Source organism: Nanorana parkeri, unplaced genomic scaffold, assembly GCF_000935625.1.
Source record: "Nanorana parkeri isolate BGI_ZX_2015 unplaced genomic scaffold, ASM93562v1 scaffold74, whole genome shotgun sequence".
NCBI lineage: Eukaryota > Metazoa > Chordata > Amphibia > Anura > Dicroglossidae > Nanorana > Nanorana parkeri.
The window spans coordinates 1,768,700-1,838,216 of record NW_017306342.1 but is presented as its reverse complement, the minus strand read 5'-3'; the positions used below and the strand labels follow the sequence as shown (position 1 = coordinate 1,838,216).

At 42.6% G+C, this 69,517-nt stretch overlaps 2 protein-coding genes across 2 annotated transcripts in view; one reads left to right on the top strand and one right to left on the bottom strand.

The window, feature by feature from the left end:
* Nucleotides 1-23,658, bottom strand: part of FSD2 (fibronectin type III and SPRY domain containing 2) — a 31,798-nt gene extending 8,140 nt beyond the window's left edge. Inside the window, exons 1-8 of the mRNA XM_018576683.1 lie at nt 22,768-23,658; nt 20,876-20,971; nt 18,781-19,014; nt 17,167-17,189; nt 15,461-15,582; nt 14,153-14,308; nt 5,590-5,724; nt 2,189-2,342 (exon numbers count right to left, since the gene is read on the bottom strand). Coding sequence (XP_018432185.1) covers nt 2,189-2,342; nt 5,590-5,724; nt 14,153-14,308; nt 15,461-15,582; nt 17,167-17,189; nt 18,781-19,014; nt 20,876-20,971; nt 22,768-23,658 — 1,811 coding nt within the window. The remainder of the gene's footprint in view (nt 1-2,188; nt 2,343-5,589; nt 5,725-14,152; nt 14,309-15,460; nt 15,583-17,166; nt 17,190-18,780; nt 19,015-20,875; nt 20,972-22,767) is intronic.
* Nucleotides 23,659-37,596: 13,938 nt separating this feature from the next.
* On the top strand, nt 37,597-58,223 carry WHAMM (WAS protein homolog associated with actin, golgi membranes and microtubules). The gene is made up of 10 exons (XM_018576693.1): nt 37,597-38,190; nt 40,669-40,842; nt 42,753-42,903; nt 44,697-44,866; nt 46,906-47,071; nt 50,924-51,102; nt 54,907-54,993; nt 55,112-55,207; nt 55,339-55,780; nt 57,859-58,223. The coding sequence occupies exons 1-10, from the start codon at nt 37,621-37,623 to the stop codon at nt 58,140-58,142; spliced, it is 2,319 nt and encodes a 772-aa protein (XP_018432195.1). The 5' UTR covers nt 37,597-37,620; the 3' UTR covers nt 58,143-58,223.
* Nucleotides 58,224-69,517: the final 11,294 nt, after the last annotated feature.

Here is a 69,517-nt window from a genome sequence, read left to right as displayed (position 1 = left end):
ACCCCCCCCCCCTCTTCTTGGAGTGTCTAATTACAGAAAGTGCTGGCCAAGCTCCTCTGCCCCTCCCTTCACCTTCCTACATAACCTTTTATGTAGCTGGTGGGGGAGAAGCAAAGGGGAATACCATAGAGCAGGGGTAGGAAAACTTTGACCCACATCTGGTGGAACCACAGATCCCATGAGACATTGCAATACCTGACAGCCACAGGCATGACTCCCAGAGGCAAAGGCATGATGTGATTTGAAATTTTTGCCACAGCTGGAGGGCTCAGTTTTGCCTACCCCTGCCATAAAGTGTCGCTTGAGTGGCAGCTCTGAGTCAGCTGGGGCTGCTGACATGACATCTAAGATGGCGAAACCCACCAGCGGTCTCAGGGCTTTTTGATGTCTAAACAAGGGAGGCTTCTACTGGTGAATAACATGCCAAAAATACAGAGGATTCGCATATAACCTTATGGGAAGATTGTGGTTTAAATTATTAGGCTGGTGACAGGGCTCTTTAAAGAGCAATATCAGTCAACAAGTAATCCTATCAGCGAGTTATTATTGCTGATCCAGTAAACACAACAACAATTCTAAAATCAGACAGTTTGCTCATTTTATCTTAGCTTAAAGTAATGTAATCTGCAGGAGCCAGAATTCAGAGAAAACCATATAGGGTCACTGGGAGTGTATTCCCTGAGTCTGTGGTGTGTACCTCCTTCTCCTGTGCTCCATGCCTCACTAGTCACATTCAAATTTCCATGGCAGATTTGTTTATTGCAAAGCTTCTTAGTATAACTGTTTTTATTTCAGACTTTTTATTTGTGAGGGACAGCAAAGTGCCTACAGTGGGTGTGTTTGGGGATTCCTCTTCTTCAACTCAAGCAGGGGTTCTCAGATCAGCAAATTACGGAGAACTAGTACACTGCAGCAATACCTGGATGAAACAGTTTAGTACTGCATGTATGCTAGCTGTATGCAGCTTAACACCTTCCTGATCAGCTCACATATAATGTATATGCCAAGATATGATTTAATGCCCAGCTGCTACATATAGGTGTCTATTGTTCTGTGCTGGAAGCGTGCTCACTGTGCGCTCCCAGCAAGGTGAACGAGCTGTCACTGACAACTCATGGTCACTGTTTATGATTGGAAGCCGGGGACAGTCTCTTGATCAATCATGTGATTGCTGTGATTGGATGTCACAGTGATCATATGGTAAAGAGCCAGTCCCCTGCTCCTGCCATCAAGTACCTTTTAAAGGGAAAGTGGCAAGGGTTTAAAACTTTTTTGCCTAGAGATGCTTTAAGCTGCATCCAGTGTGCTCCTAACTTTCTGTTTGTGGGGACAACACAGTGCCTGTGCAGAACTGAAATCCCAGCCTGTGGTGTCAGCCCCGTTTCCTGGACTACAGAACCCCTCATCTGATTCGCTCTGTTCCAATCCACATTGATGTCTTTACCAGCAAAACAATGCTTCTGCTTCTGCCTTGGCTCATAAGAGCCTGTCTACACACTGTGGGTATGAAAAAGAACTTCTGGGAGATGTAGATCTGGGGGTGTGCCAATAGAAACTGAGCTCCCAGCAGCTGCTCCTGAAAAAAAATGACAAAAGCCTCTGGGTGATGTCACGGGCAGTAATAAAAGCTGTTTTTTACTACAGGAAACAAGGTAAAAGAAAAAAGTAATGCTGGGGCATCATCTACAGCAGCGCTACTAAACCTTTTTTCAGCCATGGGACTCTTTATAGTATACAAAATCTTAATGCTGTGCAAAGCTTTTGAGGCACTCCTGAGGATGCCAGAAGGCACCCCATGGTGACACATTACCTTGGTAGAGAAAAGCTGATCTAGAGGGCAGAGGGAGCTTAGATTTGGGTAATGCCGTGATGTCCACTTTAAGGCCTAATAGTGAATTATGACAGGAGTGAATGAATGTAGTATGGTGTAGTATGTAGTATGGATTCACTCAGAGGTCATCTGTATCATAAAACACAAGAACTCTCAGTGCATATGATTATGTCCTATTGCTGACACTTTAATATTTCAACATCACTCCCTCTGCGGGTGTAACCCACCTCTGCGGGGACAAGAGAACAATAAAGCTCCTATAAGTCCTTTGGAAAGGTTATTTTCTCTTCCTTGTACTTTCACATTAATTCTAATAAAAGGAACAATATTACACCCAATTATAGAGAGTATACTTACTCTGAAATAGAATTGTCTTCCTTCTCATTTGTACTTTTCTGGATTTCCACGGCGTATGATTCTACGGGGTTAATGTTCCCTGATTCCCAGCAGATAAAAGCTGCATTCTCACAACTCAGGTATTTTTGTCTTTTAATGATAGGAGGGGCTGGAGCTAGAAACAAAAAATGAAGCAATTTATCCCCCTTCAAATGCATTGGACTGTCTATGACTGTTTAAAGCAGAATTCCCGGGGGAAATTATTATTAACCCTTGTAGTGGGGCTACCACCAAACTGCAAGGGTTAACTACTCGTTTTGGTCTAGGGAGGAAAATAAAAAAAGATATACTCACCCAATCCTTGGATCCGGACGGCTGTGACAGCGCTCCCTCCAGCCTGTCTCCTTCTATGCAGCAGCGTTGGAATATCCGTCAGCGTCCTCGCGTCCTATACATAGTGTATAGAACATAATGATTTCCGGGACCTTAGACCTTTGCAGCGGAGGGATAGAGAGGTGTCACGTGCCAGTCTAAAGGTGCCCATAAACCTAACCATTATAGGCAGATTTTCGTCTGCGATTGCATTTTTGTCAAGCAGGCTAGACAATTTTCGTCTAGTTGGATGAAAATTGACAGGTTAGTGGCGTTGATGTATAACAAAAATCAAAAGATGAAAACGGCACATGCTCAAACGAAAATCCGTTCTTTCGATCGACTAAAATAGGCCAGGTGGAGATGCTGACGAGCGTTAATTGTGAACTACATTGGTCTGTGCATGATGGGCTAGCTGAACAAAAATTGAACAAGGGTGAGATGTCTGGACAAAAAAAGTTGTACAATGGTTGTAAGGTGCATGGCCACCTTAAGAGCTGGCCATCTCTGAGGATCAGGTGAGTATATCTTTGTTTTTTTCCTCCCTAGACCAAAACGAGCAGGTAACCCTTGGAGTATGGGGGTAGCCTCACTGCAAGGGTTAATAATACATTTCCCTGGAGTTCCTGTTTAAATTCCTGTCTTATTATATCAGAACAGCAAAGGGGAAAAGCAGATAAACGTACGACTTAGGGCCGGTTCACACCACAAAGAGTGCGTTCCAGAGCGTTTGGCCTCTGCAACGCACCGGAACTAAAACCGGCTGACTCCTTGCATTCAGGGGCGGGAGGGGGTGTGGCGGTGCATTGAAGAGAATAGCTCCGCCCGCAGAGCAATCGCCCGCTCCCGAACGCGTGACATATTAGTGCTTGCGTTCCGGTCCAGTGCGATCTGAAATAATAGTGCATGCAGCATTTTTACAGATCACACTGGACCAGAACGCAGGCACTTGGGGGGGGGGGGGGGGGCGTGGCTGCGGTGCCATTCATTTCAACGCACCACCGCACCCCCTCCCACCCCCCAAATGCAGGGATTTGGTTTGGTGTGAACCGGCCCCTAGCCAAATGAACTTTCAACAATTGTTTCTTCTTCAGGGTCTATACTATGTGTCCTTGCCCATGCAGCCATTAAAAATGCAACTAAAGCCAAAACTTTTTTTAGATTTGGATAGAGTGGAGAGGGATTAGAAAACCTGAAAGATTTGTATTGCTGTCTGTGTCCCTGTCAGGGAGATTCACCCTCTCTATTTGTCCTGGTGACTGTTATCACCGAAAATCCCAAAATTGTGTGTTGTCATCAGAACAAAACAGTGTCTTCTAAGGGCTTGTTCACACCAAATGCAGGCCAGATCTGCATGAGTTTTTGCAGCGTTTTTTTTGCAGCGTTTTTGATGCGTTCCGAACCGTTTTTGGTTAAAAACATTTTTTTTAGTTTAAAATTGGCTTTTACTGCATTCCAGGGCTTTTGCATGTGTTTTGTATGCGTTTGCATGCGTTCCAGAGCGTTCCAGAGCAGGTAAAATAGGGCTTGCTGCAGTTTTTTTTAACATGCTCTGGAACTGAACACTGCGGTGTGAACTAGAGCCCAAAATACCATTGGAATACATTGGACGCAGTTTCGATCCGGTCTGTAACTGCTCTGCTCTGCTTCTGGAATGCGCTTGGTGTGAACAAGGCCTGATGGGGACACCAGTTCTGGTGACTCTACTGACCACTAGGGAATTCCCTAAATTTGGAATGATTTCCTTTCACTTCCTGTTGTGGCTATCGGACAGGAAGTAAAGGCAAAGCTCTCCAGGGGGTTTTAGATGGCATAAAAAAACTATCAGGGGTTATAACACTCCCTTACTCTATCCAAAACAAACAAAAAAAAAAGCTTTGGCTTTAGTCCTCATTTACACAGGCTTTACATTCCACCGCCCTCTGAAAAGTGATCCGTGGTGGATTCCTTTTCAGGGGGTGGCAGAGTAGCAGCTGCCTGGTGTTCAGGAGGCGATATCCAATGGGTGTTTCTATTGAAGTACCATTCATTTCAATTGTCATCAACATCCTTTGGATGTTTTTTTCTGGGCCACAATGTGTACAGAACTGTGCAGACACTGCATCGGGCAGCTGCAGGGCAGTAAAACTGCATATCATAGTTACATAGTTAGTCAGGTTGAAAAAAGACACAAGTCCATCAAGTTCAACCGCATGGTTTTACTGCACCCTCGCCACCCATGTAAACTAGGCCTTAGTTCTACTTTAAATGTTTAAAATAGCTGACATGCCTATTTTAAGCTTGAAATGCTAATCACATTTTCTGATATACAACACCAGAGGGAGCATTTACAAATATGTGAAATACAGTCTGACATATAGTAGCTCTAAACAAAATAGGAAACAGCAAGCAATTACAAATATGAAAGTATTCAAATTACTTTTATGTAAATTTCACCATAATAAATCTACATGTATAATCACTATAAATACATTGCTGCTGAACAGTACAGAAAAATACCTGTTACTCCTGCAGAAAAACAGTGTGCTCCATTTTACCTGCTCTGGATCTGGAAATGCATCAAAAACGCATGCAAATGCCTGGAACGCACTGAAAGCCCATGTTAAACTAAAAAAAACATATATTTTTTTTTTTTAGCCAAAAACGCGTCAAAAACGCATCTAAAAGACTAGCGTGCGTGTGCAGAAACCTGACCGGATCTGCTCTGCATTTGGTGTGAACAAGGCCTTACTGTCCCTGCAAGAATTTTCCAAGCCTGATGATGATGTCACAGAAAGTAATAAATTATATTATGTATTAAGAGATAGCATCTTGCTATTTCTTAATACATATAGAGCAAAATTATAGCTAATTTGCCTACAAACGTCAGGTGGTCATAATAATCTGCCCACTCAGTGTATATGTATTAATATATGTATATAATAAGAACGTAAATTGCATAATTTAAAGCACAATATCATTAAAAATGTCTCAATTAACCTTGTATGCATTACATACATATTACAGTTTACAACGTTTTGTCTACCATTATGATACATCTATACCATTACCTGTCACATACACTGCATTTTCACTTGCTGGGCTCTCTCCACTGGCATTTATTGCAATCACCCAGAATTCATACTGTGTGTTTGGCATCAGGTTCATTACTGTACAATATGTTTCTTTGGATCTTATCATAAATTCTGTGGACAAAAAGAAATGAATGATTGAGATATGTATTAAATAACCAAATATCAAAGTCCCACCGCTCTAATTCTATCTTCAGTCATACACACGCAACGTATGCCGGGTGCAGACTAAAGGTGCTTTCTCACCTCCCAAAAGAATCCTCGCGTATCAGTCGCACTCCACCGGTATACGTATAAAATCAACTTTATTGTGCTAATTCCAGTATAAATCCATGAGTGTACACCACCAAACAATCCCCCATGCCTTCCCCTCTTACGCGTTTCTCCACCTGGGATTAATCATAGACCTCATCACCTTGGTTAAACGCGTAACAGAAAAAGGCATGGGGGATTGTTTGGTGGTGTATACTAGGGATGCACCGATACCAAGTACAGTACTCGGTACAAGTACATGTACAGATACTTTTCAAGTTCCAAGACTAGACCAGAGAAAAATTCAAAAGTTAGGAGGCAGCTGTCATTTGTAAGGAGCACACGGGGCTCCTGGGATTTGTACATCACTGTTTTAATGTATGATTTTGTTTTTATAAACATAAATAAAAGGGATGCACAGATACCATTTTTGCAAGTACAAGTACTGATACTTGCCCAAGTACTTACAAGTACTGATACATTTTTGTTTAATGTCATGTGACAGTTTTTCTAAAACAATACAGACTAATGATTTCAGGCCACTGGTGGAGCGCCAGAGCCAGGTCCCAGCTGCAAACGCTGCAACCCTGGTAGTTCTCATGAAAATGTCAAGTATCGGCATTGGTACTCAAAGTATTGGTGCATACTCATGGATTCATACTGGAATTAACACAATAAAGTTGATTTTATACGTATACCGCTGGAGTGCGGCTGATACTTGAGGATTCTTCTGAGATATGTATTAGTTATAGGTAATATGGTGTTTTTACAAGTAATTTGTATTTAGGGTTTAAATGAAAACTTCACAGTAGGAATTATGGAGGCTGCCAATGGTGTCCTCTTGTTTTGCTGGTTACTGGCTGTCATTCTGATCCAGTGGCCTTAATCATTTCAGAGACACTGACCCAGAACAACTTTGCAGATCAGTAGTTCAAGCTTTACTCTGGCTTCAGTTTAAGCATGCTGGTTTCGAGTCAGAACTCAAAACGTTTTAAGCTGGATTCAAACTAGATGCATTGGGGCTGTGCTAGCTGCTTTTTCCAGCACAGCCCCAACGCTAGAGAAAGCAATTTGCCTTGTTTCAAATGGGCTCAGTGCTCTAAAAAAAAAAGGATAGCATGCTGTACAACTGAAGTTCAACACACAAGACTTTGTACCTCATATAAGCCTCCATGATTGGGGAAATCTGCTCAAACTATTATTTCATGTTGGATGGATGGTAGTGAATTTGGATTATGTACTTCCAAAGCCTTGGGCAGCGGTTCCCAGCTAAGCCTACTTGGGGTAAATTTAAATGGCCTGAATGGACCACTAGTTTCCCATGAGATATTCAGCATCCACACACCCCCACATAGGTACAAGCTTGTAAGTTTGCCTGATATGAAACTGCAGGTTTGTAGTAAGCTTTTTTCCTTATATTGGTTGGTGGTCAACCTGCTCTTAATATTTATTAGACGTGCGATTCGTTTCATTCCGAATCGAAATTCGGACGAAATTTCGGAAATTCGGACATTCGCATGTATCCAAATTACAAATATAATGAATGCAAACAAATCCGAATTTCCGATTCCGAAATTCGTTAGCGGTAGTCTGGACGAAATTTCATTTGTTGGACGAAATTTCGTTGCAGCAAAATTACATTAGAAATAAAATGAAAAAAATGTTTTAGTCTGCAGAAGAGGACAAACCCCCCCCAAAAAAAGTGCGTGGGGTTCCCCCAAAATCCCTACCAGGCCCTTTAGGTGTGGTAGGAATTTTAAGGGGGAACCCCAGCACCATAAAATGGGGGGAAAAAACAGAGACAATTTTTTGCTATTCCTTTAATTTAAAAAAAAATGGCTCCCTTGATGTAATCCAGCATCAATCACGATGCACGACGCCCGCCGACCCGCTGCAATACAAAAGTCCCGCCGCACGACGACCTTCCGAACCCAACGAAAACTCGCCGCAAAATGACATTCCTGCTTGAATGTAAACTGATGGTCTGTGAGGCATTCGGGAGTTCACGAATGCTATGTCGTATTTGACAGCTGAGAATGTCAAATGGGCGGAGCGAGCCGTGACGATGGATTACATCGATGGAGCCATTTTTTTATTTTTTTTCATTAAAGGAATAGACAAAAATAGTTTTTTTGGTTTTTTTCAATTACAGGATTTTATCAAAAGTCTGGACTTTTTACTAACTATTTAATTTAACCCTTTAGTGAATGGGTAGAGGTACAAGTACCCCTTATTCTTTAATTAAAGGGGTACCCTGATGCAAATAAGACCCCTTGCCCACAGACCCCCACAACCACCGGGTCAGGGTTGTGGGGAAGAGGCCCTTGTCCCCACCCTCCCAATGCCGAGGGCACGTGGCCTGGTAAGGCGCAGGGAGGGGGGGCCCTCGATCCCCCCCCCCTTTCCTGCCCTGCCGGGCCAGTGCTCAGATCAAGGGTCTGGTAGGAACCATTTTCCACATTTTTGGGGGCTGGGGTTCCCCCTGAAAATTCCTACCAGACCTAAATGGTCTGGTATGAATTGGGGGGGGAAACTCATGCTTTTTTTTCCTCTTCTGCAGACTAAAAAAAAAAAAAAAAGGTTTTTTCTAATGTCATTTCCTCCAACAAACGAAATTTCGTCCAGACTACCGCTAACAAATTTTGTCCGAATCTGAATCCCGAAACGAATTGAATTTCGGACCCGAATACAGAAAAATGAAATAACGCAAAATCCGTATCAAAACAAAACGAAACAAATGTTTTGCCAGTGTACATGTCTATTATTTATTGAACATCAGGACTGTGCCTGATAGTCTGTATACCCGGCACTTCAGCTGACTTCTGACAGCTGAAGTGCACGAAGTACTGAGCAGAGGCGTAACTAGAACCTTCAGGGCCCCGGTGCAGGAAACCATGAAGGGCCTCCCCAGCCCCCCACTGCCATGGCACCGTGTGGTTAACAGAAAGGCTGCCGAGGTGCCCAGCAAGCACGGGATCTCAGGCAGCCGCTTCAGTTAAAAAGTTCAAAAGTGCTGGTGTTCTGTCGAGAACGCTGACCCAGCATCTGCGCTTGCGCACAGACGGGATTGACGATGAAACAGACATTTATTTACAAAGTATCCGTTTGTAATGGTTAATTGTGACTGTTATTAATATGCCATCCATGGCAATAAATGATGGAGGGCATATTATTAACGGTCACAATTAATTATTTAAACTGAATACTTTGTCAATAAATCCCGGTTTCCTCGATAATACTGGTCTGTGTGCAAATTCAACTACGTCGGCGTTCTTGACAGAACAACGGTATCTGCATTTAGTATCGGGGCATTTTCACGAGTATGAGTACTGACTGGTGCATCCCTACTTAAAAATATAATGCATTGCTGGGACTTATAGTCCTTTCTTCCGCGTCTCGGCGGCCAGGGGGCAAGTCTAAGTGGAGAGTGTCCTCTCCCACACAGCAGAATGTCCTGCAGCACATTCTGCTGGACAAGTGAAAGCCTCTCCAGCCCCACACAGCTGCCAGTACATGCTGCAGGTGTCAGAGCGGTGGGGAAGGAGTGGCACTATCTGGGGCTACTACTACTACTACTACTCTGGGCCCCCCCCCCCCCAACAGGCAGAACACCAGGGCCCGGTCGCAATTGCGACCGCTCCGACCCTGGTAGTTCTGCAAGTGGTACTGAGAGCCTTAATGCTTTAGTGATCGCAGAGCAGATTAGGGAATGGATGTGTCCCGTGGATTACAGAGCAGATTGGGGACACTGTGTGCCATGGTCCCAAGACCCCCAAAGGAACAGGGGACTCAAAAACCATGGTGGGGGACAGCAGTGGCGGACCTAAGGAACAAAGGTCCCCCCCCCCAGGCTGAGGCCCTGGTGCCGGAGCACCGGCTGCACCGGCGGTAGTTCCGACACTGGGGGGCAACACAACCCAGTTGCCCAGATCACTTGTAGTTGTAGCAGCCGGCCCTGCCTGATGGCAGGAGGCCAGTGGCCCTAGCAAACAAGGGCTGAAGTGGAGAGAGGGCCTGCGCTGGATAATGCCTGGCTGGCAAAGCAGGTCTGCAATCATGGTCTAGACAGAACCACCATTCAGTCTGTGTCTGGACCACGGTCTGCCATTTAGTGACGGCTGGCATATAGCATAAAATCAGCCTGTGTCCATGTCAGAAGATCAGAGTTTAAGTAACACATCACACATTTTGCTTTACTGGCCGCAAACTCTGGAGAATAGTACACATTTCAGAGCAAGCAGAGTTGTTAACTGTGGCATAATCATTTTTGTATTTCATGTTAGGTCGGCGAGATTCAAATTATTTTTCTAGATGAGTGTTCCTCATCCTATCATGAAAACTAATAGTGACAAATATACAGTGTGTAATGAAGCAGCAGATTTAATCCCGCTCACTGATTAGGGTAGTGTTGAGAAGGGCCTGATCATAATTGCTCAACAAAGATGTGGTAGGTGCATGTAATATACTCTTTAATTCCCATGGATTTATCATTACACAGCTGTAACTTCAAAAAAGAATCTGCAGAGATTTAATTTGTGACTCATGCATCATTATTTCACCACATGGAAACTATTCCCACAAAATTGCTGTAAAACAGGACAACTTTAGCTCATAATACTTGAAAAGTACCTGTACCTAAACTCAATATTACAATACTGATAGGCTTAATGCGGTTCTAGCATCAAATCTACTACTACTGCAACTCCCTTCTCATTGTCCTACCTCCACACAGTCTACTACCCCTTTAGTCTATCATGAATTCTGCTGCCAAACTCATCCAACTCACAAACTGCCCAGTGGCTTGCCACCCCTCACTGCCAATCCCTCTTCTGACTTCCAATAGCGCAACTCATAAAATTCAAAATACTAACAACATAGAAAGCCATTCACAACTCTGCTCCCAGCTACAGCACCAACCTCATGTTGAAATATCACCCAAACTGTCCTCTCCACTCCTCCCAAGACATCCTGCTGTCTAGCTCTTTGATCACCTCCTCCCAAGCGTGCCACCACATGTTCTCCAGACAGGGGTGTGGAATTCGTATCGCCCGACGCCCGGGACATGTAGTTCCGGGCGCCGGGCAAGTGCTTTTTACACTGTTTTAGCCCTGCTACGGACAAGTAGCAAGGCTGGTTTATATTTTCTTAAATGAGCGCCGAGAACGGGGGGCGGAGACAGAGTGGGGGGCGTGGAGTAGTGACAGGCTCTGTCACCTCCCTCAGCCTCTGTCCTCAGCTGCTGCTGCTCATTCCTGTCACACACACAGGAGTTCTAGCAACAGTGCCTGCTAGAACTCCTGTGTTGGAGGGGACAGGTTGAATAAAGTGTACCTGTCACCTCCAAATGCTATCACACAGGGGATTTGTTAACCCCTGTGTAATAGCAATACAGTTGAGTTTAAAAAATAAATAGTTAAAAAAAAGTAAAAAATATTAAAAACGTAACTAAATAAAAATGTAAAAAATAAAAGGGTGATAACGTAAAAATAATAAAACAAAACAAATGAAAATTTTTTCCAAAGTAAATAAAAATTGAAAAAATGAAAACCAGCCGCACTGCCCCCATCTGCACGCAAATAAACGCGCAGTGTTTTCAACTGCGATCGTGTGCAACCGCACGGGCAGGGCTGTATTGCAGCAGGAAAACGCGCAATCTGCCTGGCACGACTGGGGTGCTATTAGAAAATAATGGCACTGACAGCACAATCGGCAGTGGTGTGCGATCCGTTACTGCCCGGTCATCATGCACGAAATCGAGCAGATGGCTGGGTGGTCACGGAATCTCACACCACCGCCGATCGTGCTGTCAGTGCCATTATTTTCTAACGGCACCCCAGTCGTGCCAGGCAGATTGCAAGTTTACCTGCTGCAATACCGCCCGGGCTATCACGGTTGAAAACACTGTGCGGTGCATGTCGTGAAAATAGGTACATCTACCTTTTTTTCAGCGATTGTCACGCAGATGTAACCCCATAAATGCGTATGCAACCGCTGTATGCAACCGCTGTATGCAACCGCACACGATCGCACGTCCCGGGATTGCCCAAGCCTGCACCAGCCCTAAAGGGTAAATTCACTTTCCCAAGTAATTTGGGAAAATGGAATTACCCGCACAAATCTCCCTCCCACTATACTTACCTTTCGGCGACCGGTCCTTTCCGTCCACCAGTACGGGTGTACTATCTGTACCTGTTCCACTTATTCTGAATTTTGCTCGCAAATAGCAAACACTCGTTGGTCAACGCGGTCACCTGATGGCACTGACCAATGAGAAGCGCTTCTTAGCACTGCTAAATACGGTTTTGGTTAAAATTATTTTTTTTGTATCAGGCCAAGTAGATTGTCATGAGGGACAAGTAGATTCGGCCCCCACTTTAGTCCTTGGACAAGTAGTTTTTTCCAGAATTTCCACACCCCTGCCAGAGCCTCTCCCATTCTCTGGAACTCCCTACCACAACCTATCCGGAGTTCTCCTACTCTGTCTGCCTTTAGGAGATTCCTGAAAACTCATGACTTCAGTGAAGCTCCTAAAACTATACATCTAATCCATCAATCAGCTCATCCCTCACAGTTATTACATTCTGTATCACTTGCACTGTTCTGGAAATTAATATACGCTCCTGCGCATAGAAATCTGCTGCGCTAAAAAGCACAGTTCTATGCTCTTTTTGTGTAATATGATTGAGCGCGCTCAGCGGTACCAAGTAAAAACAGACACCAGCTGTTCTCACGTTGGATGCTCAGTAAAAGTCCTGCCTAGTGCAACAGCGAGCACACAAAGGAATAACTGCAGGAAGTGATGGCCTAACAGCCAATCAATTCCTCAATACATTAACATAACACGGAGTCAGCCAATAAGACACATGTATACATTTGAATAGACAATAGAAAGGGGAGTATATGCTCGTGCTTGTGGAGCATACCGTGCACAGTTTCCAGCTGCTAGTTCATGGGGACTCTGTGCATACGAGTTAACAAAGAAAACCATGTGCAATGGAGTTCCCGCCAAAACACCACACAAAGGAATCAGCGTGTTAACTATGGACGCCGCTCTGATGAGACTCGAACACATACGCCGGCCGTTACCACTGGAGCAAATTCTACTCAGCATTGCTCAGTGAGCAAGGCCTAATAGGATTATACTACTGTTCACATCAATGTGAGTATATGTGCAGGGAACACGCCATATTGTTTCCATGTGCTGATCAGACACACCAAAAAGACACGAGCGTATGTTCCTAAAGGCAGATATGTATCCAAATGATACTGCGTCCTTAAAGCAAATACATCCACTCCAAACGAATAAATCTGCACATTACACAGGGGCCCTCGCCGGCATCCATACACTCGCTAAGAGGACACCGCTCCGTGATGCACATTAATCTCCCCTGGCCAACAGCCCAGCGCATAGCACATGGACCATTCGGAGGTGGAGATCTCCTTGCACAGCAGTTGCTTCTCCCCATCCACAGGAAGATATCCACACCAATGGTTTACACTCAGTGCTGATTAATCCCGGCTATGCTCCATAGAGCATAACCCAGCAAAACTGACCCTGAGAGACATGATGACAATATTCACATATACAATATACTAAAAACACATCCTAATAAAATTTCCACAACAGCACCTCCTTGTAGATTGTAAGCACTCACAAACAATCCTTCTAATCATTTTGTATAGTATTGTATTGTACTGTCTCCCTATATGTTGTAAAGCGCTGCACAAATGATTGGCGCTATATAAATCCTGTATAATAATAATAATGGCCTCTAAAGCTATTGCTGAGGAAATGCTGGTCTGGATAGCTGTATAGAAGACCAGCCCAAGCAGCATGTAGATGAAGTGTTGATGGAGGGAAAAAAGAAAAAATGACTGGTAAAACAGTTAAACATTTCTCAGTAAAGAAAAGATGTCCATTCCTAGAACACTAGCAGAAAACTGAGGCATGCTGGGAATGAGAGACGTCATACCAGGCTGGTTAATAGGGGTTTTTTTGTTTGCCAATGTCCAAATCCTCCTGTAAGTGACAGTATAACCCAAATGTCTCTGAATCCTGTGTCCCTCAATGAATATAAAAAATAAATAAATAAATTAATTTACATGAATGCAGAACTGCATGGATTGTTTGTTTAGATCTGCCTGGATTGCTGCTTGTATAGTTTTTGTTGTAAAAAGAATACAAGAACTCTTACTTGTGAATATTTCCTGCACTAACATCCAAACAATGTATGAATAGCGAGGAAAAATACAATTCATGTTGTTCAGCAGTTAATTCGAAAAACGTTACCTTGCCGATCCTCCCCTGGAGCAACATCAGATACTGGCTTATAGAAGAGGTGATAATGTTCTACCGTGTCTTCTGAGAAAAGGCTCCAGCATACACGGAGAGATGTTGCTGTGGCAGAGTTAGGTGCTTGAGGGTTAATTACAGGCGCTGAAGGCACTGCAGTATAAGGATATTAAGGATTACTGATAGAACAATTCATAAAAATCATAAATCATATTGTAAATACTACGCCATGTACAATGGTGGCAGACTGCGTGACTGCACATGATGTGATCTTCGAACCAACAGCTGAAGGTACATGATGATGACCTCTCTGGTGACTCATCTGCTGCTAATAAATTAAAGTCTACAGCAAAAAAAGACTGATGTGTGCTGATAATCAACTGTTAACCTCAAATCTACCAGAAAGTATCTGATCAAAGAGATAGATGTTGTCAGCTGTTTAATTTATAATGCAATTTAATCTACAAATCGCAGCTGAGAATGACCACAAACCAGGATAAGTTAGGCTATCTGCCAGGGGTTTCATTCCACACGTGTGTGACAGCTTGTTCAGCCATAATATGTAGCAGTGGGGAAGCTAGACGTTCTGTCACCTGGGGCAAAGGCTCAGAGTTGCTCCCAACCAAGGGAGAATTGCTCTATCCACACAACCAGTGGCACCCCTCCTAAAGCGGCACCTGGTGCACATGCCCGCTAGCCCCCTCCACTAGCTTTGGCCCAGATATGCAGGCCATATTTCTCTAAACCACAGAAGAACAAAATGATAAATCTCTACTATGATATGCACATTCCTGTGGAGGTAGCAGTAATGCAAAAGATTATAACAAAAATGTAACATAATTCTACTTCCTATTTTTTGGTTGCAAAAGGGTGCTCTGTCATGCATGTTGACTACAGCATTCACTGTCCTATGTCTTCCTCGACTCTCCAATTGGCCAACAACAGAGAGATCTGGCTCTTCTACACAGTAGCTGCACTGCCTACCCCTCTCCCCTGTCCATTCACAGAACGCTTCGGATTTTCTGAATGGGTTCACAAAATGAAAAGCATTCTGTGATTGGGCAAGAGGAGAGGAGGGCAAAGACACAATGGCTGCTGTGTAGGAGACCCGAAGGTGTAGTTTGTTGGAGCCCCAGAAGTTGCTATATCCACACTTAGTGTAACTCTAAGCTGTGAAAAGAGAGAGCTGCAGGATGTGACTTACACCTCACTGCACTTTACTATTAGTAAGCCATGGGGCCCCATACAAAATTTTGCTATCGGGCCCTGGCTTTGCAGCATGTTAGGTTTGTCAGGTGTACATACCTGGTAGAGTATTAATGGAATCCAAAAACTTTTCCACTTCAGAAACATGTAAGCTATTGTTTTCAAATTCTGCATTTGTAGAAATATTTAAATTGATGTCTGTGTTGAAGTATTTCTGGAGTCTGCAAATATTAAGAATCAATATTGTTCATCAACAGATTAGCTCAAATATGGTCAATGCAGAGTACAAAACACAGAAAGCTACCCAAAACCTTGTGTTTGTCACACCGTAATCAACTCACTCTCCCCGTTGGGCTTTGTATTATCCTTCCTTCCCCCTCTCTCTCTCTCTCTCTCTCTCTCTCTCTCTCTCTCTCTCTCTCTCTCTCTCTCTGTCTCTCTCTCTGCAGCCTTTTTTCCCCCTTCATTCCAGCGGTCTAAGGATCCAAGAGTCTTCAGGTCTAATACTGTCTATTAGAAATGAGAACGCCAACGGACATCCCACATTCTCGAAGCAGAGGGGGAGAGATGTTAGCAGTCACTGTTGCAGGATTGAGGATCAGGCGAGTATTTCTTCTTAATTTTAAACCCTAGAGAAAAATGAGCAGTTAACCCTTGCAGGACGGTGGGTAGCTCCACTGTAAGGTTTAAGTTTTTATATGCCTGGAGTTCTTCTTTAAGATGTGAATCTAAATTTATACTGAAATAAATCATAGTTGTTGATTAATGTTCACCAGTTAATACCCCTGTACCGAGGTATAGATTCCAATGTATAGATATGTGCGGCATTACTGTGGAATGTATACAGTAGACTCCAGAGATAGAGACATCATCCTGCCCCTGTACAAAGCATTAGTAAGACCTCATCTGGAATGTGCAGTTCAGTTTTGGGTACCAGTTCACAATAGGATGTTGTGGAACTGGTGAAAGTGCAGCGAAGGGCGACTAAACTTATAAGAGGCATGGAGGAGCTCAGCTATGAGGAAAGATTAACTGACCTGAATTTCTTCTCTCTGGGGAAGAGGTGATTAAGGGGGGACATGATCACCATGTATAAATACATAAATGGTCCATATAGTGAGCTTGGTGCCAAATTGTTCACCTTAAGGTCACAGGACAAGGGGGCACTCTATGCGTCTGGAGGAAAAGAGGTTTAACCTTTGCATATGGAAAGGATTCTTCATTGTTGGAGCTGTGAAAATGTGGAATAGACTCCCCCAGGAGCTAGTTCTAGCGAGCTCAGTTAACTGTTTAAACAAATCTGTATGTATTCCTAAATGCACAGAATACAACTGGATATTGAGTTCTTATAGGTATATTAAACACCAGAGATTGTTGATCCAGGGAATATACAATTGCCTTATGGGATCAGAAACGATGTTTTGCCCCTGTTGGAGCAAATTGAACCAACACATATACACATGCACAATCACACACAGACACACAAAGGTTGAACTTGATGGACCTGTGTCTTTATTCACCCTCAAATACTATGTAACTATGTAACCATGCTTTATAGGGTTTTTTGCCTTCCTCTGGATCAGTTGTGGGTACCTGTGGGCATAGCATTCTGTTTTAGGAGCTTTTTGTTTTGATTTTTTTTCTTCTCTCTGCATGTTGAACTCAATGGATTTGGGTCTTTTTTCAACCCGACTATGTAACTATGTAACTGTTTCATCTTTGTGTGTTCTGAATTTTGATACTGTTCTTTTAGAAAGCTGTCAAGTATGAAAATAAAGAATTCTAACAAAAATAATAATCATTACCTGTTGGCTGTGTCAAGTGCATTCTGCAGGATAGAAAGAAAACAGAAAAAGGATTACATACTCAGCAATGATCAAGGACATAAACCATTTTTAAGAACAAAAGTAAACAGCTGTTAAAAAGCGATATGAGGCAAAATAAACTAATCAATGAAAACTAATGCTATCTACTTTAAAGAAGACCTGTCATGAATTCCATCTGAACGTATGATACAGGAATGGTTAAACAGAGGTAGTTACTGTCAGAGAAAACCATATGGCAAAACCAATCAGTAAATCCAGCGATATAAGTAGACAAAATAATATGCGGCTTGGTGATTAGCACTTCTGCCTTGCCGCACTGGGGTCCCCGCTTTGAATCTTGACCATGACACTATCTGCCTGGAGTTTGGTTACCTCCAGTTTCCTCCCACACTCCAAAGACATAATGCCATAATGCTGTATTTTCTGAGAATTGCAATAGGGGGATCACCCTCAGTTTGGAGATTTCTTTTTACTTCCTGGTTTATCTGCATGACAGGAAGTGAAGGGAATTCTTTTAAATGGGACACAGGGCTTTTAACCACCAGTTTGAAAAAAGACTTGGCTTTACATATACTTTAGAGAAAAAAAATGATAAAGGTTCTAACTCTTCCATACTTTACTAAAGAAAAGTGGTTTTGTCACCACTGGAGAGATGTCTATTTCATGCCCAGGACAAGAAGTGATCAATAATATCGCTAATGGGGACACGCAGAGGAATAAAAACCTGCCAGAATTTCTAACCTTGAAATATTGGTCAATTTAGCACTCACTCATACTCCCTGCTCTGTCTTTGTACAAGGTCTTCAATAAAGGTTTACTGAAATGTGTTTATATTTACAGGGTTATTCACGAAAGGATGAAGAGTTTGGAGAAGGCAGGAGAAGTGAACAATATAGGACAACACAGCTGAACTGGAAAGTGAGCTGAATTGGAGAATATTTCCAAATCAGCTATGTTGTCCTAGACTAGGGGTGCCCACAATTTTTTGTGTTGAGATCTACTTTTCAAATGACGAGCTACATGAGATCTACCAACGAAAAAAAAACCTCCCTCGCTCTCTCTCTCCTGGATGTCTCTACTCTCTCTCCTGGCTGTCTCTCCTCTCTCTCCTGGCTGTCTCTCCTCTCTCTCCCCTGGCTGTCTCTCCTTGCTCATCCTCCTGGCTGTTATTCCTCTCTCTCCTGCCTGTCTCTCTTCACTCTCTTCTCTTGGCTGTCTCTCCTTGCTCTCTCTCCTGGCTCACCTTGCTGTATTTCGCAAACAGTGCAGTGCAACAGGCTGTGTAAACTAATATTCTTTGATGTAATACATAGCACTTCAACCACCAGTATACACCAGAAAGGTGTCAGGGAACTTGGCCCAGCACACTCAGGCTAATAGGTAATCATGTGTGCACAGCTAAATAAATATACCAAAATGTAATAAAGGGGCCTCCATTCACACCCTTCCTGATCTACCAGCATCAGCTTTGAGAGCTACTGGTAGATCACGATCTACCTAATGGGCACCCCTGTCCTAGATTGTTCACTTCTCCTGCCTTCTCCAAACTCTTCACCCTTTTGTGAATAACTATGTTAGTGTCACTGCTCTCACCTTCACAAACTCCAGTTTGTCATTCTCTATAAATAATTTCTGTATAGTCTCCATTAAACCTTTAGAGGTGTCAAGACTTTTTCCACATTTCACCAACTGCTCAAATAATGATTCCAGCTTCAGTTTCTTTTCACCGCCCAGAACTTGTAGTTTTTCTTCATGCTTCATTGCAATTGTGTCCATTACTTCAGTACAATGCATCTCAAAGTTCTGTTCTTGTCGCCCAAAATTCTCCTAAAAGTTGAAAAATATAATGGAATAATTTCAGTGAAAGGATTTCAATAGCCAAGTGAAGTTTCCTCTCCCAGCAGAGAGCAGTGACTGTCCGTCACCGCTCCCTGCTATATGCTGAGAGGTGGGTCACCGGAGCACTTTAGTATATGTCCTCCTGTGACCCTGAAAAGAACTATGGCCAAAAAAGGTTGCCCTTTTAAGTAATTTTCTGGCCTAAAATGTGGAATATAACATGGGTACAAAAAATGAAAAAAAGGCCTCAGTCATGAAGGGCTTAAGAAGACTATGGGAAATCACAATGCACCCGTTATGTCAATGTAAGTCCTTGTGGCATGGGCTCCATCTGTAATTATACCTGTATCATTTATGAACGAATGTCATCAGCATATTGCAATCTTCTCATAAAAACAGACTTTTAGAAAAGATTCAGTAATTAAAGGGTATTCCTGGTCAAAAACTAAAACTAAATACAGTATGTATTTCTATATTGAATTTCCATAAGGTCTATTCCACACCTAATAACCATATCCATCTATAAGTTTGTAAACTTACTTTTTCAAGACATCCATAGGATGTACTCCCTCAATGCACTGACACAATTTCACTCAGCCCTGTGAATATGCACTTCCTTGTGTCACAACTCAGAGTCTGTCTACTATACCAGTGCTTCCTAAAGTGTGGATCGCGACCCCATATGGGGTCCCACAAGTGAACAGGGGGGTCGCGATCTGAATCCCGGCCAGGACCGCCATCAGGGGGGTATTGCCGGTACAAGCAAGATTTTTTTTATTTTCGTTTAATGTGCAGTGTAGTGTACTTGTTAGGGTCGTGGGCCCCCCCCCCTGTGCATTTGGTACCTTCCCCGGCACGTGTGCGCAGGAAGGGTTTTTTTCCCCATTGACGGAGCTTTCTTCAACCCAGCAGAAGTGGAGCACAGCTGCTGGAGGTAAAGGTAAGGAGGGAGAGGGGAGGGGTGGTAGTAGTAGTAGTTGGTAATGACAAACACCGACCGTCCGTCCACGGCGGGGGAGGGGGGGATGGGGAGTTGAGGAGTTGAGGAGAGGATTAGTAGGAGAGACACAGACCAACATGGGGGGTGGGGGGGAGAGAATCACTGATCGACGCTAGTGGGGGTAAGAGGAGAGAGACACTGACCGACGTTAGGGGAGGGGTAAACATCGACCGACGCTGGGGGGAAAGAGGGGAGAGACACCGTCCGAAGCTGGGGTCTTGTAAAAATTTCCTCGGCCAAAAAGGGGTCACGAGTGGAGAAAGTTTAAGAAGCCCTGTACTATACTGCAACTCAACGTCTGAACAATATAACATTATCATTGTTTGCTGGAAACAATGTAGTCTTTAGAAATCGAGATTGTACTACAAAAAGCAGCAGGGAAAGAGATACAAAGCACACTGGGAATCCAGGAAGTTGTGGAAAGTGATGGGCATACAGAAGGCAGCACTCACTACATAAAAGGGATTTTTTTCAAGTAAGCTTTGATTGCATTATCCAAAACAGAATGTATTCCTATTACAGTGCTGATGTTATAAGAGGATAGTGTACGCTGGGACATTACAACTCCTTTAAGTCTTACGTGTCGCTAACAAATCCCCTCTTAATTATAGTTTAGGAATAATGGTGGGTTTGTCCGAAACATGGAATCCTGACTCCCTTGATTAACATTGCCATAGTGAGATTGGGTTTTGCTGTTTTGCAATTGGCTTTATAGCCATCACAACAGTTCAATCGACAACATAAGCAAATGTCAGAATATAACGTGCACCTGTTTTATGAGATATCTTAGGATCAAATGTGCAGGCGGGTGAACAAATTCTTCTCAACAACATGAGTATAGATAATCACCTCTATTGTGATATATATCTCTTCCAGGTGACCAGCAAAGTTCTCCATCTGAGAAATCTGTTCTTCCAGTTTGCACATGTTTTTGTGTACATCTTCCTAAAAACAAAAGTAAACAATCTCTTAAAGTAGCATTGAACTCTATTACTCCAATAATGAAATCAGAGATCAAACATATGAACATTGCCCAGCAGTATTTCTTTAAATGTCTGTCCAGTTACTTACCATCATTATATTTCAAAACAGCTCCAAGTCTCTCGCATCGACTTCCCTGAACTTCCTGTAAAGTACAAAATCACAAGGGACAAAGCAGTCCCCAGCAACTGTCCATCTACTAGCCGGAAGGAGTCACACACAGCTTACTAGCACAGACAACGGTGGCTCCATAGGACCTTGTAAGGGAAAGGACCCACCCTAAAACAGGATATCAGTATTCAGGACCAGTGCTCAGGGGACCAGCTGATTCTGCAGGAAACTAAAATGTTTAAACATTGATAAGCAGCACCGTTTGTAAGAAATGTCATTAGCATTTGAAATAGCTTCAAACAAGGAATGCACCAGGAAGCAATCCACAACTAAACACCGATAAAGGCGCTTAAAATGTTTAAACTTAATCGGCTGTGTGAGGTTCCACGCTCGTTGGGGACCTCGGCAGCCTTCCTGTGAACCAAGGCACCTGTTTACAGCACCAGCCGCACATCTGCTCCTCCTTCCCAGGGAACCGTGCTTTCACTGCCTGCACCCGCCCGCGAGACCCTCCAGACATCTGGTAAGACCCTGCACAGCTCACCTGAGACCCCGCACAGCCCTTTTGAGACCCCACACAGCCCCCCTGAAAACCCGCACAGCCCACTTGAGACCCCGCACAGCCCTCCTGAGGCCCTGCACAGCCCACCTGAGACCCTGCACAGCTCACCGGAGACACTGCACAGCCCTCTTGAGACCCTGGAGACATCAGGCGGCCACCCTGGAGCAACACAGAGTATGTAGCTTTGTATTATTCTGCATTGCTGTATAATGTATTGCTGGGATTGGTAGTCCTGTTGCTAAGCCCAATACCTATGAGCTGTGGCATTAGACAGTTGAATTACTTGCTGAGTTTTTACCCCTGGGCAGGGACAGGGTCTAAAACATTTGTAAACCCAAAAACAAATATGTATACACAGGGAATAACCGAATAACAATATAGTTTCCACAGCTTCATGTAGGTCACAGGTGCACTACATTGGTACACAGTAAATAGGAACCTGTCAGTGTAGAAATATTGAAGGTCATTACTGATTTGTTTTTGGAGGGAAATAATCCAGGGCTGTCATCCTTATCCTTGCTTTACTACTGAATTAGTTATGTGCAGCTCCTGGATGCTTGTTTCAGGTCAGTGTCTCAGCAAGTGAAGAAGTAAAGATAAACCTGACAGGCCTTGAGCATGCACCTCCAAAAAGATGACAGAAATGGAAGCTTCCATATTTATATTCGGTGCTTAGTTAATGGGAATATAAATATGGAAGCTTCCATTTCTGTCATCTTTAACTTAAGTACTGGTTCAGGCAACAAAATAGCTTCCTCAGCTATATTGTTGCCTGAACCAGTACTTAAGTTACCCGTTGGTAATCAGCAACATCCCTGAATGAAAGGATCTTTGCTTTTCACACTTCTGATAACTCTGGCTCATAGGGAGCTAATAGAGGATGTTTACTTTGCTCCTTGTCACAAGTCCTCACTTTATTTTGTGAATTTTATTTTACCAAATCAAGAAGCTAATTCCAAAATATCACAATTAAATTTTAACTTGTATGTATAACTATACTTCACATGAGCAGTAGCTCATGCTGCTTAGTGTAGTTAGATATCTGTCCTTATCTCCATAGTAGAGAGTTAGGAATTGCTTACTGTACCTTGATGTCTTCTACAGCAGAAGCTATTTCTTTGACACTGTGGTACTTGTGTATGCCAAAAGGTTTGTCAAAAGCTCTAATGGGGATTTTGCATTCGAAACAGAAAACATCAGGAGGATCCTCAGTTTTCTTACTAACATCAGTGGGAGAGTTTTGGTTCTCCTGAGAACCTGAAACTCGTACATTGTTTTCTTGGTTAGTGTTTGTACAGTCAGAGGGTTCTTCTTTCGGTACACAATCTCCTCTCTCACTTCGTGGAGGTTGGGTATGCGACTGTGAAGTTTCATCTATATAGCGATCGTTATGGGGGGAATGTTTGGCTTCAATACTTTCTTCTTCATCTTCAGGATTGTTGCCTTTTCCATCAGACTCTTGTATGGCAGCTTTGATTTGTTTACTCTTTAAAGAGTTATCTGGGAGGTTAAAGGGTTTGTCTTCATTAGGATAGATTTCAGTTAGTTTATTTTGCTTGGGTAATGGTAGGGGTTCTTTTGTACTTCTAACATTATGTTGTGGTAGGATGTGTTTGGATGGGTGTGCTATTATCACTGGATCCACTGTGGAGTCCTTTTCATCATCAGACAAGCCATACAGCTTTGCCAGTTCATCCACTTCTTTTTGTATATCTGTCTGGATCTGTTCACCACCAGAAGTTGGTTCTTGCGCTGCTTCATGCTGTTGCTCTTCTTCCTCCTCTCTTGCTTTTTCTCGAAAGAGTTCCACTGTTCCCCGTGAGTCATAGAAATCTTTGTGATAGAAAGTAAAGCTGCCCTCTTCCTCAGGCTCAGTTTCTTCTTCTATAGATTCAAGCTGATCTTCTGCCTCAGCTAGAGCCGTGAAAATGTCATCTGGACCTATGGCTTCAAATTCCTCTACTGTGTCATTCTCCATCGCGCTGTGTGTAAATATTAAATTTCAGAGCCATTTGATGGTTTTTAAAGAAAAAAAAAACAAGAAGAATATTGTTAGAGTTATTAGGGTTAATTATAAATAACTGTGCTAGGTAATTAATATTTGCAGTAAAAGGCATTAGTAATGAGTTATTGTATTTGGTGCTTCTTGTTTGCAGGCTGCACACATTCAAACACTGATTTATTTAGTGTGACGGAATACATTATCAGCATGAATATAAAATAATGTTTTACAATACATTATTGAGAAGCATCACTGTCTATATTTGTAGCTCCAGCATCCCCAGGGACCATTAAAGTCTGTGTAAGTAAATCAAGCTTTCCTCAGAGTTTTCCTGGCTGCAAGTTATACAGAGATGACCATGCTGTAATAATTTACCATCTTGTATGTCATGGTATTGAATAGTGATGAGAACTGTCAACTCAGATCACACAAACTGGAGCAAGAAAAAGAAAACCTTAACTCTAGTATTTATGAATTAGGTTGGACATGTTCAGAATGGGTAATCTGGTGTTTGCTTAGCATTCTCTGCAGGTATTTTGACTCAATCAAGTAGCCCTGAAAATCTAAAACAAATGGGCCTTATGCTAGGTTGACAGACAGCAGCAAAGAAATAGCCCATGCATGGGATATTCACTATAATGATACCAACACTTGATTAAATGTTAATACAACATCATTTGAGCAATAACTCCATATACTGTGAAAACGGGTCATTTGTGTCATCAGGTGCATACATAAAAATAAAGTGGCCATTAGGCAATCTCTTCCAGTCATTATCTTAGCCTTGCCTAATTCATCAAAGGACTGGACATAGTCAGTCTGCATACACTGATCTACTCTGACAATAAAGGTACAAACGTTTAATTAATCCAATGTACCTTTGTCCAGCTATACTTTAATCTAATATTTCAAAAGAGCCAGAAGCAGGTGCAGGTTGTGCTTTCTCCTCCTGCAGCTCTCAAGGAAGTTGAAGACTTCCCCCTGCTGCTGAGGCGTGGAGTTAAAGGGAAGGAAAAGGGCACTGTCTTCCTGTTATTCCCACTGTTGTTGTCATTGCCCTCACATTGTAACATTTGCCACTTTTTTGCCCATGTATTTTAACCATTTCAAGACCTTCCCGCACGCAGCTGGGCGCGCGCGAGGGGGCGTGTCTGAGCGGACGTCTAAAGACGCCCGCTCAGATCTAGAGAGCTCGGGCCTGCCGTTTTTTTACTACGGCCGGCCCGGAAGTGGTTAAAGCACGCCCTTTTGTTGCATGCATATTTAAACCATTTTCTGTTTGTGGCCAACACAATATAACACTTGCTCATTTCTTGCCCACATATTAGTATGATTGTGATAAGAAAAATAATTTGATGTGCTTTAATAATGATTAAATGACAATATCAAGTGCTGGTATTAGTTTATTTATATAATAACAGGTTTGCTTGCTTCAATGCCTCTCGTAGAGATGTTATAAAAAGAATGTCCTTGGAATGTGTTGCTTTGCAATCTGTAGTGAGACAGTTAGAGGGTTATTCACTTACCTGCCAAAGGATCTAGCCGTAGCTTCAGCTGATCTTTCGGCTCGCTTCTGCCGCTGGAGCCCTTCAGTTCAGTCGAACCAAAAGGGCTGCTGTATGGGCTATTCACAGACCTTAAGGGCCTGGTATGACTTTTGGGGGGGAACCCCGCACACTTTTATTTTTTAAACTGTAACTTGGGGTCCCTCCTAAAATTCCTACCAGACCTAAAGGGTCTGGTATGACTTTTAGGGGAACCCCGTGCTTTTTTTAAAAAATGGGGTTCCTTCTAACTTTTCTACCAGTTCTAAAGGGTAGGGTATTGTTAGGGGCGAGAACCGCACACTTTTGTTTTTTTTTAAATAAATGTTATTTTTTTCTTTATAAAGATCACTTTTTGCTGCAGCAGGTTCTATAGCTGCGCCACTTTACAGGCAGTTTAAGGGGACCCCCCACCCAGGCACGATATTTAAAGGAATTTTTCATTTTTATTGTTTCACTTTAAGCAATGTTAAAATCAATGCTCCTTTAAAAAACAGTATTTTTAAAAGTGTTTTTTTCATTGATACATGTCCCCCAGGGCAGTATCCGAATCCCCATACCCTTTTTATGGCCAATACCTTGCATATAAGGCTTCAAAATGGGGACATTTGATTTTCAGAGTTCTGTTCCCATAGACTTTCATTGAGTTTGAAGTTCGAATTCAAACTTTTTCCATGTTCTAAAGTTCGAACTTGAACCGAACTTGGCTGTGTTCAGTCCATCACTAATCTTTACTTTTACTATGTAATGCTCTTCCTTTTCTTCCATTAAAGTTATGTTATTATTTCAAAAACAGAAAAATAAAAAGCGGGTCAAAACATCAAAAATGTCATGAGTCATGACTCCACTCCCACCAACCCAGTGCCCCTCAACCTCCACCCCTATCAGGCAGATATCATAGAGATGTCCAGAAACACGATAATATAAAAAAAAAATCTAAACTTTTTCCAACAATAAATCACAATGTGAAGTGAAGTCATATATAAGAGGGCACGATATGCAGCAAAATCATACTTGAAAGACTTTCGTTTGATACAGATTAATCATGCAACCATCCCTTCAATAGGAAATAAAGTATCTCATTCCACTCATCAGACAGAACCATCCGCCTGGGGAGGTAACAACATAATCAGAGAGAAGAAACCAGGAAGGAGGGACAAAGCATGTTTAAGGGAACCCTCGGCCCATTTTCAACATTTAAACAGAGAAGAGCAAAAGGCAGATAGAGAGGATACAGAAGGAAAAGGGAAATGAGAATGGGCAAGAAATGGGGAATTAGAGAAAGGGGAGGAAAGAAAGAAAGAAAAAAAGAAAAAAATACAATTCTTCTTAAACTAAAGACCAAACCTGTGATCAACAGGATAGCAGCTAAAAGTGACAGCTTCACTCAAATCAACTGCAAACTAAAATCGAAGAAAAAAAAGCCCCAATCCGTGGGATAAAAAAAAAGGAAGCACCAAAAGAGGCAATTGCCCAAAAACCTAGCATTCAAATGTGCTGACAGAGATATCTGTCCTAATTAGGACTTTTGGGTTAAATAAAGAATTGAGAACATGGGGTGGGGGGTGGCAAAACACACCATCACTGCAATTGAGGGGGCTGACTTATCATTCTAAGCCTACTGGCCATGGTTAAAGGGCCGTGCAAAGCATCATGGGTTAAAAAAGAGTGAATGCAAACACAAATTTGTCAGGATGTCAAGTTTTGAACCCTACAGATTCAAATCCGAACCTCATCCCTATCTTTTGGCAGGTGCATTCAGCCACATGATAAGTGCACTGGCTCAAGTCTATGTAAACCATATAAAACTTGAATATAGGAGTTGCTGACTTTCTTGGAGGCAATTTGGAAAAGAACAATTTGTGGGATAGAGAAGCATTACAAGCACAGTGTTAGGCTACTAAATGATCAGTAAAGATAAAACATGCACAGATTTACCTAATATTTGGCTCCCTGGCCCCTTGTAAGACGCTCACAGGATACTAGGCTTTACTCCTGCGTGTGAATGATGAAAGCCCCATGGTAATTTTAGACAGTGTGCTCAGAAATACTGATGTCCCAACAGTGCAAGACACTGATAAATATAGATCTCCTGCAGCTGTCTCCTTCTCCTCTCATATCAGAGGAAGCACACATCAGACGTGTGACTGAACATAGGTCACAGTGTTTAGTAAAGGAATCAGACCAATACAGATACTTTTTTATTCATTGTACATAGAATTGCCTAGTCTAGAAATGTTCTTGATAAGGGACATTCGGGAGATTTTGTTCTACAATAAAAGTGAGCAAGAGACACTAGAGAAATAATCTAAATGATCATGAAATCCAAATATAAACAGTACGGCAGCTTGGGAACTTTGTGATTTCCTAATACTGTCCCATAGACCTATTAATCTGTTCCACAGAGCTCGACATCAATATTTCGGTGAACGTGATACAAGTGCTGTTTTTATATCAATACATTATTCCTATCATTAAATATAGAGGTACTCATAGACGTGAGATGCAGTCATAAGGTGACAATTAGGGTGCCACAGGTCTTTTTCTCCCAAGCAGTGACATGTACCTGCGTTCAGTGTACATGTGTTGTTGTTACCCAATCAGTAAGCTGAAAATCAAACCCAAACTAAAACTTTTCTATAATTTCTATCAGGAAAGCCTTTTAGATTTCTTAACATAGCCTATAATTTTTCAATAAAAGTTTTACAGGTTATTCACTAAAGGGTGAAGAGTTCGGAGAAGGCAGAAGAAGTGAACAATATAGGAGAACATAGCCGATTGGGAAAAATTCTCCAATTCAGCTCACTTTCCAGTTCAGCTATGTTGTCCTAGATTGTTCACTTCTCCTGCCTTCTCCAAACTCTTCACCCTTTTGTGAATAACCCTGTTAGTTTCTGAAACTGTGTTGTAGGCTAATATGCAATTATATTACAGTTGTAAATCAAACACCCACCAATATTTGTTTCTGTACCCTTCATATTTCTAGATTGTGAATAATTTTAATTTCTAGTGTGCTAGGGGTGAGGGTCAGTTTATTGAGGTTATAGTGAGTAGATCAATTCAACTGATCAATAAATAACATTTATGTAAGGTCTAAGTAAAAATGAATGCTTTGTAATAAGAAACAACATGTGTGTCTAGCCTGGGCTTGAGGTCCATTCACCTGCTGAAGGGCGCTACTGTGTGCCTCAAAATTTTAATTGAAATTGTATTAAACTCTCAAACTTTTTTTCAATAATGAATCCAGATCAAACAAATTATCCAGCAAAGTATTTCTTTAAACTTTTGCCCAAATGCTTACAGTTATCATGTTTCCAAACAGCTGGCTCCAACCCTTTCCGCTACTCTTCCCTGAACTTCCTGTACAATACGAGGTCAAAAGGGACATAACAGTCTCCAGTAGCTGTTCACCTACTAGCTTAGAAGGGCAGGGAAGAAGGAGGAGTGGGGAGCTGTGGAGTGGCTTTCCCTGTTGTGCCTGTGTGTTTATGGAGACTCACTCTCAGTTTACTAGCACACGCAAGGGTGACTCCATAGTTCCCTGGAAGGGAAAGGAGCTGCCCTGAAACAGGATATAAGGGCCAGTTCTCAGGTGAGCCTGCAGGAAAGTAACATTTCTAAATATCAAGGAGCAGCATCCATTGTAAGTGATTTAATCAGCATTTGAAATAGCTTAAAAACCATTTGAATTTAATATTACTTTAAGTGTAACCTGAACTGAGAGAAATATGGGGGCTGCCATTGCTGACTTCCTTCTCATTGGTCAGGGGACTGAGCTGACCAATGAAAAGTGTTTCTTGCTAAGAAGTATTGATCAGCGCAGTCAGAAGCGCTTCTCATTGGTCAGCATAGTCAAATGACTACGCTGGCCAATGAGTGATTGCCATTTGCAAGCATAATTTGAAATACCTAGCACAGGGAAGTGCTGCTGTGTACGGTATACGGGTGGTACATTTGCAGCTGTGGAGGGGAAGGAGCGTTCGTTCAGAGGTAAGAGCAGCAGGGAAGAAGTGGGTGGGTTTGGCAGATTGGTGGGGGTAATCCCATTTTCCCAAATTCCCCTGGGAAAGTGGTATTATCCTTTAAGGCCAGAGTATCATAAAGTATGTGAACACCCCTCTAAATTATTGAGTTTATGTGTTCAGGGTATTGCTAATGCTACAGCATACAAAGACATTTTAGACAACTCTGCGCTTCCAACCTTGTGGGAGCAGTTTGGCGAAGGTCCTTTTCTGTTCACCTAGGAAAGTGGAATTACCCTTTAATACTTTCTAACTCACCTGGAACAAATATGCAGATCAGGAAAACTAGGGCTCTGTGTACTGTGGTGAGGTGCGTTAAGAAAAAATGCATGTCAGTTTTTCCATGCGGTAAGCTGCACTGCCAGCCCATTCAAAATTAATATTCCGCAGCAAGAATAAACTCACAGTAATGTCTTTTCTTAATGCATAGTGTGAAGGGGCCTCTTAGAGAAAAGCACTTTTCTCTGCACATTTGTTTCAGGTCAGTAAAGGTTAGAATGATAGTCAGGAAATAAGCATTTTTGGAAAGAGAGGTTAGCAATGGCATCCACCGTGTTTTTCTTGTGGTGGGTCTCCTTTATTGGAGGATTCAACTCAAGCAGTAAGAGGAGGAAGATTTCTTGGAATGAGAAGGCAGAGCTATGAACGTATACAAAGAGATCTTAATGATTAATAACCATTTCAAGTTAATCAAGTATGAGTTGTTCCCTGGCAGCCAAGTTGTTAAACCAGTTCCCATCTGGGAAGCCAGAGAAAACAACTTTGCAGGGATGGCAAGCTGAAACTTCTACTTTCCCTGCTGGCTCCACAACATGATAAGGTTTCATAAGCTCAGCCCTCGGCCTTTGCAGGGGTTCTTACTCAATCATCTGCGGTTCCAGGTTCGGTCACTGGGAGGGTCACAGGAGCCCAGGGGACATGGCAGATGCACCAGGGGAACCCAACTGGCTACCACCACTGACTGACCTGGCGTCACCCAACCACAATACACTCCGCCATCTGCTACTTTGTATTCTCCAGATGTAGGCCACCCACCGATCACAGGTATGGTGACACTCAGTCTATGATTCTGCTTTAATTTCACTTCTATTTACTTATGGAAGGATAAAGCAAAACAGTTCATTTTCATTAGGCTCCGTTCATACCTAGCATTTTATAGTCCTTTTCTGCCCTAAATAATGCTAAAAAAATGCCCAAAATAAAATCCCAATTATTTATATGGCCATATTCATATCTGAGCATTTTGTCGCTTGTAGCAAATTGCCCGTCGCTGGAAGAAAGTGCATGACCTTTTATTTGGCAGATTAAGCCCTTCTTGGCCCATAGACTTCAATAGAAATGATCAAAAACAAGCCTTTTACGCGAGTTGGCCCATTTACATCAATGTGTCAAAATCTGCTTCCAAAAACACGTGACTTACTGTATGCGAATAAACCATGCATAAAATGTGCAGCGAACAACATACGTAAAAACGAGTGAAAACGCTGTCGTCTAAGTGTGAATACAGTTCAATTGCCATGGCTGGTCCACTTTCAGACTTATGCTCACAGGAGGGTATGCTCCCTCAACGGAGTTCCCAGCTGTACTTGCTAGACCCACTTTGGGAAGAAGCAACAGCATTCCCTCCTTAGGGGTACACCAAAAAACTGGGAAGCCATTTTTCCAACCATAACCCTGTCAATCCCATGAAGGCCCACAAAAGAGTTATCTTCTCAGTCCTCTCCTCTCTATCTCAGCTTTTCCCACTAAAAAGACCAAGAAACCTTCAAAAGACTTCTCCCTTGCTATATATACATATATAAAATACAAAAAACTAAACACAATAGACTTTGAACTAAAACTAAATCACCAAGGATAACATTTTCATTGATATCTCATTCAATAGGCCAGCAATAAATGAGGATTACTGTGCTGGATTGCTGCAGAAATCTGGTCATGTTATTGGACTGTTACTTTGATGTCATTCTAATGTATTTTTCCGTGTATAAGACGCTACTTTTTCATAAAAATCTTTATCTAAAAATAGAGGTGCGTCTTATACACGGGGGCCGCGGTTTTGAAAGTGCTGATACCACTGCAAACTAGCCTCACGGATTGCAGAGACAAGATAACAGTTCTCCTCCAGTCATAAATCTTTTGAACCTGACGTCAGCTGTTGCTGGGGAGATCGTGTAGGCAGTGCCCAGAGCGGTAATGTCGGAGCATTCTGTGACCATAAAAATGTCAGAAAGTGAAAAACAACCTGTAAACTCTCTAAACTCATGGTATGGTGTCAAACAAGAGGTGATTGTGAAGTCCTTCAAGAAATGTGGAATCAGCAATGCCATGGACGGAACTGAGGATGATCTTGTATATATAGACAGTGACTCAGCAGACAGCAGTGATGCAGCAGAAGTTGAAGAAACTGATATGTTTGAAGCTAAAAGTGATGAAGAAACCAGTGATGCAACAGAGGCTGAATAAAGTGATTGGCTCAGAGGTAAGTGTGATGCATAATATCATTTAAAATATTGATTTCTGAATTTTGGGTAAGAAAAGTTGGGGGCGTCTTATACATGAGGGGCGTCTTATAGACGGAAAAATACGGTAGATTTCATATACTTTTTGGATGTCTATCAAATTAGTAGTAGATTAGAATTTCAATATACCTGAAAATGAAAGCATATCAATGCCTAAAATGTCCATCCTCATTTTCTCAATAACTACCTTTACTTCTTCCCAAAGTGATGAAAGGCGCCACTGAGTGCAGACGGCCCAACACTAATGAAAAAGAAGGGTGTGATAAAAACCTTTCACATGTTACTGTCTCTGTATGCTGGGAAGTAAATATTTAGAAATAGTCCTTTTAACATTGAAGGAAAAATCAAGGATGCCATTGCTGACTTCTTCTAAAAATGTCTGGCTGTAATGCTGGTCCGGTGGTTTCAATACCTCCTGAGCCAAAGACCTGGAATGAGTGTGCAGATCCGTGGTTCTGATTTCCATCTGTATTACTAATCTGCAGGTTGGTCCAGGCAAATGGTATTTCTAGGAAGAGGTTGGCAATGGCAGCTTCGCTTTTTATCTTAGTAAAGGTTTCCTTAAAAGTGAAAGCTGTGAACAAAGCATTGCTGCAAGGTGGGAGTAGTCCAGGCAGTTTTGTGTTAACTGCTTTTAGGACAGGCAGACATTAGCGTCTTATGAGATCTGCGTGTCTATGGCTATTCTAATTACTTACAAGTTCATCAGAGCTTGCACACTTATTTGGTTGTTTGGTACTTGCTGCCTTATTGAGCTATTCAATACAGTATGTATATATCCCGTCTGCATGTTTATTTCTTTAGTTATATGAATTGGTAACTTTTCCTCATCAAATGTCTGTGCTTTTCAAGGATTTACCTTTTATTTAGTGATCCTTCCAGGGAGATCTCTGCTCACAATGCGTTTTGGAAGTGTGGAAAGAAAGTGTTGGATCCGTGTGAGCATTCTCTTGGTGTTTCTCATCCAACAGCAGTTAAGTGATATGGTTATATGAGTGATCTGTCTAATGGGTAAACTGCCTCTGGAATCCAATGGATCCACGGTATCTTTGGCCTGATAATGAACACAGTAGATGAAGAAATTAAAGCACCACAGCAATTTAAATAATCCAGATACAACTGTGTTCCATCAGGGGCAAGGGACATTCCAGTAGAGTAGCAAATGCATTTCAGGGGTCCAAAACACCCCCGCCCCCTTCATCAGGGCTTAATCATGTATTTTAAAAGCTGTCAACCCAGCTCTTGAGAAGCCCTACGTATCCCCATCACAACACAACTTTTAAACTGCGGGCATTATAATCCACATACATGATTTATCTCATTAAGCCCTGATGAAAGGGGTTTATTTTGGACCCCTGACATGTGTTGGCTACTCTATTTGAATGTCCCCCTGACCCTAATGGAATAAAGTTGTATCTGGACTATTATAATTGGTGTGGTGCTTCATTTCCTACATCTACTGTGCACTCCTGGGAGTTCCCCAATCTCAAATCAACTAGAGGGGCACAGCTCTATCAAACTTTTCTTCAAGGAGCCCCATAAATGTTACCATTGCCCCTCCTCTGTAGTGGCTGATTAGATTTTAGAGTACATTTCTGACACTGCACAATTCTTGCAGCAATAATGTTTAGAATAGTGGTATTATATTTGTTAAGGTGGGCACACAAGACTTTTAGTGACATAACTGTAATGGAGAAAACATTCTAACGTATTATGTATTCTCCATTTTATGCTTAGCCCATGCATGAGATGTGTGTTTTGCTGACACCGAAAAAATGTTGTATTCCATTTCTTGTAGGGCTATTTACAAAAGGGTGAAGAGTTTGGAGAAGGCAGGAGAAGTGAACAATCTAGGACAACATAGCTGAACTGGAAAGTGAGCTGAATTGGAGAATTGTTCCAAATCAGCTATGTTGTGCTAGATGGTTCACTTCTCCAAACTCTTCACCCTTTTGTGAATAGCCCTGTTAATGTTTTATGCATTACAACAAGGCATGGTCTTGCCTATGAGGGCAGTATAAAAGACTAAGGCCTGGTTCACACCTGAACGTTTTGTAGCGCGTTCAACGCTCGACGAACGCTCTACAAAACGCTCAAACATCTAAATCCCATTGTATTCAATGGGTCTGGTTCACACCTTGCCGTATTTCCGCCTGTCCGAACGCGATACAAAACGGCCTACGCCCAAAGAAGTACATGTACTTCTTTGGGGCGTTTTGGACTCGCGTTTCCATTGGGATACAGCCAAGTAGCCCACGGAAACGTGCGTTTGTCGCGTTTTTTTTACCGCGAATCGCGGTAAAAACGCGAACCGCGCGACAAACGCGCATATTCAATACACCTAGGTGTGAACCCAGCCTGAGGCCCCATTCACACTGCGCGATTCGCAAATTGCGCGTTTGTCGCGCGATTTGCATTTTGCGCGATATCGCGCAAATGCTTGCATTGAGCAAGCTTGAATCGCGGCTAAATCCGCTCCAAAAAGGGTCCTGCTGTAGCGAAGCACGACCCGCGACAGCAGGACCCTTTGCCCCATTGAGAAGCATTGGAGAGCGATATTGCGCGGTAAATTGCCGCGATATCGCGGGAATTACCGCGCGATAAATCGCTAAGTGTGAACGGGGCCTAAGGGGGTTATTCCCGCCCAGTTGTTATTCATTGGCCGGGACCTGCTAGAAGACTCTGGCAGGTGCCTGCCAATAGGAAACAGTTGGGCGGAGCTGTCACTGCTAGCTCCGCCCTATTGTTTTTATTATTTTTTAATTGTACTATTTATTTACTTTTTTAATGACTATTTTCACTGATTTTCTATTCTGCTCTGCGGCATTCGGCTATTCAGTCACTGCCGTCCGGGCCCCTACGTGAATAGGGGCGAACGGCAGAGAGTGAGCTGCCGGACCAGATGTTGGATCGGCTGAGCTGAAGTCCTTCTGCACTTCGGCTCAGCCGAACATGCTCGAAGGCAGTCGTACAGAGCCAATGTACGGCTGAAATCAGCCACGCAACCTAGAAGTGAATAGCCAAACAGCGTTGGGCTCAGTTATTCACTCGGTTGCCTTCGGCAGCTTAGTGAATAACCATGTAAATCCTTCAATGTGACCACCAGAGGGCTCTGACTCAAAGTTGCATTTTAATTTCCAGGGACACTTTGATGCTAAAACTGTCATTAAAACGGAATAAAAATCCACAACAATCAGGTATACATTTATTGAAAATCAATATATTAAAGAACCTCTGGCATAAGAATCTGAAATCTGCCTTTATATTAGCTTCCCAAAATCTCTCAGGGCTCACCCTAAGACAGGGAGGTCTAGCAGGAAGAGTCCAAAGGTGCTGTATTGCACTGCTCCGCACTGTCAATGTAGTGTGCTTACAGGAGGGGGATGCACGGGTTTGACCCTATAAGTGTATTGCTGCTTCTTCACTGGCTACTGGCAGGACTATTGGCCCTGCATTGTACTGGATGAAGTCAAGTGCTTCTGACGGCCGCAACGCCTTACCCTGGGTTCACACCTAGGCGTATTGTAACATGCGCGTCTGTCGCGCGACCGTCACGCGTTAGTCGCGCGACCGTCGCGCGATTCCAAAGGCTACTTGGCTTATCCCAATGGAAAACGCCCTACAAAACGGCCCAAAGTAGTCCCGGGACCTTTTCAGGCGTGGGCCGTTTTGTAGGGCGTTAGGGACGGGCGGAAATACGCCTAGGTGGGAACGAGGGCATTGACTACAATGCAATTTATATTTTTGACCGTTTTGTAGAGCGTCCGTCGGGCGTAGGACGCGCTACAAAACGGTCAGGTGTGAACGGGGCCTTAGAGGCTTCGGGACCCGGTCGCATATTGTTGAGGGAGCCTGCAGGAGTCAGGGTTTAGGTACTCAAAAGTCCTTTTTACTGGTACCCTAGGCGTAAACGAGCAGTACGGGGAACGCCCACTGCAAATGGAGGAGTTTTGTGACTGTAATGTCTTCCTTATATTGTAAAGCGCTGTGCAAACTATTGGCGCTATATAAATCCTGTATAATAATAATACAAACAATCATCCCCGCACAGCTACCTCCTCATGTATCACTAGCCCCTCCCTTTTAGATTGTAAGCCCTCAGGGGCAGGGCCCTCCTTACCATCTTGTCTTGAATTGTATTGTGATTGTAATGTCTTCCCTATATTGTAAAGCGCTGTGCAAACTATTGGCGCTATATAAATCCTGTATAATAATTTTTCTATTTGTTGGGTTTCAGCTTTAAAGAAGCACTCCAGGAAAAAATGTAATTAACCCTTGCAGTGGGGCTACCCCTGCACTGCAAGGGTTAACTGCTCGTTTTTGTCTAAGTTAGAAAACAAAAGTTATACTCACCCAAACTGTGGAGCCAGCTTGCTCTTACAGCGGTCCTTCCAGCCTCTCTCCCCCTCCTCTGCGAAGGTCCTGTAAATCATTACGTTCTATACACAGTGTATAGATGTGAGGATGCCGAGGAACACTTCAATGCTGCAGCGTGGGAGGAGAGAAGCTGGACCGAGCACTGTGACAGCTGGGAGGCTTGGAGCTTCGGGTGAGTTTGTTATTTTTAAACCTAGACAAAAACCAAGCACTTAAACCTTGCAGAGCGGGGGGTAGCCCCAATACAAGGCGCAATCATTTTTTTCCTGGAGTTCTATAATGAGGCACTTCCTTTGCCTCTCACCCCCACACCTAGTCTAACCTAACCCCCCTCCCCCTATGCATACTTACCTTCATCCAACAGCTGCGGCCTTCAGTGCTTGTTTATATCCAGCGCTGCTACCAGTCTCGCTATCCTTTCCATGTCTGAGCAATACATTTATATGGGGCCATGTCCCAAAGCCTGAAGATAGCTTCATAGAAGTACAGTAAACTCCCCATTATTCGGTATCCATGGGGATTGATTGGTAGATTCTGGATAAATGTAGTTTCTGGTTGCTTGAGAGTTACTATTGAAAATAGGTCTAGCTAACGCCATACCCCATACTATACCATATCATAACAATATAATAACTCTGTATTGACGTCATAGTCATATTGAAATGCAGTACTCAAAAGCAAATAGACACACTTAAAACAAATGAAGACAAATAGGCACACAATCGTTTCCAGGATAATACATGCCACAGATCAGCAGCACAGTGCTGGCACAGAGGATTTTTTATCTGGTTAGATGAGAGTTTTTGTTAATTGAATACCGGATATCAGAGCGTTTACTGTATATGGCTCTATAATGTGCATGTGCAGCCAGGTGAGACCAGGATGTAAACAAACACCAGAGGTCACAGCCGTGGTCTCAAGGTAAGTACAGATGTGTTAGGGGGGGTTAAAAGAGATAAGTGCACTAGCTGTGGACATACTAAAGATCTAAAACAAGAGCTGACAGGAAGCAGCTAGAGACACTTCCTATTCCTATATGGCCGTCATGTAGTTTCACTTTCGCTTTCACAGGAAGAGCTTTTATGTGATTTTATAATAATAATATAAACCCTTCTATTAAGTCCAGCCCGTATACAAGGAAATCCATCGCTCGGTCAGCCACTAGTCCGTCCTGTGACCGCCGATTCCTCGGCCACTGCCTGCGTCACTCCGCCCAGATCAGCTTACAGGCGGCCGCCAATGGAAAGTGTCCCGGGAAGTCCCGGAGACTGTGCAAAGGTCAATGTAAGACCATACTGGGCGCAGAGTGCGGCTGACATGTAAACATTGATAATCATCATCATGTGAGCACGGCAGTGCGGACGTCAGGTGTCATCACACAGGGATCGGCAGTCACTGGGAGACGTCACGTGCCATCACACCCGGGTCAGCAGTCTGTGGGCCCCGGGAGACGTCACGTGTCATCACACCCGGGACATGGAGTGTGAGAGGTTTGATAGTCTGGACGGCTGGGTGGCGGTGCGCCCCAATGTATTCGAGGAGGCTGAACACTATAAGCTGGGCTTTATCGTGGCCTGGAACCAGGTGGAGAGTAAGTTCGCCGTCACCTGTCATAACCGGACGCTGCAGCGGAGGAGGAAGCGGCGGGAGGAGGAAGAGGACGAAGCCGAGGAGCAGGTCAGCTGGGCCGGCCTGTACTCGGTGCGGGACCTGGAGCACATCCACCACCAGATGAGCTCAGTGTGCGGAGTCCTGGAGCACTGCCTGCCCAGCCTGCCGGCACCCAGCCCAGCGGGCAGCCTGTGGACTCTGATCTTCCCCGGGGAGTCGTCATGGGAGGTCGCTCCGGAGGAGCTGGAGGCCCTGTGCCGGGCTCTGGAGCTCTACTTGGGGGCCGCGGTAGAACATTGCGGCCGTAAGATCGTACTGGACGTGCTGTTCCCGGAGGAGCTCCAGGAGGAAGAGCGATACTTCGAGGACCTGCACGAATTCCGGAGGAAGAGCCTGGAGGAGCGGGTGACCCGAGCCAAGGAGGAGCTGAGGAAGGTGCGAGCACTGACACTATACATACACAGGGGGCCGGGTATAGAGACAGATAGTGATGACATCGGTCTGGTGCTGGCCATAGACGGCTCGATTTTCAACCATAGGTGGCCCTGCAAGCATCCCCAGGGATGAGCTTTAAGCAGGGGCGTCCCGAGGCTGGGTGACACCTGGAGCGGTAACCGAGTGTCACCCTGCGTACAGGTCCACTACAGCTGTTCACAGATCATGATTTAGCCAGTCCACCTGCCAAAATCTCCATCTGTATCCTAGCAACCAATGACAATGTGAGGCCGGCATAGCAGAATTGGTTGGCACGCCACATAGCATCAGTAGTCGCTACGTTGTTATGGGGGCCACCAGCATCCTAGCAACCAATGATAGTGGCCATGACACTACAGGCCAGACAGCATCACTGGTTGCTAGGACACAAGAAAGCCCTGGGTTCAGTTCGCTTGGACAGTCACTGAACCAGGTTTTCCAGCTTGGTTTGTAGACCATCTAGTCGAACCGAAGCAAGGCACATCCAGCTCATCACTAAGAACCACCCAGCGCCACAAACATGGATTTAAATTAGACTGAAATGGATGGAAAATGTTCAGCCCAATAGTGACTGAATCCTGTCCTTGTTCTGGGTCAGTGAGAAAGTACAGAGGCCAGAGGACCAGCATAAAAACCAAGTGTATAGCATTGTCAGATCGTACGTTTTTTTAAATCACTTTACAACCATCGCAAGACTAAGGTCTTGCGATGGTTGTACAGTGTATGGCCACCTTTAGAAGGAAGTCAGCAATGACAGCCCCCATCTTTCTTTTATGACAGGTTCTCTTTAACCACTTGAATATCGGGTCTTTTTCCCCCCAGATTATTTTTTTTTTAATTTTGACAGTGATTTGGTTCCACACATTATATCTTTTAGGTTTTGTAGTCTACCCTATTATCCATTTTTTTTGGGGGGGGAGGGGGGGGGCAAGTAGGGCTTAAATAGGGTAGCACATTTGGATACATATATTTTAGTTTTTTGGGGAATAAATAGTAAAAACTAAAAAAACAACAACATATTTTTCCAGTGCAGTATTTCCATAATGTGTGCCCCTCCTCCCATACATTTACTGCAAAGTCTGAGGAGAATTAGATCACATTGGTGCAACTTAGATGTCACATGGCGGAATGGTAAAGCTCAAAGTGAGCGAATATGCTGATTATAAGGAGAGTTTTATTCCCCTTTCCAGGCTACATTGCGACACGCGCAGAAGAAAGAAAACCGGTTTGTGTAAATTGTTAGGATGACATTCAGATAACATTGTCAGGATGAGAGGGCACAGATTAGCATGACAATGACTTTTTCACAGGTGTACAACACAAATGACATGTTCTCTTATGTCAGCATTTGATGCTTGTACACTAAACACAGCTGTCATCCAGATGTCATTGTTGGGACCTAGTGTCACCAGAACATCCGTTGTCACCCTGGATAGCAGTATAAACCTGGGAGGGATTATGATCCTTCCCTACGCTATCTAAAAAAACTGCTTTGGCTGGACATGCACGTTAGGATGCTACTAGTGTGTAAGTCCCTGGGGTTGATTTACTTAAAGAAGATCTCTCGCTAAAAATTTGATTAACATTTACAGTGAGGCTACAGCTGCACTGCAAGGGTTCAGTGCTTGTTGTTGCCTAGATTCATAGGCAGCCGATGCTCCAAGTCAGATGAGTGTGACAGTGCTCCCTGCCTGTATCCTCTTTTGCTGCAGCAATGGAATGTCCCTCAGTGTCCTCGTGCCTTATATACTGTGGGAGGAATTTATCAAATCTGGAGCAGTTGTCCATGGCAACCAATCAGCATCTCTCTTCAGTGTGCTCAGGGAAGATTTGAAAATGAGACAGAGAAGCTGATTGGTTGCAGTGCAAATCTGCTCCGGTTTTGATAAATGTCCCCCTGTGTGTAGAACATGATGACTCCGGGACCTTAGACCACTGCAAAGGAGGGAGAGCGAGGCTGGAAGGACTGTTCTAAGAGCCGGTTGGCTCAGAGGATCAGGTGAGTATAACTTTCTTCATTTTTGACCCTAGGCAAAAACGAGCATTTAACACTTGCAGTGTTGGGGGGTGTTCTTTCCTTGCACTTGATTGGGTATTCTTTGCAAAGGGAGTTTTCACCAAGCAACATCCCTTTATAAAGTGGAAATTCCCTTGCAAAATGAACATGCTGTGCTCCTATAATAAATCATCTCCAATTTGTCTAGCAATCCACATTATCTCATTCCTATCAGGGATATAAGGCTCAATTCGCCTAAGATTCACTCATCTTGGTGGAAAGTTGTGTGAAAACATTTATATACCCACCCCCCATCCTTTCAGAAAGAAGTGTGGACGACTCCAACAAGTTCAGTTTGGTTTTTGTTTGCAGCTTTTGTTTATCTAATCTACCTTCAGTGGAATTTTAATATGAACTGAATGTCTTTCTTTTTAATTTTCTAGATTCTTCATCAGCATAAAAATGCAGATAAAATGATGTCTTTACTTAAAGTTTACGAGGAGGAGGATGAAGCTTTTATGGAATTAGTTACCGTGGCAACCCACTTTTACCAATACTTACTGCAGCCTTTCAGGGATATGAGGGAGCTTGCGATGTTATACAAGCTGGAAATACTGGTAGGGGATTACGCCTTTTATCTTTTTTTTAAGCATTTTCTGTTGGGGAATTCTTAAGCTCTGTTTTTAGAGCCGTTTGAACCAATTATAGTCAAAGTGATTTATACTTGCAATTGTATCAGTCCAAATGCAACCTGGACCCATTCTCAAGTCTTTTCTGCATAGCTTTTCTCTTATCTTTGGATGTGTTGATTAAAAAAGGAAACAAAGTCCTTACTCTGGTTGAGTGTTTCATTATGACGGATGCTCTGTCACCGCGAGAAATAGAGAAAGATGTTTTCTTTGTGGAAAATAGACAGAACACATCTATATATTCCTAACTGTCATTTATGCATGCTTTTATCTCTGTTAGCATTGTACTACTGCTATGTAAGCATTTCAGTTTGTCAACAGAAATGCAAAAGTGGGGAAGGGGGGGTCCTTTCCTTCCATAACAAATTAACTTTTCTTATTCCTAAATCAGATGCCATGTTGCAGTGAAAACTTAAAGCCCACGTCCAGGAAAAAAAAACTACCCTTGCAAAGGGGCTGCCCCCACACTGCAAGGGTTAACTGCTCTTTTTTTGTATAGGAGCATTGTATAAAGGACTTTACTTACCAGATCCCCGCTCCCCAACTCTCTGTAATGTGCCCAAGGTTTGCATCCTGGGAAGATTATATCAGAAGATCTGTAATTTCATGAGATCTCAGGGAAAGGCATTTTGAGATGTGCATGGTCACATGTCCTAGTTACATGCGCTAGAGTTTCAGGAAGTAAGGGCACATTACTAGATCTCCCTTTAGTAAAAATGGCCACTGTAAGAAGAATCGGAAGGAAATAAAAATAAGGAATGCAAAGAATAAAAAGCCGGCAATTATCTAGAAGTGTGTGTTTGTAGATTGTCATTACTAAACATTTCTAAAGGTGTCTTTGTTGTTGTTTTGAAGATATGGCAAAAATCGGCACACCAGAGCACACTGTTCACAGTTATTGTTTTTTTCAGCAGTGTCCTGGGGGGGTGCCTCTGTTATAAGCTCATGGTTGCTGAAGCGAGAATGCTGAAGGCGTAACGACTGGGCCAGCTGGAAACATTTCTGTTCCGCCGTATGTCTTATATCGGTGGCAGTGAAAGAGTGAAGGCAACAGGTTTTGCTTAAATGCTTTATCCCAAGCAGCATATATTTACCTAAAGCTGGCCATACACCTATAGATTATCTGCAGACTTTCTCTGGTCAGATAGAAAAAGTGCCACAGATTCCTCTATCTACACTAAACTGTGCGGATGGAGGAATCTCTCGCTGGGCCAAGCTTCAGTATCTTCCTTGTCGGCCCCGCTGGCTCTCAAAACACTTGAACAATGCCTGCATTCAATCGTATTTGTTCAGGTATTTTGACAGCCAGCGGGGCCAACTAGGGAGATACTGAAGCTTGTCCCAGAGGGAGATTCCCCCATCCACACAGTTTAGCGTAGATGGAGGAATCTGTTGCACTTTTTCCATCTGACCATAGTAAGTCTGCAGATAATCTAATCTATAGGTGTATGGCCAGCTTTAGGGTAGTGGGCTAGGGAGGGTCGATTTATATATTTGGCATAAATATATTTAATAACAAGGATCTTGTTATTGTGCACGTCATTCCCGCTCTACAGTAACTATTGGAAACCATAATAACCAAAATGTAATTTTTTCCAATTGTAATAGTTTGGAAGGATAAACAGTTACATAGATTCTAGTTAAAAGAAAAACATCTGATGGTGGGCTGGTTCGACTCTGCTCTTCTTAGTTGTTGATCTTGTAATTTTATTCAGATTAAAAGATAATTTGACCTATAGTTCTATCTCAGTGATACAACCCAGTTGACTTTCATGGGGTCATACACCTTTTTAATTGCTTCTTCTCTTTAAATGTTATTTTGTTTGTTCTATACACAGAAATCTCTTGACAATGATGACTTTGGCCCAAAACGTATTGAGGCATTGCAGAAGGAGGCCCAACAATGGAATACAAGAGCAGAAGAGGCCGTGCGCTCTATACAGGATGTGACTGTGAATTATTTCAAGGAGACTTCAAAAGCACTGGCTGGTATGATGTAGTATGATTAACTGTGCTCAGGAGATGTCTCCATGTTAGTATGACAGGGCTCCATCTGCAATATGATGGAAACTCATTAGGAAGGCTTTTATTTCCTGGTCTTAGAAGCAGGAGCTCCTCATTTCTCATGTCTTATATAGTTGGTCATGTTTTGGGTCCATTAGAATGTACTTGTATGACAGAATATGCATGTGCAGCACCACGTTTCCACTGTTTTGTGTTCATCATCATTTTGTGTAGATGTGTTGGTTATGAAATAGTGAGCCGTGTCTGATGCATGGATTGTAGACTCTAGTGACTAATCAGAATACTACCTACAGGTAATGCAGATAAGATAGTTCATCAGAAACTTTAAATCTGTGGTGAGAAAGTATGGCAGCTGCCATTGTGACCTCCCCTTCGGAAAATGCTAGTTCCCTGCCTGTCATGGCCATTAACTGTTAGTCATTAACCAGGAAGAAGAATGCAGATTTATAGCTAAAACATTTTCTTATCTGCATAATTGTTCAAAGTCAGTGTCTCAATCTACTAAAGCCAGAGACTGCTAGCCAAGTAGCATTTTCAGAACAAGGACAGCAATGGCAGCCTCCATATTACTCTCACTCCAGGCTTCCTCAGAAAAATAAATAAAAAAGGTAATTTTAAATACCTTACCTGGCTATTACTACTTGCAGTTTTCAAATTATATTGTCACTATTTAAATATGTATGGCAAAATGATTAAATATTAAAGTACACGTGTCACAAACCTGTGCACTTTAAACTGAACTCCTGGCCAAAAAAATGCTTAAGCAGATGTTACCTGTAATGCAAGTCAAAAGATCAAAGATCCTGAGATACAGGTATCTGGTAGAAAATCACAATTATTATTTTTTCTAAAAGTCAAGCTTGGCTCAGCCTCTTCCAGCTTCCCATGACTTTCTGTTCAGTCATGTGAACCATCATGTAGCCACTAATCGCTCAGCTGGCGGTCTCTTCTTCATGCAGAGAGCAGGTATTCTAAATGTGGCCATACACTTTACAACCCTCGCAAGACTTTTGTCTTGCGAGGGTTTTGACCGTACAGTAGGAACGGTCGCACGCCTTCCATACACTTTGCGATTATCGTACGATCGCAGGATTTCCCGTGATAATCGTACAGTGTATAGGTACCTTAAGGAAGACATCAGACTCTTTAACACCATGTAACAATAGCAGTGCTGTTATTGGCAGCAAGTCACTAAGTGGCCACTCACCTCCTGTGGCATCACTCCCTTGCTGGGCGGTCCAGAGAGATGTTCTTCTACTGCTTCCCCCTGGCTAACAACCATGATTCTGTAGCATTCATCCAGCAAGGAACGATGCCCTCTAGGTGAAGTGGTGTTGTACTTTTAAAAGTGTGTCATGGTCCTTATAATGCCATTAGGGTCTATTCACACTTTTCCAATGCGGCGCGTTTTCATTTTGAATGGCACCCCAAACGTAGCTCCAATGTATATGCGTTACAGCAGGCCACACAGCTTGGTGATTTAACAGTGTTGCACTGCATTTTCAAAAATGATACAGGTCCATTCATTTGACTTTGTTGTGTTAACGTAATGCACATCAACATGTGGAAAAACGTGCATTATCACAGATGCATTAACGCAGCTCACCAGGATGGCAAGGTCTGAATGGGCCCTTCTAGTCCAAGACAGTTTATATCTCTGCATTACATTCTGCTTTTGCAATGTTTTTTGTTTTTTTTTTCTTGTGTGATCTGGGAGTAAACAGCTTTATAGTAATATACCTGTGTATTTCCTGTAGCCATGCAGAAACAAATGGAACAGGATGGGAGGAGATTTGGACAAGCCTCATGGGCCTCAGCACTACCTAGACTGGAAAGGATAAAATCCATGTTGGCAAAAGAAGCACTTCAGCATATGAGATCAAAGGAGATGTGCCTGAATCAGAAGAGGGCAGACATCAAACAAAAAGTAAGATTCCTACAGGAATGCATCACATTTTTACTTTATGTGATCCTTTAAACGGTGCTGTTATTTCTTATACCTATATGATAGGTAACTGAAAGAAAACTCACTTGTGATATTTCAATAAAGTGCTTAAAAAAAAAAGCAAACCGTTCAAAGTGCCGGGATCAGTGCATCAGCACTGTCCCAACGACCACACATCAGCTGCTCTGCGATTTAGCTTATTGGCTGCTGTGAATTGACCAAAAGTGTTCTATCGGGTTGAGGTCAGGACTCTGTGCAGGTCAGTCAAGTTCATCCATGTCTTTATGGGCCTTGATTTGTGCGCTGGTGCGCAGTCATGTTAGAACAGGAATGGGAGCATGAAATTGTCCAAAATGTCTTGGTATGCTGATGCCTTAAGAGTTCCCTTCACTGGTACTAAGGGGCCAAGCCCAACCCCTGAAAAACAACCCATAATCCTCCGTCCACCAAACTTTACAGTTAGCACAATGCAGTCAGGCAAGTACCGTTCTCCTGGCAACCAACAAACCCAGACACATCGATCGGATTGCCAGACAGAGAAGCGTAATTCATCACTCCAGAGAACACGTCTCCACTTCTCTAGAGTCCAGTGGTGGCGTGCCTTACACCACTGTATCCGATGCTTTGCATTGCACTTGGTGATGTAAGACTTGGATGCAGCTGCTCGGCCATGGAAACCCATTCCATGAAGCTCTCTACGCTCTGTTGTTGTGCCAATCTAAGGGCCACACGAAGTTTGGAGGTCTGTGGCTATTGACTCTGCAGACAGTTGGCCACTTCTGTGCGCTTCAGCATGCGCTGACCCCGCTCTGTCATTTTACACAGCCAACCACTTAGTGGCTGAGTTGCTGTTGTTCACAGTTGCTTCCACTTTGTTATAATACCACTAACAGTTGACCCTGGAATATTTAGTAGCAAGGAAATTTCACGGATGGACTTACTGCACAGGTGGCAACCTATCACGGTACCACAATTGAATTCACTGAGCTCCTGAGAGCGACTCATTCTTTCACAAATGTTTGTAGAAGTGTCTGCATGCCTAGGTGCTTGTTTGTATACACCTGTGGCCATGGAGGTGATTGGAACACCTCAATACAATGATTTAGAGAGGTGTCCCAATACTTTTGCCAATATAGTGTGTGTGTGTATAATATATAATTTAACTACAATACATTTCTCTAACTTTGTTTTCCTCTTCTTTTTTTTAATACATTGATTACATTTAATTTCATACATTTGATAAAAAAATCTGTTGATCCAGCTAGTGACTACTCTTGCTTCCTAGTGGTGGCATCGGTCCTCGGTCCACAGTGTTGTCACTGCTTGTGGGCATGCTTTAAAAAAAGCCGTGTCTCCAGCTTACTCTGCTTTGCTTTTTCATGACTTGAACAGTGGGTGGGACCATTTTGCCCTACCGTGAATGGCAATGACAGGAGGAGCTGCTTTCAATCAGACATTCTTACCGGCCCGTCAGGTGGTGCTGCTGGTGATGTAGGGAGCCTGGCTTGACGAGTAAGAGTGTTTGACAGCGAATTCCCCTGTCATTGCCGGTAATGGCAGGCCAAATAGGTCCAGCCCATCGCCCTACCCGTTCAAATCATAGAACGAACAGTGCTGTTACATGGCCTAGAATAAAAGCATAAAATAAAGGTATTTGGAAGTATTTTTTGTTGTTTTGTTTTTTTACATTGCCCTACAGTTTGCTTTAGCAGGAAATTCCCTACCTAGATTTGTAAAAATTGCATTTTAAGTGTACAACCATTTTAAGAATTGGCACTTCAAGATTCCTTACTGAATAAAGGCACATGCACATGTACGAACCTCCTCCCATTACTATCATTCATTTGCAGTTTCAACTTAGAAATTCTGCATTCTTGGTGTTGAATAATGTTTTCATATATTAGTGACATGTAAGTGATATCACTTATTAGCCGAGTGTCAGAGTATATTGTCTAGGTTGTTTTATATGGATTACATTTGTTGATATATGCATTGATTGTATACTTGGCTTGTACTGACAGATGGAGCACCTGAGCGAGGGGGTTGGAGCCATGACACTGGTGGATGAGCTGGAGTTGCAGTACTATGAGACACAACTAGAGCTATATGATGTTCAGTTTGAAATATTGAAGTATGAAGAAATGTTGCTTACAGCAGAACTTGCCTCACTGCGGAGGCAGATGAAAGGTAATCAGTACTGTTAAGGCCTTGTTCACACCAAATGCAGACCAGATCCGGCCAGGTTTCTGCACACACAGTGCAGTGGGTTGTGCTGCGTTTTAGATGTGTTTTGGTAAAAAAAAAAATGTTTACGTTTAACATGGGCTTTCAGGCACTTGCATGTCTTCCCTTATACAGTCGTGGACAAGTTTGTTGTTACTCTTCTGCAAAAAAGAACCCAACATTTTCTCTGACAAGTATTTGGCATTCATCATTGTTCAATTCATATTTAATAAAAATCAAGCTTTGCTTTTGATTTAACAGGATATTTAAAAAAAATAAAAAATAAAAATGATATAAAAATGATAGGACCCTTTAAATATGAAGCCTCGCCTTGTATTTTCTAGTCATTTTAGAATATCATTGCAGAATAATTAGTAATTTATCTCTCTTCACACTTTCTTCACTTTACTCTATAACATACCAAAGGCATGCAGCTAAACATGAGGCAATTGCTTTAAATACCATTACTTTTCTGGAGGAATGAAGCATTGTTTCAATGAGCTGTAAGGGCACCAACAAATTTGTCCACTTTTGTACATGCAGTTCCTGGGTTCTGGTATAATATATATGAATGAAGACAATATCTACATGCCATATGAGATCACATAGTAAACAAACATCAGGAAAAAGGTCAACAGGAAGGGAATATTTCTGGTGATATCCACTTAAAACTAAAAAAACAATCTGGCCATATACAGCTGATTGTTCAGATATGATGTGACGCTTCTTAGCAGGCACATTAAGTGTGTATCAGGATGTGGCATTCGGCAAATCAGTTATACGCAATAGCAGATTTTATCCCTCTCTTTGGTATTGATCAAAAATCAGGCACAAACAGTAAAATTTCATATTATATACCTAAAGTGCAGACCTGGACATTTTATGGCACGTGGTTCGGAGACAGACCGATCGCCGACCTGCGCTCAGTTATGGCTGGCTGACAGTGGATGCGCCAACCTCCAAGGCCGATGCATCCACTGCAAGCCATAGCCCAGGGAAGGCCCCCTCCCCCTCAGTCATTGGTTGCTAGGACCGCTGCCGTCCTACCAACCAATGACGTCAGGTGTCCACCTCCTCTGCAGTCGTTGGTTGCTAGGATTGCTGGGTGGTCTTAGCAACCAGTGACGTCAGATGTGTTCCCCCCCAGCATTAAGGCCGTGACACACTGCACGCAAAGCTATCCGGCACGGAGCTTTGCGTGCAGTGTGTGAGCTGACTGCAGTCAGATGATTGACTGCACCTTCAGCCAATCGGCTCGTCCGTAACAACCAGCCAGCTGTCGCATACCGACGCGCTGGTTTATTCACGCGAGCCGATTGGCTGAAGTTGGAATTGTTGATCTCGGCACGCTCAGCTCCGCGAGCTCTCGCCAGCTGAGGTGCCCAGGAGAAAATGACATGACACACTGCTCGCAAACGCAGCGCGCCACCGCTCCGTGCTGCTTCGCCTGCAGTGTGTCACGGCCTTTACAGGAGGATAGAAGAGTATCTTCTTCCATCCTCTTCTGCTCCACCTCCCGGCCCCTCGTCTCTGGCAATAAAGTAGGAAAATAAGGTATGTGGGGACAATAATATAAAAGAGCACTTTAAAGGGGTCAAACAATGTAGGAGGGCACTCTTAATGGTGACAACTAATAATTAGTTGTCCCCATCAGGGTGCCCCTTACATTGGTTGCCCCCATCGGAGTGCCCTCTTACAATAATTACAAAAGTGAGGGGCACTCTGATGGGGGCAACCAATGTAAGGGGGCACTCTGATAGGGACAACTAATTATTAGTTGCATCATTTGGTGTGGCCCCTTCATTAGTTGCCCCATATCAGATTTAAAAAAAAATCAGTTTAAGCATGTTCATGTGTGCCTATGCACCGTCACAGTAATGTGTTTGCCCTGCACAATGTTCCTAGTTTTTCATGTGTCCTGTGAGAAAGTTAATTGCCCACCCCTGCTAAAGTGTATCTGAAGTCACTTTTTGCCTCAGTGACAACTGTCCCCAGGACAGACTGAGAAAGTGAAACTCCCCAGCAGGGACTCGGCAATAAAAACCTGACAGAGCTTTTAACACTTCCCCAGCCAAAAAGTTAAAAGAAAAGGTTTTGGTTTTAGGTTTTGGATTCATTTTACAAAAATATGAAATATGGACTGCTTTGTGACAATGAAGATCTGTGTGTGTGTGTGTGTATATATATCTATAGTTTTGTGAAGAGGTTTTTCTTCAAACCTGTTTTCTTGAACTACCTCTGGAGAGAAGGGGATGTCTAATCCCTGATACATGGCACCATGGCTCAGGGCATGCCTTTTGAAGCTTTCGCTTGTCAGTTGTTGAAAAACAAAATGTCAATTAACTATCTTGTAAATACTTGATGTTAATAGTCTCCTGTCTGCCTCCCTAATAAATGTATTACATGGATTGTATTTCCTTTCTTTTGTTGCGGTATTACCGTATTTTTCGCTCCATAAGACGCACTTTTTTTCCCCCAAAAGGAGGGGGAAAATGTGCCTGCGTCTTATGGAGCGAATACCTATCGCCCGACGCCCGGGACATGCAGTTTCGGGCGCCGGGCGAGTAGTTTCTTTTTGTACATTCAGCCCTGCTCCTGACAATCAGAGCTGAATGTACAGTGGGAGCCGCTGTTCGTTTAATACAAGGGATCTAATTAGATCCCTTGTATTAAATCGAGCGGCATCGGCGATCGTGTCCGCCCCCCGCCGTGGTTTTCTGGGTACCCCGTTCCTCTGGGGGACCATGACCTCGTCACGGTCCCCCATAGGAGCTCACCATAGAGCCCATTGAGCAGACGAAGAACGTCGTTCTTCGTCTGCTCCGTGTGATTACTGAGACAGCGCCACTTGTCTCAGCAGTCACTAACTGCAGCTTCTGTGACAGAATTTCTGTCATAGAATTTCTGTCACAGAAGCCATGCGTCCTATCGTCCGGAGCGTCTTATAGACCGCAAAATACGGTACATAGAATGTGGTAAAAATACATTGAAAAGGGAAAATAAGTAATGTACTTGCAATCAGTTATATCATCGTCGTTGTTGTTCTTTTCCTAAGTTTCACTTTTTTATTTACCTGTATCTCAAAATTCTTTATGGTAAACCTTACACATATATGTACAGTTCCACTGACAGGTTTATGGGTTGCTTTGAAAAATCACTAGAGCATTTCCTTCAGATTTCCATTTCCACTGTACAAGCATCTGTCATTCCCAGAAATTCAGATGATCTGCTTATTCATCGCTGCTTTGTCCAGTTGTGGTGTTTTTTAGGTTCCACCCCAGTCCATACCTGATTTCACAGGAAGGGCAATGACACTGCAGAAGAGATTGCTTTGAACATCTGCAAGCTGTAGATCTGGAGGATGCTTCCTGTGGTTTAGGAATGATTTTTCATGTTTTTACCTTACTAATCTCACTCCTTCCAGTCCTGATTTGTTTCACTTTGATAGATGATATTCTTTGTTTTTCTAATAAAATGCCTGTAGCAATCTAGCAAAGTCTGTAGAAATGGGGATGTAATGCAGTGGGCTTGATTTAATGTACAGTTACAAAGTGAATATTTCCTGAGCCTGGTAAGAAAGTTGAAGCTGTGTTCACTTCTAATACCTGATGATATTTAGGAAAAATCAAACACAGGATTTTTGCTTATACATGCTTGTCTGAAGTAAATCCAATTTCACCATATTTACTAAACACAGAAAACATTCATTTTGCAAAGGGATGAATCTCTACACCTTTAGTAAATCAACCCCAGCATGTATTGCAGTTCTGACATTCATAATATAAACTATCATTATCCTGATTTCTGTGATTGCAGAGAAGGAGGATGAGGTTATCTACTATGACACATGTGAAGATCCCCAAGAACTTCAGGCCTATATGCAGTCCCACAACAATAACACCTCCATATACCTGATGCTTAGAGGAAAAACACAGCAGCTAGAGTCTAAACGAGGGAAGATCTGTGCAAGGCGGGCATTGCTGAGGAATAAAAAGGTAGGCTGCACTTTTATGTCATCTCCGGGTTTGTTTTGGCACAGAACATCAGTCACTAACTTGTTTCTTGATGTTAATATCTCTATACTGGTTTTGTTCACTTGTAATACTACAACCTTACTTTGTCTCCTTGTTCATGTCTTCCTCCAGCCCATGCAATGACATAGGCCACCAAAAAGATAAAGAGCTTATAGATGACTCTAATATATAACTAAAGTACAGTTTTTGTATGGTAAATCTGGTCTTTGTGATATAGCAATTCTGTAGATTATTAAGCCAGTAAACAACATTTTAGAAGGAAGGTTTGCTATAAGGTAAAGAATGGACATATCTAAATAATGACAATCCCTGTCCTCATCTCAGTCTATGCACTGGCTGCCATTATTTACTTGCACTGTTCTTTGTCCTGAACCCAGTGTATAAATTGGAGTGTATGTTAAATCATTGAACACCTAGGAAGAAAAGGCAGCTCCTGGTCATAGAAATGAACTGCTTGTAAGGCTTGCCTATCTTTAAAACAGTTCTGTCTCTTCTAAAAAATCTGTACATAAATGGCTCCCTGCAAAGAAGACATTGATTACTCATCTCGCCTGCTGTCTGTGCTGCTGATTTTTGCAGTAGTGAAAAGAAATATCAAGCTAAAGATCCTGCAGAATCCAACACTTCAGGAATATCAGATTTTTGGTTCCCCAATGAACTCAGTGCTACAATCAGCCGTTCCCCATGTTACGACTGTGTCCTGTAGTGATGTTGGAGGCCAGTGGGAGGAGCCAAAGATACAGCGGGGTACCTAAAGATTGGCAGATGCATCCTCAAGATATAGATACTAGGAGAAAATGAGGTTGCCAACCCTGACTTGCTAAATCGGGTACGGTGCTCGGAAGACACCCTTAAAGGGATTGAAAGGGGTGGCAAGTAAATGGCAAAACAGGTGCTATAAATAGACCAGATCAAGCAGGGCAGAGTTCCTGATTGAAGGAAAAAATTCCACAAAGCAAGAATGGTTAGAGAGGGGGGAGTAATGTAAATATTTTCCTTTTTCCAAAGGTTTGGAGTGCAAGGTTTGGGCCTTTACTTGGTAGACTGGTTGATCTCCTCTTGTGGACCTTTTTTACGTCCACACTTACCTCTGAGAACCGTTTCTTCTGGGGTTTCAGCTCGGTGTTCTGTTTTGGTAACCTTGTTACGTTGTTGGTATATTTGTGCTTGTCAGGCACTTGCCTTTCTTCAGCTCTTTTTGTTGGTGCTGCATTGACTACTTTTTTGCTCGTGCAGGCTATGTTTCCCTTCAGCAGTGATCTCTTTTGTCCTGGTCTAAGCACCAAGTTGATTCTTTTTACCCTCCCGTAGTTGTTGTGAGACTCCCCTACCTTGCAGGGCACATTCAGGGTTATTCACAAAAGGGTGAAGAGTTTGGAGAAGACAGGAGATGTGAACAATCTAGGACAACATAGCTGAACAGGAAAAATGCTCCAATTCAGCTCCTTTTCCACTTCAGCTATGTTGTCCTAGATCAAGGGTCTCAAACTCAATTCCCTCGGGGGCCACTAGACAATATTTTTTCTCCCATGGGGGCCGCTCGACAAATTTCAAACTTTAAAATAAAATGTAACTATATTCGGTATGGTACTACGGACCCCAATACATACAATAAGGCCACATTCATATCTGTAGGTTTAGGTGAGATTAGGGATTCCTGTGTCAGAAACTTGCGTTTTCCTGCATCAGGAATCCCTAATCTGGTGTTTACAAGCGGCCGCTGTCACCCATTCAAGGTAATGATTAGGTGACAGCAGTTGCATGTAAACTCCTGCACACCGCATGTAATGATACTTGATATTACATTTGGTTAGGAATCAGTCACTCTCCCTGGATGCAATGATTGTGTTTTCAGGGAGAGTGTTTTCTAACCGCATGTAATAATATCGCATACGCATGTTCCTGATGCAGGAATCCCTAATTGCACCTAAAGATACAGGTGTGAATGAAGCTTAATACTCTTACTCGATACTCGTAATACTCATACTCATATTTTATATGTTAGTAGGGTCCTTGTGTGTGTGTTTTTTAATTCCTTTACTTGTATACATTTAAAGGAGAACTATGAGGTGAGTGATTTACACTCTTCCTCATAGTTAGAGCCGACCTGTGACATTGAAACCGTCACACTTTGACTCTATCGATCATGAAGTAAGCGAACACATACCGTTGCTCACTCACTTCCCGATCGTCTCCCTGCAGACTTTCAGTCACCGCTCCATGCAGGGATTATTATTATTATTATACAGGATTCATATAGCGCCAACAGTTTGCGCATCGCTTTACAATATAAGGAAGAAATTACAATCGCAATACAATTCAAGACAAGATGGTAAGGAGGGCCCTGCCCCTGAGGGCTTACACTCTTAAAGGGAGAGGATTCCCCCCTCCCCTCTGCAGGCACAGCTGGCTCGGCCTCTAGATAGGCAGAGCCCGTTGTCGATCATCCACCTGGGTGGATCTCGACAGTATTGTCGGTATCCGTCCTAGATGTGGCGCTCTCAATATATAAGACAATCATGCCGAGCTAAATAAGTACAATTAAGTGAAATGTGATGAATAATGAAATATATGAGTATATGCTTTAAAAATATATACAGAAAAGCATATCAAAACATGAAAGTAGGTGAACAAAGTGAAAAACACAAAGTCCAATGTGCAGCAATAAAAATCGTGCAAATAAATGCAGGGGATAATCCACCACTGGATAGATCCAAACTTCCAAGTGAGCAGTTGCCACAGAATCCTGACAGACCTTCACCTCCACCCAGTGAATGCAAAATTGGAACATTGCTCACCTGGGGAGATAGATCCAAGGAACTAGGTCTAAAAGCGCGTTTCCCTTCTTAATAGGAGGGAAGCCCGTATGACTGAAGACCAGGTGACCTCCTCGGCTCGCAAATAACATAATGTCACAGGTGACAAAAGGCATAAAACAAATATCCAATGGACACCACAGTACAAATCTATGGGTGCAAAGAGACTCCTATCCGTCCGGCTCAGCTGAGAGGAGTGACGTCAAATGCTCAGCCCTATGCACGTTACGTCTTTGCACGACCTCGTCAGGAGGCTCAGTATATAGCTCGCAATAGCCCGCTATATACTGAGCTTTGGGTCATGGGAGGACTAACGTCCTCCCGTGACCCTAAAGAGAATTATGTGGCAATGTCTGTGCAAACGGCCCCCCACCAACCCACTGACAAGCATTCTCAGCATTGTATAGCTGCCCTTTGTCACAACTGGCACTAAGATCCCTAGTGTCGGATGCTAGGGGGTGTGGTGACATCACCTGACAGTGCTAGAGCCTAGTGATGGGCTACTAGACCTGAGCACTGTCACATGGTACAGGCGCAATTGGAATTTTTGCTTGCTCTGGCAACAGGGCAGCGCTGGCAAGGTGAGTCTCAATGGAGGGGGAGGGGGTGCCTTTGCACAAACACGGTTACTTTGCCCTAAATGGCTTTTAGGTTCAAAATTTACACATCACCAGTAGAAAATGACTTGCTCATCTCTAACCACAAACTTAGTAAAGAGTGCTGTTCTTAAATTCCTTACTAGACATCAAATTAATTTTGGGAATTAAACCGTGGCCCCACACCACCCACCAGGAGAATCAGCGGTTTGATGTGTGTTTCTTTTAAGGCATATCATATTATTTTATTTTAGAAAAAGATTGAATGGTTGCCATGTTAGAGATTACATTAAAATTGGACTACAGGACCAATAGCATGTTAACTGTTGTGTGTTCTCTACTCCTGATTTCAGGATCAGTGCAACGAAACACATGAGCTTAAACTGAAGGAGTACCAGGAAACGCAGAAACGGCTAGAACACCATCATTCTATACAGATGGTGAGTACCCTGCCTATGACTATAGTTTGTTTTCATGCCAACCCATAGTGCTAGTAGAGGCTTCTGTTTAAAACTGTGTGTGGGAGACACTTTAACAGCTCTCTTTGTGTTACGACAGAAAAGAGACAAGAATAAAGAAGAGCAGCGGAAGAAAAAGGAGTGGGTCGATCTGGAACGTCAAAAAACGCTACTGCGATTAAAATCCTTTAAAGATGTGAGTGTTAAATTGCTGTTTTCAAGTTGTGCGCAGTCATGTTCTCTTGAAACAGAAGGAAATAAATGTGAAATGATGCAAGGGAAGTATTTGTTAATGGAACATTTTCCTTTGTGTGTCTTTTGCTGTAGAAGAACGAATCTCCTGTCGTACTAAAAACCTTGCGAATACAACCTCGGCTCCCCAGAAAATCTGAGAACTTAAATCCCTCCCGGGTAACAAAGACGATCAGAAGAGATCCAGCAGATATCCCTGTTCAGATCTTTGTAAAGAAGGGAAATGTTGAAGAGACCCCAAGCAATGATATTACTAAACTAGGCAATAATGTTCCGCCCCCGCCTACTCTTCCACCTCCTTCGGTGCCTCCTCGTCTGCTGCCACCACCACCACCACCTCCTCCACCGCCGCCACCACCTCCCCTACCACCAATGAGTGCTCTTTTGTCAGTTCAAGCTCCATTACCTCATTCAGTAGCAACTTTAAACCCTAGAGAGCCTGAACTGATGGAGGTTGAAAATTGGGATAGAAAAAGCACACCCAGTTCTCAAAAAACAAATCCAAATCAATGTATAGGTAAGATAAAATCTGTATTTTACTTTAATCTGTGGTACTTACTTTATAATACAAAAACAAACCAGAAAACTATTTTCTATGTAAATCTGATATTAAGGAAATTGCCTTTTGGATCCTTAACAATTTCATATGAGGTTTGTGATAAAAGAAAGAAAGACTAGACTGAGATTTAGTTACTGGAATTGAAGCAAATAAAGTACACTGAAGGGTCATTCCATACAGAACTGATATTTAGGGAATGTATGGACATTGGTAGGTTGAGTCACCCACTGGTTTGTTTAGTAAGGTAGCAATAGAGTCTTCCCCTGAAGTTTCTGGCTTAGTCACTCTTGCCATGAATCTTCACTCACCTATCAGTCTCAATAATGAATCGGAAACGGGAATTACACAAGGGCGCTTATATTCCTTCTAAGGCTTGGTTCACATCTGCACTACACCCGGGGCGCGCATCCCCAGTGTTGTGCGGTCCTGTACAATACAGGCAGCGATTTCCGCGCGGCCCCATTGATTTCAATGGGGTGACATCCGTGTGGCAATCGCAGAAAAAAGGTACAAGTACCTTTTTTTTTTTTTTTTTTCTGCGATACACGACACACAGCTGTTTTAGCTGCGATCGTGTTCGGAAGCACGGGCGAAATCCCGCACGATCTGCCCAGCGCAACTGGGGTGCCATTAGAAAATAATCACCCACAGCGTGATCGGTTCACACCTTGGCGACTCCTGACCGCGCGGCAATCCGCGCGGAATTGTACACGATTGCCGTGCGGTGAGGTGTCGCCTAGGTGTGAACCTAGCCTAAAGGCTCAGGGAATGGGGCTAAAATGTCATGAGTAAAACTTTCGTTGCTGGGGTCCCTAAAAGGTAGAAGGAGCCAGCTTGTGATTTACCTGCCAATATCTACACAATACAGAAATATGAGTTTTGGGTGGATTGAGCATGTGAAGGGTCTGCCCACCCAAAAGAGATATTTAGTTGTAGGTGGAGTCTGGCATCTCTGTGCAATATTTCCTAAAGGTGCCCATACACCTTACGATTATCGGACGATTTTCGTATGCGATCGACTTTTCATCCGATAATCGTATGTGTGCATTGCAGTGTAACTTTGCTAGATCGTACGATTTTCGTAAGGTTGCTGGCGTTTCCGTCCGTCAAAAGTCGTACAATCTACACTGCGCTTGCGCTAACGAAAATACGCCAAATCAATTACCGCATTTCGTCCAGGTGCTTTTTCGTTAATTACGGCTAAATTAATCTTCGGGGCAGGATGGGGCTTCTGTACAAAAATCGTAAGACTATTCGATCATCGGACGAAAAGTTTTGTCCGATAATCGTAAGGTGTATGGGCACCTTTACTCTATCCTTGAACACTTCGCTGTTCCTCAACACCTTGATGGAGCCCTGCACCTCCTCTCGAATGCTCCATAATATAAAATATATAACAAATTCTACAGTGAGAATGCAAACCACTGCTAATGGTGACATTAGCTGTGAAGACCCAAGAACTGAACTCAAGTACAGATAACACACCAATAGAAAGTGGTCCATTGTTTTAACTCCATCAACCAAAAATTGTAAATTAAGTATTTGGCTTTTATGCAGTGTTACATTGCTTTGTTTTTTTACATTGTTTTAGAGGATCCTGTCAGGAGTTGTCATTGTAACTGATCTGAAACACGCATGTTTATGTCAGGTCATCCTAAATGCACATGCTTGTACCAGGCCAGTCACTTGGTAATGAATCGGGTCTAGGGATGTAGGCTCTAAAGCATGTATGTTTAAAAACAAGGCAGTGGTGGCAGCCCCGGTATTTCTATCATGAGTGATTACCCTGGAAAAAGTTGTCAGTAAGGTAGTGCTCGACTTTTCTGGTAAGCTAATGTTTGGTAAACTATCATGATTTTTTTTTATTGCAAAAAAATAATTGACAGAATGGTTTAGGCTGAGACCTCCAACAGTCAGTGAGTGACCCCTTTAGTAGTCTGGGCAGATGCTAGCTAATCAGTACAGTAGTTTTGCAGAGACAGAATGGGCAGCAGAGAAAACATAAGATGTCTGAACACAATTGATTGTTTTTGCAGGTTCCATGGATGAAGTGCTGGCTTCATTAAAAAGAGGTCAAAGTCTTTTACGAAAAGTGGAGCAACCACAAACCTCGACTGATGTAAGAGACAGTATACTAACAGCTATCAGACAAGGAGTAAAGCTTCGGAAAGTACGCAAAGAAGCCGTGTTTAAAGATCCTGAAAATGAACTAGAGCGAAATATTAAGGCAGCCATGCAAAGGATGAAGAAAGCATCAGCTGACTCAGATGATGATGATGAGGAGAGCAGTGAATATAGGAGTGGTGACTGGGATGCTTAATATTCATGAATGATGAATAACGGTGTGTCTACAGTTTTAATGTAATATAACACTAAGTCTCAAAGCACTGGAGCAAAACAGCTAGTTGGCAAGTTATCACCATCCCTATAACATTCAACTAAGCATTGCTTTACTGGAATCGGATGGATGCCAAACATTACACGCTTGCATTTGTGAAGATTTCTAGTTCCTTTTTCATAATTTAAAGTTCCATTAGATGCCTTTTTTGACACCAGCAATTCTGGCAATACCAGATAACTACAAGTCTATAAATCAACGTGGCCTGCGGCCATCCCTACCTTATTCACCGCCTGAGTCGGCCAGAAGGGGGGGCAGCGGTGGGTAAAGCTGGTCGGGAGGCAGAAGCTGGTGGGAAGCGTTGGGTGGTCTAGCTGTCAGCCAGTTGGGGGGGGTTGCTGCTAGTCGGCAGTGCTCCGCACGCACACACACACCTGCCATCCCCCCAATGAGATGCCGCCTGAGGCTACTGCCTCAGACTGCCAAATGTTAAGAGTGCCCCTGCCTGTTGCAGACAAGACCATGAACTTGACTGGGTATTTTCAGCCCATTGTGGAGTGTCCCTGTGTGTTATTTCTGAGGTATGAGTTGTCTGTTGAATACGCATGCAGTATTGTTGGGGACAAGAATACTTATGAATGTGCTTATTGGTTGAGGAACTCTGGAGGTACTCTTGCGATGGATCCTTTGATGGTTTCCTAATGTCTGATCACCATATGATGTCTATGGGCCCTCTAAGCAGATTTAAACCCACTGCTTATTGTTTCTTAAGATATTTTATTACCTTGAATGCAAAATACATTACCACATCCTTTGAAAAGCTTTAGAAAAGCAGTTAAACGTGTGTTCTAAAGCTGGCCATATGGTAGCCTATCTGTAAGTCCACCATATATAACAACATTAAGAGGGGAATTTATCAAAACTGAAGCAGACAAACACTGGAGCAGCTGTGCATGGCGACCAATCAGCTTCTCTTTTTCATTTTCAAATCTTAACTGAACAAACTGAAGAGAGAACCTGATTGGATGTCAAGCACAGTTGCTCCATTTTTTGTCTGCTCCAGTTTTGATAAATTCCCTTCTAAAGGTGCCCATACACTTTACAACCCTCGCAAGACTTTTGTCTTGCGAGGGTTGTAAAGTACTTAAAAAAACCTACAATCTGCCCATCTTGGACAATTGTGTTAGCTAAAATAGCATGTTTATACCCATGAGGGGCGGGCTTCCGATGACTGCAATGCTGAACGACAGTGCGCGTGCGCACACCGGCCCGTTCGGCAGTCATCTCTCGTTCATGTTAAAAACCAGCCGAAAATCGTACGATTCTCGGCTGGTTTTCCATCATGCTCGATATATAAAAGTCGTGCAACCTTACAGTAGGAACAGTTGCACGCCTTCCATACACTGCACGATTCTCGTACGATCGCGGGATTTTCTGCGATTCTTGTACGAGAATCGTGCAGTGTATGGGCACCTAAGTGTCAGAAACCTCTGTGATATATAGCAGTATGGTGTCCTAATCAAGCTTGTAATAACCCATAAACATATTGATGCATTCAGCCAGTATAGAGTCACTTCATTTGAAATCAGGCTAATGACCTAAGCCTGCAGTTTTATTTTTGCTCACATCCCACAAGTTTTTTTTAAATTTACTCTGCATTCTGTTTGTAGATTTTCAAGCATTTGACTCAGTCAGTATTATTTTTTTCACGGTTAACCCAATACACACTGCTATATATTTTTGAGCACACTTCTAGCTATCTCTGTATGCGAAATATTAATTCTTGGTTTGCATATATTGCAATATGTGTTTAAGCTTGCCAACTGTGTCATAGTTATCTGTCTCTAGGTAATCCCTACTCCACCAGCAACATTCTAAATGTATATTTCATTTAACATGAACTTTTCAGATATGAAATATTATACATATAAAAATTCTGTCTAAGAGCAAGGACCCAGCAATGCGTGCTGTTATCTATATCTCTTTGTGTCCACTTGTTTGTTTGTAACTTATGTAGACTTTATGGTCTTGAGACCTAACCCCCATCATCCATCTGTGAACGTGTCTCAGGAGTTTTAACAGCTTAAAATGTAGACCGGTTTATTACAAATGGACATAGAGTATTACCAAAAGGTAAACTGTCTCAGTTGAAGCAGAACTATAGAGCTAGGTTTGCAGTGTACAAAAAAAATGAATAGTCGCTGCTCACATCTTCACACATACCATACAGAAACTGCATACCTAGATAACATGGCTTTATCATTTCCATATAGAAAAGGCTGCTATCTTCTCATGTACTGGCTGTAGTCAGGTCCTGACTACCCAATGGGTCAAAAGACCTCTAACCATCCACCATTCTTCTAAGGTCTGTGCATCTATAGGCAGCCAATTAGGCAGTTTTAGACATCATTTGATCGTAAAGGACTCTTGTGTAGGTTACTGGACTATCTGGAAATTCAATTCTTCCATTCAATTGATGACCCTTGTAGATTTTGAAAAATACACTTCTATTCTAAATTGAATAACCTGATCCCTGCAGGTGTATAACCCGCTTAACCTAAATATCCTCAATATGTGTAGTTATGAATGCTACAAATAAAGAGATATTTGGGATGCTGTATCATCTTTTCATTCATTTTTATCAATCAAGCTATTGACTTGACATTTGTTTTGATGTAACACTTTTTGAAAAAAGTGGATCACACCAAGTGTGGGCTAGACCTAAAGCATCTATTTTATTAGGTTTATCCACCCACTAAAGTTATATCAGTTATAAGGGCACCAGTCTATGGCTTATATTTTTGTTGTTTGTGTGATAGGATAGTTTTTTCTCAGCTTTGAGATAGAGATATATATATATATATATAAATATTATTTAACCTGACCAGGAAACTGGCAGGGGCAAAGCTGAATGTTGAGATGCAAGAAGCAGGTCATTTATATTGCAGGACTTATCAGTAAAAGAATAGCAAAACTGAAGAATCGGCACAAAAAGAAGTGTGCATTATACATCAGTAGGAAACCCCATTCATTTCAGGATTTGGTTTTTCTCAGCTTGTCTTATTTAAGTAATGAATTTCTCGTTTGATTGAATGACTTATATTTTGCTTTAAAGGCAATATGTGAACTTTTAATGTAAAATAGAACCGCGGGTGAAATGGCTGCATTGCCAAACATAGCGCCTAATAAACGTCACTGGTTGCTTGTGCAGTCCAGATGAGTCTAAAGTATTGCAAAAAAAATCTGTAATGCTAATAAAAGCCTTTAAACCTGCCATCAGCTTTTGTCATGTAAATCCACTGAAATTATTAGACTAACTGGGCCAGTTGTAAAATATTTAGCACACCTAACAATTATTACCTATCATGCAATATTGAAAAGGCTATCGGTGTACTACAAGCGAAAGCTAAATTCTTTGTTTAGCAAGCATCACACACAGCGTGTGTCACTTCCTTATACAATTGCATGTACATTATTCCACGGATGTGTAGGTGTATTGTGAGACTACTCCTAGGCATAAGATGACTGTATGTCATACTTTCACACTGCACCTTTTGCAGACACCATTTTACTGACCAATCGCAGGAATTATATTAGAGTGTTTTTTTCTTGGCAATTGCTATTGTTTTTCTGATATAAGGCCAGTGCTTATATAGGTGTTTGCTCAGTGTATAAACATGCTATTTTAGCTAACACAATTGTTCATGTTTATGGAAAGCTGTTTTATAACCTCATCTGTCCACCATCTAATGTCTGGTTCACCCACGCTTCTGTGATCCTCATTTTATAGGAGTATTTGGAGCCAATCGCAAATCCTGTGCTGAATACTAGAAAATGGGTAATGTCATAGGTACTCACAACCACAGCAAGAAAGCTTTTGTGAGTCAAATAGTCACACTCATGAATATTTATGTATGCAAATAGGGCAGCATAGCTGGCACATACTGTAAGGAATGAACAGAGAATATTCTATAAAGTGGAGTGGAACTGAGGTTTACATTTTCAGGGTTATTTGGCAAGGCAGAGATGTAAAGCATAGCAACCAATAAGAATTTCACACTACTTTTCTAACAATAACCTGAGATCTGATTGGTTGCTCTGGATAACTGTATTTTCTTTCTCATCCATTGAGGGACAGAGGTATTCAGAGACTGTTGGGTTATACTGTTGCTTGCAGGAAGATTGGGACAACCAAGTATAACCGCTCCTACTCCCAGCATGCCACAGTTTGCTATTGTCCTAGGACAGGGGTAGGCGACCTTGGCTCTCCAGCTGTGCTGAAACTACAAATCCCATAATGCTTCTGCCTCTGGGAGTCATGCCTGTGGCTTGCAATGCCGTATGGGATTTGTAGTTTCAGCACAGCTGGAGAGCCGAGGTTGCCTACCCCTGTGCAAGGAGGACACTTCTCTACTCTGCTGGGAAAAGGCTAACTTTGTTGCTATTTACCACTTTTTCTTCAATCAAGATTTCTGTTACTGAGCTGGTCTCTATACATCTAAAATGACTCAGTCTCTTCAGTCCAGAAATCACCATCACGTCTCTTCTGCATAAGAGTCTTTGGGTTGATGGTGACCTCCTACAGAGCAGCTCCATTTGCCCAGTCCACTCCACACACCTACAACACAATATCCTGTTGTCCTGGGACAAGTCACTCCAGTCTTTGGACGGACTGATTTATCCAGCAGTGAAGGCCAGGTTGTCTCTGGCCTGTTGGCTTAGGAATTGGGCTCTGGAGTTGGGGGGAGTCCTTCCTTCTGGTCTCCTAGAAGATCCTCTCAATAGATGTCAGGCTGGGAAGAGGTCCTCTGCACTATGTTGGTGGAGGAGACTCTGTCATCGGAGGGATCGTGTCTCCCAATTAAAAAATCATGAACTTCTGGCAATTTGGCACAGTCCCAGCGCGTCCAGCCGCCGGATACTGATCTTAACATCTGACCATCCAAAATGGGGGGGGGGCCGCGACGCACTGAAATGGGGGGGCCTGCCCGCTGGCTGAGATAGTATGGGGCTGGCCGGCCGCTGTGAGGAGGGAGCCGCGGAACAAGGAGGCACTGAAGACAGCCCTGCAGGCACATCTTGGGGCCTCGGACGGCAGTGAGGACCCAGCAAACAGAAAAAACATAGGAAACAGGTGAAGACAGAAGGCCATCCAGAACAGGTGAGGGTAAATAATTCATTAAAATATTTATTATTTGTAGCCTAATGTTGTATAAAGTACTATTGCAGCAATGCAGAATGGCACCCTCTATAGAGGACTACAAATCTCAGCAGTACTTTATACAGAAATGCTATTGTTATATAAAGTATTGCTGGGATGTGTAGTTCTCTATAGCCTGTGCCATTCTGCATTGCTGTAAATATTAGGGTTGCACCAATATATCGGACGCCAAAACATATTGGCCGGAAATTGCACTTTTGGCTAAATGCCAAAAGTGCAGTTTTTCTGCTGATACAGCGGTGCATCCGTGCTTTCTTTTTCCCCCGCTGGGCGCTGCTCTGTGTCCCAGCGGGGAGGAGAGAAAGTGACAGCCGGCCGAGCACTGTGTTTGTGGTTTTTTTTTTTTTGAGGGGGGGGGGGGCAAAAAAAAAATCTTGCACCAGGGCCTTTTGTTCCTTAGGTCCGCCACTGGTTAGGGGGAAACTTAAGGTAGGTCCAATCTTTTTCCCAGCAACAGGAATAAAAGCAAAACATTCCTTTGAACAATAATACAGTTTCTGTTGACGTGCCACAAAGTGACCTCCTCCATGCTGACTTGTTCTCTATATATGTCTTTAGCATCTTATAATTGATATGTGTTCTATTCTAACGCTCACGGTTACCTGCAGCGCCATGCAGCCTGTGCCAAACCTCGCTCTATACTTATCTTGTAACAGAATGTTCCTTTTTGCTGAAAAAATAAACCTGCTTTGTAATTAAGGGGTAATTTAGAACTCCAATAATTTTTAACTCTAAATTGGCAGTGGATATCTGAGAAGTACTCCAGCTGAGTCTGAATGTATCCCATTAGATGTCACAAGAACCATTCCAACCTGAACAATGGATGTACTCGACAGGAAGGAAATCAGAAATGAAAGGGTACAAGTATGACACTGTGTGGGGATTTAAAAGGTCTTGATGAGATTAAAATGCATCAATTGGTTTATTCCATGCTATATACTATAATAAATTGTAGGAAAAATACATTTAGGCATGAAAATGGAAACACACCCATTTTTATTTTGGTCCACACTTATCCTTTTTAGCTAAGCATAGACAGCAGTCAGATTAATTGTGAATCCCACACAAGGTGGCTATCTAATTTACATCTGATGCTTACTTCACTTTATAGCTGGCTGTTCCAGAAACCTGCAGTATACATGTCTAAACCACTACCTAGGAACGCCCACAAAGGCAGCTCAACTCATTGCATTCCTAAGGTAGTGACCAAACCCTGAAGTGCTAGTTGAAGTGACTGTTATGAGAAAAGTATGGGGGCTGCCATTGTTGGCTTTCTTTTGAAAATTCCCATTGCCTGGCTTAGATATTGTTAAATATTAGAATTTTTTTTGAGAGAAAACAAGTCACAGAACAGATTGATAAGTAAAGAACACTTTCCAATACTGCAAAACACAGTACATGTGAAGAATTCAGGAATGTAACTGAGAAAGTACTCAGTACAAGTACTGAGAAAAGTAAGATACAATAAAAACCAGGGGATCCTTTCACTGAATACAGAAGCTTCAGATAAAATGTCACAATGGGTGAAATGTATTTATTAAGACCATCAATGGGAATAGGTGCCCAGAGAGAAGGTTAGGAGCCACGGAACCCATACCACAGACTGATCTACACCTCACTCAGTATCCCTTAGGGCCATGGGATGGGGACTTCCACCTGTAGGCCAGGAAAACACATTAGAGAGTGTCAATTGAATTTGAGGTAAAGGAAGGTAGAGAGAGGTAAAAGGAAAGAATAAAGAGAGATAGGAGGATCGAAGGAGAAGAATAAGAGAGTAGAAGAAAGAGAAGGGAAAAGGATCAGCCATACATGATATACTGCAGGTGAGGTAAGTGACTGAGAGGATGTAGATAGATGGTGCCCAGAGAACCACCAGGACTGCCATCACTAAACTCTCCAAAGAGGGGTTGGAAAACAAGGCCACTTGAGCAGTACGTGAAGGAACAGAGAAAGTCACTCTTTGGTATGTATCGAAGACCATCTCCCAGAAGGGTACTATTTTTGGCCAGTCCCACAAAATATGTGACATCGTGCCGATCGCAGAGTGGCAACGCCAACAAATGGCAGGGTAGTTCAGGAAAATCTTATGAAGTGTGTGCGGACAGCGATACCATTTAGTGAGTATTTTAAAGCTCCTTTCCTGTGCAGTACAGGCAATGGATGATTTGTGAAATAAAATGCAAGCTTTAGATTTGTCATCAGCAGTGAGGGAACATCCTTCCACACGGTCAAGTAAAGGGGGAATCCTGGATTTTACTGTGACAATAATATTTGATAGAGAACAGATACAAGGTGAGTGGGGGCTGACATCTGGGTGCACAAAGATTCAAATAGAGATAGATCCTGATGGAGGTCTGATATTTTCTGCAAACATAAATAGGAATCTCGTAATTGAAAATATTAAAGCCAACCACCAGGCAGACATCTCTCATTCCCAACCAGTGAGGACAGGGGTTGCAGACCTGTAGAAGCGAGAGCTTGCATAATAGGGGCGAGTTTGATCGACCTCCGTCAGAACAATTTGGTGCAGGAGTAACCTGGAAGGGAAACATGGGTTTCCCAAAGTTAGATTATTTTAAGTCACAAACATGGAGCAGTCATACTGCGAATAGTATCAGAAAAGTGGCAAAATTCCTTACCTAGACGTAGACACAGAAAGCATTAAAGGGCTGGTATCAGTATAATAAATATTAAACTGGCATTCTCAGAGGTAAGATCAGCAATGTCAGCTCCCATAGACAACAGGAGACAATGCTGGGCAAGGAGTGTAAAGTAAGAACAGGACAGTATATCATCTCTTGCTCCCTTCATCCCCTACCCACATCAGTTACAAGTGGGTGAAACTTTTCAAGTTGCATTTCTGATCTCAGATGAGGAGCCTGCAGTCCGTTTACCTGTGCTGGCCAGCTTGTAGGCCCGTTTTGCCCAACCTGTAGCCTGGGGCCACATGCAGCCCTTTGGCAGTTAGTATGCAGATAGTATGTGTTTGCCTTGCTAGGTGCTTATTCGGGCCCATGAAGGAATAATATTCTTTAAACTGAGTTCTAATAGCTAAATGCTTGGTTTATGTATTTCATATTATGTTACTTTTTTCTGTGCTATCTATGCCTTTTAGTTGTTGTTTTTTTTCTTTCTTTTATCTCTTATAATGGATCGTGCTGGGAGAAATAACAAATGTGACGCAAGTAATTTTTAAGGTTCTGTAGAACGCACAAATGTGGTAGCATTAATATGCAAAGGGGCTGAAATAGCAGTGGCCTCTATCAGTCTCATGTGGTATGTCTCCAGTCTTTGACTGTCTCCTTCACTGAATATGACGTTTGGTCCTTTGGTGATGCCAGTGGTCACAGTTGAGGCCCCCTGCATCAAGAAACTTGACCACCACTTATCTAGTGCTTAGTTTCCTCTCTCCATGGCACAGCAAGAAGCATGCACATAACACTAGGGTAAGTGATAGCTTTGAAAGCCGTGCAGAGGTCAGACGAAGAAATAGGACACATTGCTGCTGACTACATAGTGGAAGGATATTGAAAGACAACAAGGAGCAAAGGGAATAGCAATTTTGTAATTTTAGACATGGGTGGCTGGACTCAGTGCTGTTGTCTTGTTTGCCTAGTGGGTAATATGGCCCTGAGCCAGCGAGCTCTATGTACCCTCCATTTTCATCAGCAATTTCTACAGCAGGTTTCACATTTGTAAAATGATAGATGTCCTTCTGAAAAGAAATAATATAAGAAATAATTTAATAAATCGATAAAGAAATTATAACCACTCATCACTACCTGCAGTCTTGGAGACCATGTTAAATGGGTGAAAGTCTGTATGTCTGATCTTAAGTGACATAGCTGGAGTGACTTGTAACTCTAGTGTTTAATATCTGCTCACACTCTCCTAAAGAAGACCCCACATGTACACAGATCTCTAGTGACCTGTAACTCCAGTGTTAAATATCTGCTCCCCCTATCCCGAAGAGACCCCACAGATGCATAGATCTGTACTGACTTGTAACTCCAATGTTAAATATCTGCTCTCCTGCTCTGGAAAGGACCTCTCAGATGCACAAATCTCTAGTGAACTGTAACTCCAGTGCTCAATATCTGCTCCCCTTCTCCTGAAGAGACCTCTCAGATGCAGAGATCAGAAGTGACTTGTAACTCCATTGTTCAATATTCACTCCCCTCTCCTGAAGAGGCCCCTCAGAAGCACAAATCTCTACTGACTTGTAACTCGAGTATTTAAAATGATGAAAATAAGGATTCAGCATTTTCTTACCTTGTCCATTGCTATTTTGACCCACAAATTTCACCTGCAAAAAGGCACAGATATCTGCACATCTGAAGTCATAGAGTCGACTTGATAGCATTTGCCAAATAGCAGCCTCCATTTTTCTCTATGCAATAATTTCCTTTAAATTACTCAGCATTGAAATGGAAGGATGACTAAGCCCCAGACCTTGGAAGTGCAAAGTGAAGTCCACTTCTTTAACACTGAATAGGGTGAAATGATTATGTGAATCTTGTAATCCGCACACTTATCTGTTTTATTAGTATAAAAGAAAATGCATTAAGCGCTTTGAAGAGACCACTGAAATATTTATACACTGTGTACACAGCAAAGCAGTGTTAATATGATTACTTTGAAGGAGTTAACACCACTGGGAATAGTGGATATTAAACCGGTGAGTAAAACGTCAGTTTCCGCCTTTCGTTCAGCATATCGCACATCAAAGCTTCAAGCTGCTGTTTATCCAGCTAAACATGTATCCTACACCGTCCATACTAGAGGAATTACACTGCTGCCTCATTTTCAGAAGGTTAATGACAATTTTAGCTGAGTCTGAGTCATTCTCACAGTTGTTTTACCGTGAAATGTGTTGAATTCCTAATAAATGTGTAAAGGAAATCTAATAGGTTTCTCTGCAGCCACAGACTCTGAGAAGAGATACAAATCTGTGCTCCAAGGTATTCTGCCTATTCTGTGTGGTCTTCTTAGATAAAATGCTAAAAAGGGTACGAAGACTATGCTTAACTCATACCGTACCACTAGCAGGAGGTGCTTGGGAAGGAATGGAGCAGGTTTTCTGAAATAAATGCTAAAATATATTATATAATAAATCAAAGTGTTACCTCTAAGATTATCTGGAAGCAAAAAATATACAGCAACTCCACTGAGAATGGATTTTCTCTTTCGGATGGTATAAACGTGGCTCAGACTGCTGACAGGTCTATTCTGCTGTAAGGGGCCTAAATGACTTGGCTGGGGAGCTGCTATACTATTCTAGTGGATTAGAAGCAGAGCTATGTGTCACCTGCCTGTGTTCTCCATATATTCCTATAAAGAATACAGTAGAGGGCGCTGGAATATTCAGTAGACCGAGAGCTTTGCCTAAGTCTACCAGACCTAGACTGATTATGAGGTCATTTTTCACCGTATTCAATAGTATTTGATGGATTTTAATGCAGATAGATACACGTTTAGATAGAAGAAGGGTTAAACAGAGATATTATGACTTCCTCTTAGAGTGTATGCTGTCATTGTATTGCTTCTTCTATTCTCCCCATACACTTTAGAAAATCAACTCAAGTGCAAAGTGTCAGATTTAGTCATCCTTGTGCACAGCCAAATTAGTGAAAGCAACCTTTATCTAAAATACACATGGGAGCTGCCATCGCTGACTCTTTCTGAAAATACTAGTTGTCTGCCTGTGAAGCCAACCCTCTACCTTTAATACTTTGGGGTTAATTTATAAAAGTTCCGCCAGGCTATGTTCACATGGCACTAGTGGCCCTAGATGGTGGTGATGAGTATAGGAAATATATTCATCAGCACCATCTAGGAGCACTAGTGCTGTGTGTATGGCAAACTTTTATAAATGCACCCCTTTGAGTCACTAATCCAGAACAAGTATGCAGAAATGGAGTTCAGATCTGCCTCTGACTTTTCTGATCTGCTACTTTACTAAGAAAGTATTAAAGCAAGAAAGTATGAAAGTCAGCATAATAGCCAGGCAAATGGCATTTTCAGAAGTAAAGGCAACTTCCATGTTGTGTGCCTAAAAAATTGAGGTGCCATTGCTGAATTTTCCTAGACTGTTCATTACAAAGCCTCAAAGTGACCTTAAGGTCACAAATACCCC

Coding starts and splice junctions, on each gene's coding strand:
- WHAMM (XM_018576693.1), top strand. CDS start 37,621: ATGGAGTGTGAGAGGTTTGATAGTCTGGACGGCTGGGTGGCGGTGCGC. Junction 47,072..50,923: donor ACTGCGGAGGCAGATGAAAG/GTAATCAGTACT, acceptor CTGTGATTGCAG/AGAAGGAGGATGAGGTTATC. Junction 55,208..55,338: donor GATTAAAATCCTTTAAAGAT/GTGAGTGTTAAA, acceptor CTTTTGCTGTAG/AAGAACGAATCTCCTGTCGT.